This window comes from Paramacrobiotus metropolitanus, unplaced genomic scaffold, assembly GCF_019649055.1.
Source record: "Paramacrobiotus metropolitanus isolate TYO unplaced genomic scaffold, Prichtersi_v1.0 Parri_scaffold0000046, whole genome shotgun sequence".
Lineage (NCBI taxonomy): Eukaryota > Metazoa > Tardigrada > Eutardigrada > Parachela > Macrobiotidae > Paramacrobiotus > Paramacrobiotus metropolitanus.
The window spans coordinates 652,699-712,213 of NW_026570266.1; the positions used below are offsets into that span (position 1 = coordinate 652,699).

Here is a 59,515-nt window from a genome sequence, read left to right on the forward strand (position 1 = left end):
AGACGGTCGTTGATGCGGAACCAACATTCGTAGCGACCGGCGTGATGCCATGTGGCACTGTCAATTTTGAACGTAGAATTGCACCGACACATTTCATCCACGCGGCCTGCGCCGAACTCGTAGTGTCCAGTCACACCATAAGGCTGCCAGATCTTATCGGCCACCTCCGGAATGGATTTGGCTATCAGCAGGGAGCTTTCCTTGCGCCAGATGAAGCGCGTCATTAAGCCGCCAGGCAGGAAATTGAAGCGGACCGGGCAAACCATCTCTGCTGAGTCGCCGTAGCGTACGGTAACGTTCTTCATGGGCGGACTGAAGACCTCGTGACGGAGGAGGGTCGCGCTGAGCCAGTAGCGCTGCGTCACTACCCGCTGGCTCCCGTTGGAGTGCAGGCACTCGTACAGACCGGTGTAGGCGTACGTGAAATTCTTTAGCGCGATGGTAAACGCGCCAGTCAAGCTACTGTAATCGAATTGCCGCCAGGAGAGCGGTATAATGTAACCGGACGCTGATTCAGTGCAGTTGCAGCGAGTGTCTTTCTCGTCGGATGGCAATTTGTGGTCTCCGCTTACTCCTCCCGAGTCGAGAGCAACTTGCAATCCGTTGTATGCAATTGCCGGCGGAATCGCGATGTGGGAAACCTGCGGGCAAGAACGACAATCTTTCAAAAGTCGTTTCCTAGTTGAATTCAACTTGTCGTTCTAGCGCCAGAAACGACAAATTGAACTCAACTGCGAAAAAAACACAACCAGTTTCTTTACTTAATAAATTCATTTTCTTAGCACATTACATCTAATAATTGCAGCATTTTACAATTTTCTTAGTGTGCGTTATCGATTACGAAAGGCAGCCGTATCAGATGATAAGCGAAACGGTTTATGCCGCTGTGTTGGTACATTCAGCACTCATTCCTGCAGTACGCATTGCAGATATATTTTAGAGTCAGCCGGGCCCAAATAAGCGAAAACAAACTGGTCAAGCGCTAAATCTTAGCCGAGCCCAAAATAGTGGAATTTTAATGACTGACGCCCCCTGGGGGGTGGGCTGGGGGCCGGAAGGGCGGGGGGAGGGACAAGAATTTTTGAACTTCGAAAATCATGCAGGACATTTTTGTATGTATAAGTATGTTGCGAGTGGCACACGCTTTACATAATGCCACCGCAACGAGACTCGTTTTATTGTACGAGTATTACAGTACTATTGGTAAAATGAGATTTTAACATACTCCGCTGTATGAAAAATAGCCAACTAGGTGACATGAGAAAACATAATTCTATAACCATAGCACGAATGAAGTGTCATTCGTGCTATGCTATGACACACTACGGCTCTACGCTCTCCTGTTCTAACAGATATACGTACACTGCAGTGCTCTAAAGAACGGAACGCAGTTGGCCGACGTAACGATTAAGGTGACAGTGAGTTTCGCATAAACCAATGTAATTAAACTATTATTATTCTTAATAGTTGTGTACTTTTAATTTATTTTTAAATCGCAGACCCTGTGTCACGACGTGGAGCGTCGTGCTCTTTAATAATTAACCAACTAAATACGTAACTAACAAATATAACAAGGTATAAATACAACATTGCACTGGCACATGTTGCCATGCATCACATCTCCCTTTGTTAAGAAAAAGTTTCTTAACACAGAAAATTGCGGAATTTCGCATTAAATTGCAGAAAAAAAATCCAACTGTTAGTGAGACTGGTACATTTACCGCCTTTGACAAAAGTTTAATAATATTAATTATTATTTTCAGAGACAAATGTTTAAAGAAATTTGCAAAAGTCTAAATAAATAAATATTAATATAATTTTAAAATGAAATAAATTTCATTAGGCAAAGGTTAAACTTCGAAGGCTGGCTAGTCCATGTTCGAATCGCGCTGATGCGATGGAATTGAGTCTCCTTGGAAACGTTGCTGTGGTTCGCAAATAATGACCTTCACTTGAAGAACTGGGGAACCAGGGAACTTGAGTGGGCGTTTCCCTTCTCGCGTTGCCTTAAATGGCTGAATACGGACGCGGCTCTTCGTATCCATAATAGCGGCACTGCTCTGCTCTGTCCTTCGATGTAGGCTCGGGCAGGATTTGGCTGCTGACTCTGCTCTGCTCACTTATCTGGGAGTCTGGCAGTATCCGTAAAGGTGCGCGGACTGTGTTCCGCCGATGGCCACCATTGCTCGGTACCTAGTGGGAATCTGGCAATACTATTTTGGCCAAACATCGCATGGGCGGGGTTGGTCATTTCCCTTCTCTCCTCCCACGGTATAAAAATTATTTGCCAATTCAGATCGAGTATAACCATTAATTAATATTTAAGATTACTTCTTCTGAGTGTTTTAATATAACATTTCCAAAAATTTACACGAGTTTTCAGAATACTACATCTCATCCTTCACGCCAATTCTGTCACGACGTGGAGCGTCGTGCTCTTTAATAATTAACCAACTAAATACGTAACTAACAAATATAACAAGGTATAAATACAACATTGCACTGGCACATGTTGCCATGCATCACACCCTGTCGTCTTTTTTACTGCAGTTTTTCGCCTTCGAAAGACTGACTGTTTTCCCGTACAGTTTCACAAAAACCTTTAAAGATTGACGCTTGTGTCAAATAATGGACACTATTTTAGGCTCCGAATCTTACAAGTTAGTACATACCTGCGTGCCATTGGTGTTGAGGCTGTTGTTGCAGTGAATGAGCAGGGTGCCACCTTCTGGCGCTTGCAGGATCTCAGTGTTCGGGGGCCATTCTGAGATGGGGTACTTTCGGGAAGAGGGACCGCGACAACAACCACCCAGGCGCATGGTGCCCGTGCCGCTGCATTCCTTGGCTCGGTCCAAGATCTGATTTACTGCAAGCAAACGCGAATAGATGAGAGTAAAAGTAGTAGAATCATTACTGAAAACTGCAAACCATGACAGGCTTGCGCTCAACCTTCTCTTTTTGCGACAGTCTTAACTTATGAACTGCATGTACGTGTCATACGAGCGGATATAAAACGCCCATGCCACACATCCAGCGCCATACAGGAAACTACAAATTTCCCCCCCCCCTGCCGTAGCTGTACAGTAGCGTACGCTTAGTGACAGTCAGCCCCTGCTGCACCGGACAGCTAAAACTTCCCGAGAACCCGCTGGCCAAATACAGCAGGACGGCGACTATGGCCATCATAAGGCGATCCATTGTTAGAGGTTGGAAAGGAACGAAAATTAAAATGCTAAAAAGATAAATCAGTAACAAGTTAAATCCAAGTGCTGCACTGTTGGAAAATCACTCTAGCAGATGCCGCACGATCAAGGCTAGTTGCGTGGAAGCCTTCAACCCAACAATACGGAGGTGAAGTTTTACTAGCTCTTACAATTGTTAGAGTTTTACTGCTGTTGTTTGTTGCCCCTTCTCAAATACGTGAAGTTTAGCGCAAGACTAAAGCAGCCACGACGATAACTTGCGAAGTTACCGTAAGGCCTGCGTGCTTAACAAAGCACTGCATATACGGGCTGTGTTGGGCTGGACGTACGTACGTCACGGAATGGGCTTGTATCCGCTCTGAGTACTAGAGTAGAGTCAGTACTAGAGTAAAGAAAGGCAGTGGCGCGACGCTGATCAGCTGATTTATTACTCGCTCCCTACGCCATCAGCTGTTTGACAGTGGACTGCAGAAATTGAGCACACAACGGACTGGACCAGTTGTGCAATCAGCTTTAAGGACTACATCGGCCAGCGTGTACTGTACTCAGTTTTGCAGTTCGTTGTACTCGTAGAAGTCGTACGGTTCGTTTGGTTGGCCACCTATAGTACTTACAGTAAGTGAATGGGCAATGGTCATTGGAGCTGGCCATGGTGGGTTAAAATCTATACACACCGTTTTCCTTATAAGTTTTTGCTTTACCGAATTTAAGGATAGCGTAATTGCACTCTTTCCGCAGTATTCAAATTTTGAAGAAAATCTTGAATCAATTTCTTGCAAATGTCGTTCAAAAACCGTTGACGAATTACTTTGGCCACGCCTAAGTCTGGAAATGATGCACGGCAATTTTAGAAGTGGGAAAACCAGTTTACTCGAATCGTTTCTCGGTACTGCAGAGGACACGTTGGCGATTTCTCCGTTTCCGCCTTTAAACGCCCAGAATTCTACGTTTCTATGTACTGCCGTCACCCCGCTGGAGTGTGACGTTGCGGCAGTACATGTATGATATGCTTAAACACGGCGCCCGTGTTCAGTCCTAACTTCGCCCTCCAGCAGGGTGACGGCAAAGTACATTGAAACGGTTTGAGTAAAAGTTGTACGACGGTTTTCACCATTCTATAAGGCTATATATCGGGTCCCTTTCCATGCACATTCGGGCAAATTTTTTTTCGAATACATTTTTGTAGCACTGCTACTGTACATGTACAGTATTATGTGTTTCGTCTCAGCACACGGAAACACTAAACAAAATTCAATAAAAAAACGCATTGTTATTTAATTATTGATCTTTCTTGTGGTATTGCTGTTCCACTCTTGTTTTGCCACATACTGCTTTCACTGCAAGCTTGCAGTGAGTGATCATTCTGCTTTCTCCAGTACCTGTTCATTTTTATTGCCTTTGCTGTCGCTAGATGCTGCCTGTTTACTGTTTTTTGTCTGAAATACATTTCAGCTAAAGGACGGCAGTTTCATCTGAATCACAACAACCTCAAGCATGTATTCATGTTACACTTCATCCCAAGATGCTAAGTGCGGTCCTTTGTTGAGAACTAAAACTGCAGCGCAAATAAGTACTCAGAATACCAGGAATAAGACGGAAGCGGAAATATCGAGACACAGTGCGATGTCGGGTTTTGCCAGTCACAAGTACAACTGGCAAGGTTCACCACGAGCATTCTATTCAAACTTCAAAGGATTGGCTACAGGTGTGATGTGTCAGTTCTAGGTAAAACTTTGCGTCTAAAAGTGCATACAGTCCCGCTGGACGTAACGGGAGCTATCTGTGCTCCAGGAACAGCTGTTAGAGAACCGTCCATCGCAGTACCAACACCATCTCCATACGAGGTCATGTCCACTTCCAGAGTGCAGGTCTCAGTGTACATGTAGACTACCGTGGGTATTACGGCGATACTGTATCAAGGATTTCCATCGGTCGACAGCGTCACACCATTACCCACGGGCGGTGTCTGGATGCTTATGTATTGCAAGGTAAATAATAAAATTATGTGACGCTAGAATCCACCACCGTTTGGGTCACAGGCTCCTCACTCACAGGGGGGTCTCCGCTAACAGGCTGAACGGTCGCAGGCTCCTTAGTCGTAGTTCCCCTTGTCACAGGTATCGTACGCTCGTCAATCGGAGGCCCCTCAGTAACAGCCTCCTCAGTAACACGCTTATAATATCAGTCGAAGGATCAGTAGGCATCTCTTCTGGGGGAACCATTCGCGTGGTGTAACCTGTAACCACGGTGAGCATGCACATGGAGTTCCCAACGGTTTCCGTCAAGGTTGTTGAGAGTGTGAGACAAGGCGGTAAGCACACTGTCGGTGAGCAAATTGTCACGGTCTCGGTAATCCGCCGCCAATGAGTGTTGACGTCACAAGTGGGTAGCGCTGCGTTCGTGGCAGTGCTGGTCGGTGGGGGTTGGATGCATTGACTGCAGTTGCTCTTCGCGGTGTACACGTGCTGCCCGCGCCACGGTACCGGTCCGTCGCCGAACCCCGGAGCGGCGTAGTACGGCGTGGTTGCCGGGGTCCATTGGCGGATGTTCAATGGGGTCTTTGCCGATTGGTGGTTGCCGTAGTAGGCGTTGCCCAACGCCATTCCGGACTGAATTTGATACTCAGCAATGGCGGCCTTTTACCGGGCTGAATTCGATGCGGCTCATAACCTATCTGTACCGCGGCATCACTTGGCCGTGCACGCTCTGTAAAACCATGTACCTGGAGATCATAACTTGGAGCTTCCAAAAGAAGCAAAAACACGATCACAAAACAACCCAAATCTATTGTGCGTAATGTTAGAGGTTTAGGTTGAATTCAAACCGTATATCAATAAATCAGTATAAGAACATAGTTCGCGGCTTAGCGCTCGGTTAAGACAGCAACTGTAAGGTGACCTTACAGTTGCTGTCTTTACCGTGCGCGAACTCTGCTCGTATACTTAGTTATTAAGCAGCGTTACTTTATTAAAATAATTTACACAGGCTTACTGAAGCAAATATAATCAGTATAAAACGAAAGCCGTTAACTGCCGGCAACATTTTGACACGTGCTCCGTGGTGACAGATGTGCAGACTGCAGTATGAAAGAACACCTAGTAGTGTAGATCGTACGGAGCAAGATTTGTTAAGCCGGTCAGTCGCAGTCATGAGTTCCGCCGAAAGCTTTGCATATAGGGGACTCGTATGATATATTGGGGCTTTTAACGGTGCCAGCTTTCAACAAGTACTGTAAATGAAAAGCGAGCTGATGGACGCACGCTAACTGCTCTGCTTCTTGGCCAATCGCAGTCGACAATGCCGAAAATTGTCCACTTATCTCTAATGGTGCGATATTTATCTCGTCAGTTTTGTAATGAGAGACATTTAGAAGCGGGAACGTAAACCGCGAAACTCGAGATATTGTTTATTCAACTTGCAAAACAATCCAGCGGCAAGGAGGAAACACTTGCAAAGCACACGAAACCTTCTGGCCGAAGATCAGTTTGGCGAATGCCCGGGAAAGCAGGTCAAACGGCAAAACAGAGCGACATGTAAAGTCGTTAAAATTACTTGCAGTTGTGATCAGTTAAAGTCCGTAATCATACAGTACTTCTACAATCTTCTACAAACTTCTACAATCTACAATCTTCTACAGTCTTCGCTTGCTCAGTTCAAGTGCGGATCTTATTTTCTGAATATTTTTTGCTGCGAAGACTAGTATCCGGGTTGCTATTTACGTGTGTCAAACTGAGCGCCGGTCTCGGTGACCTTTTGCCCTGCCGTTTGCCTGCTGTACTTCGACCCCCACCAACATGGGATCAAAATCGGCGTCCAAACTGTCTCAACGAACTATTCCTGAACTCTTGGAAAGCTTCAAGGACGAGATTTCAAAGAGCACAACGTCTACTTATAAAAGCCTGAAAGCAGCAATCGACGAATTGTTGCCTCTAATGAGTCGCATGGTCAGCCAAAACATCGAACAGCACAACAGAATTCTGGATTTGGAGCGGGAAGTGCATGAACTGAAGAAGAAACAAATCGCCACTGCGCTGGTTGCCATTCCTCGTGTCCCTGAAAATACCGCAGCAACGGCTACCACTGCCAGAAAGAATGGACCTCCTATCCAGTCAACCGCCTCGAAAACTGGAAAAACCTATGCGCTTGTTGTCTCAGCGGAAAAACCTACACACGATGCCAGCAGTGCAGAAGATGTCGTTGATGAAATTGAAAGAAAGCTGCCCCAGTGCATTCCTAATGCCAGCGAGAGATTCAATATGGAGCATGTTCGCCGTACACAGAATAACAATATCGCCATCCGGTTCAAGAACGAGAATGACAGAGAGGCCGCGCGAGCAGAATTGGACAAGCACAAAAAAGATTTGGGAATAACGGTGATTGAGACTCGTAAGCGCGTACATAATCCTATTCTGTACGTAATGTTCACCCGTTATCCGCGAAAGCATCTCGGAATCAAAGTGTACATACAACACATTTTAATTTTAACACTTGCTGTGGTGATTGATAGGAGCAAAATTAGTTACTTATATTTTATTACTCCTGTAATATCTGTAAGAAAGAATAGAAGTACAGGTACACATGAGCGCTGCACTTGCGGAAAAGTCAGTAAACCCGTCGCAAAGAATGAAATTACAAGTAGTCAAGTAGAAAACCGTAAACCTGAAAACGACCGCCATTCACGGCCGGCAGCATTTTGGCACGTGCCATTATGACAGTACAGTACGGAGGTAAGCATTATGACAATACTACTATACAAAAAAGTAATAACAAGCGAACAGCAAACTATTACAATGCATAACATACAATGGACGACAAAAAGAGGTTGAATTAGACCGGCCAGTGTGCGGTCGCGCCTCATCAACTTCTTTTTGTCGTGCACTGCACTTACATTCGAAAGTCAGCTAGCAGAAATCTGCATTAAAGAGTTTGCGAAACGTACCTGCTGCGGTGCAACTACAAAAATATCTTATTATGCACACGTCACAAATCTCAGTGGTAGTGCTAATGCATAGTACTGCTAAATTCCAGTTCCTCAAAATAAAAATGTCAGCGGAGAGCCACTGCGTTAACTACAGCAAAGAAACAGTCTATCGAAAACAGCCCATTGCTACTTAAATAACCACAACAGATCCTGGCTTCGTCTTGACGGACAAAACACTCCACAGCAATAACGGCGGCCGTGACCATCCACCTCATTTCCTGACGCGCAACATATTGTTAATCTTTCGTGACCGATTGGTTTCGCCGACCACCCAACTGTTAGCGATCTCGGCTTCATAGGATTGCTCTCCGTATACCACCGTCAGGATGTGCAGGCCCGCCTGGCAGTATTCGATAAGCACCTGGAAAGCATCTCTGCACATAGTCTGCAGTTGTTTTTTAGCCGGTCGCGACAGCTTCTTAATCCGATCCTGCACGTGCTTCTCTAATGCGTCAGCAGCGTAAAGTGCGGCCAGCCCCAGCAGCATAGCGCCGAACGGTTCGTATTTGGGATAGATGATTCTAAAAAAGTCCAGTTCAATGCTAAATTATTAAAACGCTGGCAAATTAGGAACTAAAAAATTTTAAGAAACCCCAACACAATCGCACGAAAACCAAACGAAAATGTGAACCAACCATTATTTTTTCCCATTTTCCGAATCCTGCTTGTCACGAGACTCACGACGGCATACAAGTTCGAAATCAATAGGGAAATTATTTACCGCATGCTAGCCACCAGTTGCTGCGTCATCTTCCAGCCGTCCTCAAAGCGGTCCTCTTCAAAGTATTTCTGCGGCAATCTCCAGCCGCAGACCAAACGGAAATGCGCATCCGGCTGAAGGATGCCGGCCGCATCCATCTCCTCACACATCACTAATCTCATGGCTTCGGGCATATTGGGCTGCGTGGGACTGAAGGCCTTGTAGTCCGCTAACCGCTGCTGGTACCGGCGGAATTCCTTCAGGCGTTCGCTGTTGATGGCTCCACATTCCGTACATGCTTCCATCGCCCGACGGTCGCTGGGAATCCGGTTACTACAGCCGGCTGTCACACACTTCAGGAGATTGATTTCCGCGTCCTACGAAAGCGTCAAAAAGTCTGACAGTGATAAAGGCTGAGACTGAACTTTGATGTTCTTCTGCACCGTACATATTCTTCCGTGCATTTCCGGCACGTGCATGGATGTCCGGTACTCTTCTCGAAATCGGTGCGACGCACGTCTCTCGTCGTGAAAGTCTGCTGGCGCATTTCACTGAAGCGTAGCTGGAAAATAAATCGGTGGTTCAATTCAAATACCGAAATACAACTTTGCCGCACAGCCCGTGACCAAGTAAATCCTGATAATTGATCCTAATCCAGATAATTAAATTTCTTAATTAATCTAGCTCTCCTATCCTCAACCGTTGTACTAATCAAATTTCGAGAAAGGACTGCTTATGTATAAGAAAGTAAATCTGATAGTTCTGAGGTTCTCCCGCGCTGGCCCCGCAGGACTTAGAAAAAGGAAAATCAGGTGCAAGATTGCTTAAGATGAAGTCTCAGGTTTGGTGGCTATGAGAACTAACGATATAATTCTATGATTTCTATCAACACTATTTACTAACACTACTCAGCAAGGAATCTAACGGTAACAAGAGCAGGCTTATCCTATCCAAACACGGTCGGGAAACCGCCTTGCATTTAAATAAGTACTGTAGCGATAGAAGTTAATAAATATACCGCCAGTAGGAGCCTTGCTCTTCATTCATTGGTTGTTGTTGTGATATAAATGTAAATCAAAATCCTAATTTCATCAAATTTTTAGCGACAGCATGCCACAGTCACATTCTTCTAGGAATGAGTGTATTCTTGTTGCTGCAGTCTTGCCCCTAATTGCTCCTGGCCCCGGCTTACTTAACTCGCTGAACCCTTGCTCTAAGCACTTGCTAATAGAGTTCTGCTGTGAAGTCTTTGCCAACCAAACTGGCTACTGTCGACCGTTTAGTCGTATTAATTTTGATGCCATTTGGACAAAGAGTTCTGTAGATTATGGCCAAGTACTCGTACGTGTTTGCAAATGAACCCTCACCTCACTCACGACACTTCGAAACCATCCTTGTGCTGGCAACACCCAGTGGCTGTTACCGATTAAACGAGTGTACGAGTACTTAATAATAATATACATTCAGTTACCTAAGGAAGTGATTACTTAATCAATTAATTACTTATTCAATTACTTTACGTACTTTAGTTACTTGTTAACTGGCAATAACCGATTCAGGAAAGCCACACGCGAAATTTTAAAATAAAACACAAGCACTGCTGTAGAGAGTATCGGAAGTCGCAGACAGTAAACTCACATCCTGCAAGCCATTGTATATCGGAATGTCCTCCGTGGCGTGAATGACCATACGGCGGCCCGGAAATTGATAACAACGTTCACATCCCAGCACACCGCCGTCATGTCGTGCTGCGGCGTCAGTGGGTACACGGCAAACCCGTTGGGTGTGTTGCCGCTGACAATGGGTGAATTGAAGATAGTCTGCGTGTTTTTCGCGACAATGCCGTGACAGGCGAGGATATCCAGCATAGTGACCCCTGTTGACGGGTCCATCTCACGCAATCTGTGAAGGACATCAACAGCTGAAAACCACAACGAAGACACAGAGACGAGCGCTTTAGGTCTACGCACTCCATCGTCTGCTGGATGACGTTCTTGTCCTGAACCAAAGGGTGTTGCGGGAGACTGTCCAGAACTTCTCGCGCTGTCCGCAGTCCCTGGCCGGGCACATCGACCCTCACGTTCAACTACAAAACAGCGTTTAATTAAAATGCCGCGCACAGTACGGTCGCATGCGTACCGGAATTTTTTTCCCTACCGGGTAGTAAATTACTTAAAATTTTCTCAAGCAACTGCCATGTACTGATTTACATATATATACATATGTACACTCAAACTCAAATATCCAACAGCCAGAACAACTAAAACAACTCTTCTAGCTCTTCTGAATTGCATCGGGATTTATATCGCAGTTAGGTAAATTGTTAATTTAACAGCAACTTCAGTAGTTGCACTTTTTAAGCGCATTCTCTCTGACTACTGTCCACTTTGGTAACTTAATCGGTCATCAACAGACAATAGTTTGATATTTGAGTGCAATTATATAAATATAAAACTTTACCGGGAAAGAATAAAGTTGTTGACAATAGTGATTTTGGTTGTTTTTTCAATTCTTGATTGTGCAGTATTGGCCGTAGTGGATTGATTGACTGTTATGTCGCTGAGTGAACATAAATAAAAAGTAAATTTGTTATTAATTGCACTAATAAAAATTATGTAAAATTGTGATTATTGTAATTACCGTAACTGTAAAATAAAAATTTGATATGAAACTGTAGTTACTTATAGTTAATTACACTGAGATAACCGAATGTACCGCTATTTTATGGACCATCTTAGTCAACAGTTCCTGCGGAGGCTGAAAACTGTAGACTGTCCCGATGCCCGACGAATGGCTACTCGACTCCATCTTCGTCCCTGCTTCTATCTTCGCCAGCAGGGAACACTCTAATCTATGCTCCAGTTTCCAGTCGGCAGTCTATCAAGTCAATCCAAGACACATTACACAGAAGACATGAGGATAACAATTTCAGTAAAAAACGGCAAATGATATGCGTACATGTCGTTCAATTCATATTATACACTGCATAATACAGTTCTCGGACAAAAAAACTGAATTTATGTGTACGAGGGAACTGTGCAAAGGAACCATATTATTAGGTATGTATGCTACATCAATGGCTTAATACTAACTTATTCTATCACTTTTACCTGACAGGTGACGCTGCAGTAGCGGTGCAGACGACATCCGGTACACGTACGCAAGGGCTCCTTATTGCGGAAGCAGAAAGCGCAGTAAGTCTTGTAGCAGCTGGGCTCCAAGGCCCACACAAAGGGATCACACGCCATGACAACATCCCCACCGGCAAACGAGCGGCGAACATTCTCTGGTACAACATCGCGGCTCCCCATTTCCACAAGCAGATAAGCGCGCGGCAGCAGCAATAATCACAAACTACGATGTGTCGGAATCGCGAAAAAATATACCGCAAATAATCTTTTTATTCTAAGAACGCAGTACTACGCTGTCAATGTTCCCTGGTGCGGCGATTTACGTCGAAATAAATTTATGCACTGTTTTGCAGTAATCGAAAATAAGGGCCGTACGGTCGTGCTGCCTGAGCCGGATAAACAGAAGCGTGGCGCAAATGGGGATTCCGGATTTCGTATTAATATCCGTAATCCGCAGCAGGCTTTATCGCTGGTTTACTTGGTTCATTCCTTGAGGCAACATACTTTTAATAAGTATCACACGTAAGCACAAAACCGAGTCCTATAACAAAATTCATAATATAAACACTTTATTACGAACTATAACAAAATCCATTGTAGCCTTTAGATTGTAAAATATGTGACCTGACGCAGTATGAAACGACACTTCGGTAAAACATTACAGTAACTTCAAGCAGACCAGGCACAGGTGCGTTTGCGTTAGTAAATACTGTCACGCTGTGTGCTTGATGTATGCAGCAGCCGCCCCAGGTGGCTGCCGGTGTAGAATTCATGCATTTCCTTTGGAAATGATCAGTTTGTTGCTTTCCTTTTCCCATATTTCTGTATTTTTCCCCTTTTGGGCCATAAACTCTTCTTTTGTGGGAGACCAGTGCTCTCCCACATCCCGATTTATCTGTTATTTCGAGGGGGTGTTAGACCTTTCTCGTTACAATACTAATTACCTGAGAGAGCACGTTCGACTGTTCTAGAAAAGCGGCGGCTTGCAATGATAATTGCTACCGAGTAGGTCAGTACATCACATAACATGAAACAACTATCCAACACTTTTTGCATCTGAGGTCTCCAAGATTTCAGCGTGCTACGAATTACAGAATTTCAAAACTAGAGAAGACTTCCTTAAAAATGCGGCAGTCCCGCGGCAGATACCGTGGTTGCCTCGTTTTCAAATAAAATTCGTGTTAAATTCTCATTAATTTAATTTTTATGCCACCAAGAGCGCCAAATCTAGTGCCTTAGCCAACTAATGGCTTTTCGGAGTGCACTTCACAACATTAACCTGAAGTATCTAACGGGTCAGGGCAGCAGTATGACTGTGGGCGTGGCCAAACTGTAGGATGACCTCCTTCGCGATGTAACCGTGCAACCATAGGAAGTCCTCCTTGACCATGTGCCAAAAATACGATCTTGGGCGCTGACTTTTTCACCACCTTCCGCAACAAAAGCGCGTTATTACACATCCTAGCAACAGTTTTCAGTCGCCAGCAGCCCTTTTTTCTACGAGCACATTTTTTGATCGAAAAAACGCTTTTGCTCGCTTAGGCGTTGTACAGGCTTGTCTAGCCTTTGAGTTTAGTCCACAAAACACTCTCTTGATTGCATAATTCTAAGCGCTAAAGAAGAAGTTATACCATGTCGGGTAACAAAAATTCTAATTTTTCGAACTTTGTGATTGCATTTAGTATGGTCTGACCTAAACTGCACACCACACCAATTCCTAACAAATTTCAATTTAAAAAGTTATTCAGTTTTTTGTGCGAATTGCTGTCATCATTTTGGCGGACTGGCGATCTTTCTGCTCTGCTGCCACCTGTGGTCAAATCGTTTATTTGAATGACCGCAGCTGGCAATGAAACGGCACGTCCATATGAACGCACTTTCCGCAACGGTTCAGGAATAACAGCCCACTGGCAAGTGCAAAAGCGAGCAGACCGAAATCTTGTGTACGCAGTAAGGACAAGATGAGATAACAAAAGCCGTGAGACAAAGGGAAAGACATAACACTGTTCCGTGAGCGCTCACTACTCACCAGTGGTCATTCTGTGCATACAAGAGCAAACTAACTGTGGCGGCACTGTAGGCGCAAAAATGACAGGTTCGGCGAAAGTGCAGAACAAAGAAAGTTCTCCGCTGAATTCTGAGCAATTTGGCAACTTCAATTCGTAAAATCAATAACTAATTCACAAATCGTAATTAAATTCTTAGATTTGATCAGAATGTAGAAAAATCATTTGCCAACAACTTTAGGGAGGCTTTTTTTGATAACTGTATTCTAACTCTCAACAGAAAAATAAAAGTGACTTCCGGTGGACAAAAATGCAAATTTTAGACGCATTTTAAACTTAAAACAAAAAAACTCTTCTCAGAGTTTTTCCTATTTCAGTAAACCCCACTTCTACGTCGGAGTTTAATTTTTTTGGAATCAATGAAATTTGTTATTACATTTCGAAAATTTGGGTTGAAAAACATCGTTTTTTTCGGCTTTTTTCATACAAACATTTTTTTCTCTCATGAAGGTGTGTAGTATAATCATTCTGGTTGTTATAAATTGTACGGGTTCGGATGTCAACGTTTCGCGCATTGAGCGCAAGCGATTTTGCCACTTAGACCACGAACACGGTATAACTTCTCGTTAAAGTCATTCCTGATTTTATGGCTGAATTAAATGTTTTGCCAACATTGTCACGACTCGTTCCATCGATGCCATCCCTTCCGAAGGTGTTTCTCGCAGAATCGCAACGACCAGTCTAGTAATTTATGATCAGAAAATGCACAAGAAAACTACGCCAAAAACTTTAAAAACCGAGAAAACTTGTGCGACACGATCCGGGAGAATAATACAACGCCGTCCTGTCAACCTGTTGCACCACGCTAAGGTCAATTCAGGATATATATCGAACGTTTCGTACCAAAACAAATGGAGCGTTTTTTCCTTCTTATAGTCACTGTAGTCATCTGTAGACAACCTGTAGACACCCTAAGAAACCTGGTGACTACAAGGAACCTAGGAAGGGCTGCCTGTATACAGCGGTAGGCATCCGTAAACAACCTGTAGGCGGCACACCGACAACTCGCTGACGACTGTCCTGCTGACCGACAACTTGCTGGCGACTTCCTGCTGACCGACGAAATGTTGACCCGACAGTTTGTTGAAACGACAAATCGCTGAACGACTTTTTGTGAACACCGACAACTTGCTGCCGACAATTTGCTGACTTGAGAAACCCAAGAAACCTAAGAAACCTAAGAAAACTAAGAAACCTAAGAAACCTAAGAAACCTAAGAACCCTAAGAAACCTAAGAAATCTAAGAATAAACAACAAAAAGTTAAGGAAACTCAAAAACTAACGTCTCGAACTTGACAGCAAGTTGTCGGTCAGCAGAGAAAGTTTCAACAAAACATCGGTCAACAGCTTAGCCGAAAAGCAAATTGTCGGTCAACAAGTTGTCGGTCAGCGAGTTGTGTAAGTCAGCAACATGTCGGTCAACAAATGGTCGGTCAGCAAATTGTAGGTCGGCGAATTGACGTGCTACCCCTGTAGGCACCGTTGTAGACACGCTGTAATTATACATCCTAAGAAACCAGGTGACTACCGATAGTACTACAGGATGTCTACAGCCTGTATACAGATGTCTACTGTGACTACAAGAAGAGAAAAGACGATTCACTTTTTTCCTTTGGTACGAAGCGTGCCACAAATGTTTCAGGAGCATTGGCCTTGGCGTGCATTACGCATGATCACCGATGTATTATGAAAATTAACTATTATGAATGGTTGATGCAATGAAATCTTTAATCTTCTACAGTACTCACACTCACAAGTTCTACAAATAAACAATAAAAATATCATTCACGAAAAAAAAACAGACAAGGTCGGCCAAATGAACAATATAAACACACATTATTGCTTGTTTTCGAATTAACCATTTGCATAACAACATCCACGCAAAAAAAGTTGAATTAGAATACTGTATACAGCAGACGACGATGGCACCGACAAGCAGTCAAACGTTACTATTTGCGGAGGCGAAGCATCTGCTGGATGCAGAGCAGTTTGGTAACAGCCTGCTTACAATCCGCATCGCCATCCTGGACCTCCTTCGACTGTTTACCGAACAACTTGATCAAAATACCTCGGGCTTCGCTGCAGAAATCCATATTAAGAGCCCACACGGTGGCCGCGGCTACGTCGTGCTTCTGGATGTCCAAGCTCGACATCCGGTCCACTCCAATGTTTAGCATTGGCTTGGGGAGCGCATCAACGACAGACAGTCCGGCTGACATCAGGAGGCGTGCGCGAATTAGTGAATACTCTGGGTATATTTTCCTGCAAGGACAAGTAATAACCATATAGGCAATAACAGCCTCAATAACTTCAAGCGCACTCTCACTACAAAATAGTAAATAATAATAATTCAGCCTTGCAGTATGCTGTACTTGCAGTATTGTTGAGGGACTATTTTTCCGCTAAAGTTTTTAATTGACCTTTGACGGTGTCTGCAAATCTCGATAAGAAGTGATTCCTTGTATTTGCAGACGTTAAGCATTAAAACCTAAAACCTAAACATTAAAGAAATAGCCGTCGTCATTAACTTCTATCGGGGTATAGGGTAAAGTACTCAAACACCGGCAGCATTTCCTTTGAAAAGATCAAGGCAGTCAGTTTGATTGGTTAATGGAGTGTTAATGGGAGTGTCCCGGTACATAGCCTTAAATTCGTGTATATCGACGGGAGCTTTCGGTTTTCGCACACTTTCATACACTTTTTTGGATTGCTTTTTGACAATCTGTAGCCAAATGATTTGCGAACGTCGGCGCGGACTCCGCTTTCGCGCGGAACGTTTGGATGCGGAGTTATTGGTAACAAAATTCCAAAAAGTTTAAATGCATGTCGGCGCAACGAAAGCCTCATTATAGACCGATCTCTTCTTATCGATCTACACCAATTTATTGCTATGTAACAGGTTATTTTCCTGATTTAGTAAAAAAGCCTTACAGCGGTACGTGCGATTTTCACGCCTTTACTAATAAGTCTCACCACCAGCAGAACTGATTTTGGCTCCGAGGGCCGCCTCTGAGCTCCGTTATGCAGAGCGTTGCAATACTGATGTGCTTATTCGCGTATTGAGAATTCCATTTATTTGTTGATTGAGAAATTTGAAATTTACCGTACGCAGGCAGTAACGCAGCCAACCAATTCCACGATCGTTTTCAAGCCCTCCTCCAAGCGGCACTCAACATAATATTTGTTCGGTAATTCCCGGCCGCAGACGTAGCGGAAATGCGCATCGGGCTGCAGGATTCCGGCAGCGTCCATGTCCATACAGACCTGCAAGACCATGGCCGAGTAGGACTCCATCTCCGAGCTGGCCGTAATGGTCTCATACCGCAGCATGAACTGATGAAACTGCGTCAAGCGGTCTCGATTGATGGCACCGCATTCGAAGCAGGCGTGGTGTGCGCGGATATCGCTGGGAATGCGGTTGCTGCAGCCCTCCGTCACGCAGCGTAGCGGATTAATCTCAGCATCCTGCGAAAACATATGGACTAACGTAAATTTACAGGAAAAAACTGAAGATGCTGAGTAGCGGCGTACACATTCTGGCGAGCATCGGCGACAAGTACACGGATGACCGAATTTCTTCTCGAATGCAGCACGTCGCTCCGCTCGTGTCTGGCAAAATGGATCCGGATGCTCATTGTAACGCAGCTGCAAGATATGCTGACATTATAAAGTTAAATGATGCTTGCGTTTTCAAATTCGGCGACCGACACTTCCTCGAACAGACACAATGTCGACCCGTCACAATATCGAGCTACCGTTTAGCTAAACCGTCTCAGTTTTCTTAGGCACTTAGGTTTTCATAAACTCTTTTAAGGTTTCTTCGGTCGACGATTCGTTCGTAAGTCGGCGAAGTGTCGGTAAGCCGTTCAGAAATTTAAGACGTTATTTGTCATAAATTACAAAATATTTATCTCAACGTGTAAGCAATATAATCAGTTCACAGATTATAATTAATTCATGTTGCACGAAGCCGACTCACGTCTCGAAGTCCAGTATACTGCGGAATGTCTTCTGCGGCATGAATAAACAGCCGTCGTCCATGGAAGGTCAGCAACACATTGATGTCCCAGCACACTGGTGTCATCCGCCGCAGCGATGCCTGTGGAAAAACGGCTAAGCCGATCGGTCCGCTGACGCCACAGAACTTCGTATCGTAAATGTATAGAGCGTTATAGTGGAGCAGTCCATAATAGTTCAGAACGTCTGCTGCGGGTACGCCGGTTAACATGGAGTTCTCCGACTCCCACGCCAGCATATCCCTGTAAACAGCACCAACACCTCCGAATTTAGCCGGATATGGCTAAAACACACGGGAAAGACACATCTTACGCTGGCGACATAAGCTGCTCGTATTCTGATTGTGCGGGATTCGCTGGCAGCATGGACAGCAGATCTCTGGCGGATTTGCGACCCATTCCCGGGATATCCATCATCGTGTTCAACTACGTAAAATGGACGAATAGAACACAACAAACAGAAACCAATGCGGGCAAACTAGTTTTCAATTTTCCCTCTCGCAGTTTTTTTAAATTTTTAATTTCGAGATGTGCAAGATTAAGGCTTCAATCCATCGAGGGAAGTTTGGAATACTTAAAGTCTTAAACTTAAACATCTTGATTAAGTTTCTGCTTCTGTTAAAATTTCTCCGATTTTCAGGAATTTATTTGCTTTCTTGGATTTTTCGTCAACTGCGCGCGAAATAGACGGTATTTCATGCATTAATCGTATCAGTTGAGGACCCTGATCATCGTGTATTAGTATTACCGACGCTATCAAACGAAATTCAATTCCACACTGGAGAAGTGTAGGTGCTATCGCTTGATAATTACAGCTTCTAGAATCAACTGTCACACCTTGCCGAAAAAAGCGGAAACTGCATAGCGCACTAACCTTGATTTTGTTGGCGAGCTTGGCGATGAGCTCTTGTGGCACCTCCAGACCATACTGCGAGGAGTGCACGATGATGTCATGCTCCGTGCCATTCGTGCTATCAGTCGCGGTCTTCAGCAGGGTGCATTCCAGTTTATGCTCCAGCTTCCAGTCAGTAGACTATGTACACAAAAACTTTAATCTTCTTCTTGTCGCAGTGAACGTCATCTTCGTGTCGTTCAACAATAACCGCGACCGTCTTAGAAATTTACAGTAATTCCTGGCGCCACTACGTACAGATCGCCCATCTGGCCAAAAAACACGAGTAGCTCAGCAAAGCTACACATGATACATCATACCTGGCAAGTGACGCTGCAGTAACGGTGGAGTCTGCATCTTGAGCACGTGCGCAGTTCCTCGCTCTGCCGCAGACAGTAAGCACAGCGTGCTTGGTATTCGTCGCTCTCCAGCACCCACACGAAGGGCTCACAGCGCAGTACAAGATCCCCCGCCGCGAACGAACGCCTGTCAATGGGCTCCTTCGTTTCCATCATGAATTCACGACGCACTAATATCGCACTGCTAACAATCGCACATCTATTATAGGAGAGTACGAGTCTGAGTCTTTGCTGTGAGAGCATTGAGCAGGTCTGTAGTAAGTACGAAAATGCGTCAGCCGGACTGGACTAGCCCGTACTCTGCAATTCTTAAATCTCAGCCGGCTGCTCTACCAATGCTACCATGTCTGTTGCGCAAGCGGATATAAGTAAGTATACTGGAATATCAAAATGGTTTAATGGCGGAGTTACAGTTTTTACGCAATGCGCTTAAGAATCAACTTCAGAGGATCATTTTCACAGCACTTGAAAATAAAAACGTTTCCTGCTAGCTTATTCCCGAGTTTCTTTATTCCCGTCCTGCAGCATAACCTCGTATTTAACGGTAAAAAATCTGCATGTATTAAATTTTCATCTCGTGCGAAGTCGTCCCAGTGCTATCAGCTAAATGGAGAAGACATTCCCATAGCTGATTCGGCAAAATATCTCGGAATTTACCTTGAGCGTAATCACAAATGGAAGTTACAGTGTGAAAATGTCTCTAGCAGGATGTTAAAACGACTAAGATATCTTAATACATTGTTCCGACGTCGAGACTTGTCGGCGCGTTGCGTATTATATAAAAACGTTGTTCTTCTCGTTTCCGACTATTGTGCATCCGTAACATTTCCAGCCCAGAAAGGTCTAATCGATACTATCGAAAATGTGCAAAGAAGATTTCTTAGGTCGCTTCCTTTCAAATGTCAACCGAGTAATTATGAAACCAGGCTAAAAGAACTTGAAGGGGAACCGATCGTGCGGCGAAATCTCAAACACAGCTTGCAACTGACATAAAAATTTTTGTTCAACCTTATTCCATACGGAGATAAATTATTCCGCAAGGATACTGCGCGTTGTGGTGTTGCAGGTGCGACGCGTCATCGGCAGAAGATGGCTGAACATCCGTGCCCGATAATTCCTGCTGGATCAACGTTTTGCGGCCTGACACTTCCACCTTCGGATAAATCTTTCGCCTATCGGATGGCAAGGATATGGAACGATTTATACCTACCGGCAGAACCCTCCGGGAAACTGACTAAATTTAAAACGGCTTTAAATGATGTTAACTGGAAGACAGTGAAGTCCCTTAAGAAGTTTTATCATACTGATCATGTGCAGTTGTTGGAAATATGAATGAATGTTATTTTTTCTGCCTATCGTTGTTCGATATTTTGTGTTATATTTTTTAATTATGACGAGTCTGCGGCCTCGGATTGGGTCTTACCCAGATTGTGTGCGGACGTTAAACGATTAAACTTAACTTAACTTAGCAGCAAATGGAAAGTTCAAAACGCAATTCAGAAATAAAATGTAGAACTAAAAAGCCCCGCTTTGACGCATACTGCGCAAAATTAGCGCTTCTAATTGTCTTTTCGGACCACTGCTGACGATTTCCGCGCGCTAGTGTTCATGCTGTTCCACAGGACCACGTGGTGGATTGATTTTATTAATCAATTTTGATACACGAAGTCGCGAACCGGACGATAAAAGCCGGAGAAACGACTCCCGCAAGGCTAAGTGCTACTGACTGGAGAGTACAAATCTGAAGAGCCCACATATTCAAGCCGGACTCTGGTAGAACATCAATTTCGTACCGAAATCTGTGGCCAGAATGGACCCTATTGGCCAGCAATGGTCGCAGGAACACACCTGTACAAAAGCGGCAAGTTGAGCCGGTTACCTTAAAAAAAGTTTTTTAAGCAGGCAACCCGGGTATAAAAGGCACAGTTGTCTCGGAGTGGCGTCTACGCTGCATAGAGAAAACACGGCGGAAACAACAACTCCTCAAACAAATCGCTTTTATTTCATTGAAATAAATGCTATAATCACATCAAAACACAAATCTAATGAAAGGGCACGAAATCATCAGAAGGCTAAAGGAATCGATGTTGTCGATTCCGATGCTGGCACTCGACTGGACTGGATGGAGCACGCGGTGGATCTGCGTGTGTAATTGCCAATGGCGAGCCGATGGTGAGGCGAATGTGCCGGTCTCATCTCATTGAGCCATCGCTCAATCCTGTGCTTTATGCACGGCACTCTGACAGTTGTACAGTAGTGTTGCACGGGTGTAAGTGACGGGATGACTGTCTCACCTTGACCACGGTCTACGGTAATGGAGAATTTGAAATGCATGAATATTACGCTTTATTACAGTATAATAGAGGACATACATTTTAAAACATCACTGACAACGATGTCACCCACCGTATTTTTCACTGCATAAATAGTGCTTAACATTGTCGTCTATAGATGTTCTGGATTAATAATATCCTACAATATATATTCTAAGCCAACACTTATAGGCAAAGGGTTTAATCGGGAAACAAGTATGTGCAAGGTCAATCAGAAGCACTGCTCTGAAAATGTAAAATCCACATTCCACTGGTTAGTACCGTACATATTCTTCTGTGCATCTCCGACATGTGCACGGATATCCGAAAGTCTTCTCAAAACCGCTTCGTCGTTCGGCTCTTGTCATGGAAAACGGCTGTGATGCAAAACCACTAAATCGCAACTGAAAAAAAACCGTACTTTGTTCCACCATGAAGTAAATGCACACTGCAAAGGTAAAATAATTTAATGCCGCCTTGACATAAATAGTTAATGTCAATTGTCATGTGACCTATTTTAGTCATTTTCATGGTAAACGCATCAGCTGGTGAGCAATCTGCAATTTTTTTAAAACTCAGAAGTTAGAAACTGTGGCGTAGTGCAGTGGCACTTGTGCCACGAGAATGTGTTGTCCTTTAGCGACCTCTGTGACTGTGTGTTGTCCGTCTAGCATGGCAACTGCGAATAGCAGTATGCCCTTGTTTTCTTGTTGACAACAATCTGTTGGTTTTGTGCGCCCTCAGTGGTGGTTCATAATAAATGTATTATGCCGCCACCTCAAGTCGTGACAGAAACGCTAAGAGCAGATATATTGGCAACGACCAAACTACTCGAATGTCCAGTAAATTTTATAGCTTCGCTCACTTCTCACTCGTTTGATTGCACCAAAAGCAAAATAATAAAAAAGCAAAAATAAAGCATACAAGGAAGTGGAAAACCGGGTTTGCCCACAGCTCGGTATATGGTCCTACGTCTTCGTACAGTGGCTCACTGTTTGGTATTTACGAATAGCTGTCGATTTACCCTGCTTACCAGAATCTCACTTTAGGAAAATGTAGTGTACGTAGTAATAAAATTCGTACACATTCAAGAGAACTTTTGCTTCTGCGCGCTCCCCAACACTAGGATCAACTGTTTTATGATATTCTTCTACCAAATGTTATGTTCGTTTACGTAGCAAGAAATCCGCTGGTGTGCGCAACATCTGATTGGAAAGCTAAATGCGAGATAAAATTTCAAAAAGTTTAAAAGCATCCACGGACCACGTGTACCAGTAGTCTCACTATGTACCAATTTTCTTTAGGTTTCGCAGGCTAACGCACTCAGCCATGAAGATCGTTCTCAAACCGATTAAGATTAAGGTCTGCAAAATGATTTCCAAATTCTAAAACAAACTGTGAAATTTCGAATATTCGTTCTAAGACTATGAAATATAGTGAATCGAAACTGTTCGAAATATAGTGAATCGAATTTATGGAATTTTGTAATTTGTGGATCCCGCCTTACGGCTTTTCTTGTGCCTGCTATTGTACTTTCCAGTATGTTGCCTTTTTTTTAAGTTTATATTATTTCGGTTTCTAAGAGGTCAAAAATCTGCACAGCAGACTGTTTTCATAATATTGCATCGCATCAAAAACCAGTCATACAAAAGCGTCTTTACTACATCGGTAGACGAAGTAGTACAATTTGATCATCGTATTGTTTTGTGTATTGTGACTGGCTGCTGCCGAATAAAATCATTACAAGTATCGTTAGATGTTATTGACATGCTATGCGGAAGTCGCACCGCGGCAACCGCACTAGATGACCAAACCTACTCAATCGGTAGAGTGGGAATATGCTCTGGACTCCGTAAGTGGTATTACTGCCTACTTCCGCTAGGTACGAGCGGATTGCTGTGCTTAACGAAAGTTACCGAAACCAAACACTCAGGAACTTCCCAAATGTTTAATCACCAAACTGAACGAACGAACAAACAGAACAGAACGAGATATGAACTTCCTTCTAACCTAGAGTCACACGACCTTTCAGCTAGAAACAAGCTCACAGATTTAGTTGAAGTTAGAAACTTCAGACTGATTCGTTAAACCAGAATCATGGATGGAATTAGCGATGAAATGCAGCAAGTCATACGTAACGGAACAGACAACACGTACGTAATACGCGCAACTACGCATAGCGCGTTATTATACTAAGCACCTAGAAACGAAGCGAGTTAACTTACATCCTTCCATCCGGTGAACACCGGAATATCTTCCGTGGCAAGAACGACCATACGGCGCTTTCGACAGATAATGACCACATTAACATCCCAGCAAACCGGCGTCATGTGCCTCTGCGGTACCACCGGATACACCGCGAGCACAGCCTCCCAAGGTGCACTGCTGATGGACGGACAACTCAAGCCCTGCGCATTACGGGCCACAACGGCTTGGTAAGTCAGGATAGCCGCCATGGCGATCCCGGATTGCGGTTCCACAGTTGGCAATCTGCAAAAAGAAATTTCCAAGAACATCTAGACCGATGAGTGTCAAAAAAGCACGAACGATTGCAGTCTTTGTATTATGCGTGGGTCTTGTCGAAAGGAATCTTGCGGTAGCATATCTACCAGCTGCTGCGCTGAACGCTGTCCCTGGCCGGGGATTTTGACCATCGCGTTTAATTTCGTAAAAATTATCAAGTCACATATTTGAATATGTACAAAGGAATTACAGTGATAAACCAATTATACGTTGTCAGGTTGTTAAAAGTTTTTAACAATTTTCTTGCAGTTTTCATAGCCAAGGGCGGTGGACTCGATGTCAAAAAGCAAGTGGCCAAGCCCAAAACAATGATTGGAACTTGGGTAACTGTTCATAGTAATAATATTTTTAATAATATTTAATTAATGCAAACGATGCTAAATAAGTTACAATAAACTGCAATATAACGCATTTAAATCGGCAGAATTTACCTTGACTTTGTTGGCCATCTTGATAACCAACTCCGAAGGGATGTTCTCGTTGCAGTCTATTCCGCAGCGGTCCATCACGCGCAGTACCTCCGTCTTCGTTTTCGCATCCATCTTCGCCAGAATAGCGCACTCTAGTTTATGCTCCAATTTCCAGTCGGCAGTCTATCGTGGCGGTCCAAGAATTACACCGACGAATTATAAAAATTGCAAAAAATATGGCCACGGCTCTATAGCAGCATAGCGCGTTATAGAAGCATTGGTTGCTTAATTTTTTAAAAACTGAGAAAGCCGAAGACACCAGTTCAAGAAACTTACATTACTGAATTATGGTATATTGCTGAAGCCTGAAAGCAAGTTGTTGAAGCATGTTACTGAAAGTAGTGGAAGACACCAGCCTGAGAAACGTACGCCGGCATGAGTTCGGCAAAATATTTTAACCAATTGTGTGCAGTGTTCATTCAGGAGTGACCTGCAGAGAACCCAGCTGCGGTATTCGCGAGTTATTTTTACCTGACAAGTGACATTGCAGTAGCGGTGCACACGGCACCCGGAACATGTCCGGAGAGATTCGCTCCGGCGCAAACAAAGTGCACAATGGGTTTTGTAGGCACTGGATTCCAGTGTCCACACGAAGGGATCACACGCCATGACAACATCTCCAGCGGCGAACGAACGCCGATCTGCCAGTGATGGACCGCCGCGGCTCCCCATTTCGACGGTTATCGAGCTCTAATTTTTGCAGATCAAAATCGGAGAGGAACTCTTTACGGAAATCCACTCTATAGTGACGGCGCAACACTATTACGCTGTCACAACGTTTCCTCAAAAAGGCAATGTAAGCGCTACAGCAAATTGGAGTAATTTAGTCAAAATGAAGGTAGCAGAACACTTCGAAAATAAACTGCAAACAAGGTGCCAGCACTGTATGTAGCACACTAAGTACTGCTGTAGTCTGAGTCAAGAGATTGTAAGAGACTGACAAGGGATGGAATGCGGTTCTCAGAGCTGGTAAAATATAGATCCGGGTGGGCGTTCTGCTAACCCGGAAATAATAATCTCGACCTCATGACCTTTACTGCTCTGAAAAAGAAAAATCTTAAGCAGATGGTAGCCACAATCTAGCGGCCGGAAAAAATTTCGCATTTATTTTCGACCGATCAAAACGAGGAGACGGCCTGAAAGAAGATGTAAAGTTAGTACTGGCTTTCCGGTGTAAAGCAGCATAATGTCAGCATAACAAACAATACTGTACTTAAATGATGCCACGGTTCGTATTGTTATGATTTTGCGTTTTGAGCCACGTAAAAGTTGGGTGTTCCAAGTTTAAAGCACCGTATACTGTTGCACAGTTTATTTAGTGTGTAATGTGAGGTATGCATTTGTAACTTTTCTTATTATATGTACTGAAAAACCTGAAATCCGCCTGGAAGTGTTCTTTATACTGCATGTAAATTATACTCGTAGTTATCAGTTTTAACCATTTTTCCGCAAACCAACTTGGACAGCTTCACGAGGCGCATACCCCAACTCTTGATTCTCTGACATACCTGTGCTTGGTATCGTTAGAATCCTCAGAAATTAATCAACATTTTTGCAAAATTAACTTTTCCCCAGCTAAAGAACTGGGGTTCAAAGATCCCGGAGAAACCAACGCACACATGATGGCTGACTTCGATCAGAACGTCAGCATACGCCATACGCATTTGTGCGCAGAATCTGCGACGTCAGACTGCAAATCTGTCGATTCTGTATTGTGTTTATCTCGATAGCTATCACCTTTTTTGCCCTATCGCGCGCCAGCGTCCAGTGTTGCATTGATTCCGATGCAGCCAGTCGATGCCAGTACGCGCAATGGGGTGAAAAGGTGCGATAGCTATCGACAAACACTGCTTTGTATTGCCCATAAAAGACGGTTGCGTAAGCACGCATCCGTAAATGGACGCCGTAGATCGTATTGCGGTCTGAACAGCGTCTGCTGAAATTCTGATCGAAATCGACCATTTTGTATGAGTTGGTTTCTCAGAGATCTCTGAATCCCAGTTCTTTAGCTGGGGAAAAGTCAATTTTGCAAAATATTGCTTAATTTCTGAGGATTCTAACGATACCAACTACAGGTTGATTAGAGAATCAAGAGTTGGGGTATGCGCCTCGTCAGTTGATTACAAGGATTACAAATGGCGTACCAAACTTAAAACTAAGTTTCACCTATTTTGCATCTCCGTCCACAAACACATTTCAGCACTCCCATTGCCGTTGCTGTAGGAGTACGAGAGGAATGAATGAACCTCGTATAATCGTATTCATTCCTCCCGTACTTCTAGAGCAACGGCAGTGCTAGCACAGATATTTTTACTGACATCGGCGATGAAAAATTCAGGAAAATGACCCGGTACATAGCGTCAAAAATGGGATACATACACTAAAACTTTGGCTTTCGCGCACTCCGAATCACTTTTTTTGTAATAGTTTTGGTCATTCATTCTAAAGCTAAATGATTTGTATACATGGTTCAAAAAACCGTATGCGCGGTTGCCGAGATATGGCGTACTAAAATGGGTGAAAAGTCTAATTGCATTGCTGTGTACCAAAAGTCTGGTTATTACTCGATCTGTTTGAAACTCTGCTGCAAAAGACATATTGCTATAAAGTCGGGCTATGGTAGAGGCCCAGCTGATAATACACGTTTTCCAAAGGTGAATTTTTGTCAACAATACCGAGAAAAACCTAATTTGCCAAAGGTACAGAAAGCTATATAAGAATCTCAGGTATGAGTCTGTATGACAGGCAGGTCTTTTTATTATGGGAGGAGTTTTGAAAGGCGTCTTTAATGCGTGACGAGCGCAATGATAAAACGTTACGTAGAATGACATGAATGGGCGTGAAGCCGACGAATGATTTTGCTTTAAACAATTAAGAAATTCCAGTAAACATATAAAGTTGGATTCAATTTTTTTACTTGGCACACCCCTGCAACGTTTTCTCAACGGATATGAACTCTTTTAATCCTGCACATTTAAGAAATTAGAAGTACACAAAATACATACAGACTGTGTAATAACGTACACTGTTGTAACCTAAACTCCATTCTCTTGGAAAGTGCAGGTTGTCCCGCTGGATGTGACCGGAGTCAGCTGTGCTGCATCGGTATCAACCGTTGGCGTGCCGCCCGCCGAACTACCAATACCAGGACCATAGGAGGTCACCATGACGTCCAGGGTGCAGGTCTGACGGCCAACCACGGTGGGCGTGATGGCGATACTGTAGCAAGGATTTCCATCGGTCGACAGCGTAACAACGTTGTCCAGTGCTGCCGTCTGGATACCAAGATAACTGCACGGTGACGTGTTCCTCCTCGAGCGAACCACAGTAACCTCCTCGACGGCTCTGGGGACCCGGTTAACGACTTCATTAAACGGTACATTCGACGCAATGTGCGTAGCTATGACGGTGATTTCTATCACATCTTCCACCCGCGTCGTGTAGGTTGTTCCTATGGTGCGGATACACATGGAATTGACAAGGGTTTCCGCGAAAGTCGTCGAAAGCGTAAGGCAAGCCGGCACGCAGACCGTGGGCGAGCAGGTTGTCACCGTCTCGGTAATCCGACGCCAGTGCGTGCTGATGTGACAGGTTGAGGGGGCTGAGGAGGTGGTGCTGCTGGTGGGCGTTGGCTGGATGCACTGGCTGCAGTTGCTCTTCGGAGTGTACACGTGCTGGCCGCGCCATCGTGCTGGCCCGTCACCGGATCCGGGAGCGGCGTAATACGGCGTGGTCGTCGGCGTCCATTGAGGGATTTTCACAGGGGTCTTTGGCGATTGGTGGGTTGCGTAGTGCGGGTTACCCAGTGCCATTCCTGGCTGAATGCCAAAATCGTCCATCGTGTCTCTGTACCGGGGCATAACGTGGCCCTGTACCCTCTGCAAGACAGCAGAATATAAGTCACTGGTCTCTTAAGGAACAAAAAATCGCAGAAGAACTGCGAATGTGTGGCTACGCGCCTAGTAGCGCGTAGCAACCCGCATGGTTGTGCTGACCTTTAGAGGACGCATTTTATGTGGTACTACGAGTATTTCTAGAAGATCATCATTTGCCAGTATCTATCCGGCCAGAGTGGCACAATAAAGACCTGTGTTAAGGATCTTAAGGCGTGACAGGTATCTTAAGGAACGACGTGACAGGTATCTTAAGGAACGAAAAAATCCGCAAAAGAACTGCGAATATATTTCAGTTCGTGTGGAAATCGGCTGGATTCTAAACTGGGTTTTAATAAATAATACTTATGCAAAATAAATACTGTAACCCTTCTTATTCAGTTATGACAATTCCAATAAAATGAACAAATCTGTGTGAGCGTTGTCCTCAGGTAAATCAGTAAACTTACCGCAGACGATAAAATTATTAGTAGAAGACAAATGCATTTCGCAGCCGGCAGCATTTTAGGGAGTGGAAGGTAGAGGATCAGATGATCAGTATGACAGCTGCGTTACGGTTTACTTGTGGAAAGACACAGTGTTTACTGCACAACGTTTTAATACTGCGGGACGGCAAACAAAACGACATGTATTATATTACTCGTATATGGATTAACTGCCACTGGACTAGTACTACCACTGTTAGTACCGTTCCGTTGGTATAGCTGTTAAACTAAGTACGAGTACAAACATTGTTGATAACTATCAGGTTCTACTGCCGTACTGCAGCCAATCTTGCTGGCAGTGACCTATTTACGCATAATGTGCTCGATTTATCTAGTAATTTGAAGCGCGAAAGTGATCCGCGTACAATGCCTCTCGATGCCATCCATAGGCGGTCGTTCAACTCGCAAAAAAAATCCAGTGACATGAGAAAAAAGTGGCATTGTTACCAGTAATTGGGGACTACACGCGGCCCATGTTCAAAATGACGTTTATCTACTTCTGGGGAAAGCATTGCAGAACAGAACGACACTTCTATTAATTTGTGTGTAGCATAACGTACGTATGTAGTATTAACTATTAGTCTATTACCAAAATACCGTAATGTAGTTATTTCTGTGTCTCGTTTGATCACCACTAGGCATCTCTGTCCAAAGTACCGTACAACTCGGTACATGGTACAACTTTTTATGCGTTTTGAATGAATGGTTTTTTTACTATGTTTTTACTACGTTTTTCCCCTTTAAATACGGTATTTGGTATGTTACCGTATTTTACACATGTTACTTAATTACTTGATATAGGTACACTAATTTGGTACGAGGCAAGTGTCCCTTAAATTAATAGACGCGTTTTGCCTTACGCGTTTTGCCTTCTGACGTCCGAATCGTGAAAAAATTAACAAGCAAATCTGAGTTTGTTAAAACGTGTGCCCTAGTGTTCGAAACGTCAGCCGAAGGATGCGAGTTTCTTGAAAAAACTGGTAGCATAAGGTTCGATTTTTCAGTGTGCCCAGTAGAACGTTTTGTCGTGAGATGTTACAACTGTGATCATGCCGGCCACGTAGCAAAATTCTGTAAGAGTCCTGATCGACGTAATATCAATAACAGTACTGATGGCGTGGGTTCTAATGGAGCCGGCGATCTAGCCAGTTCAAAAAACCTCTGAATTTTCTAAAGTGTAATAATAAAAATTCTGACAACAATGGCCGCTTAAGACATTTTCGAAAAATCACTGTGAAATGCTCCAACATAAATAGTATTTATTCAAAACACGATAATGTAAAACAGTTTTGTTCGGTTTCGGATGTGATTGGCTTAACGGAGACCTGGGACAAAGAGGTTTATTGCGATAGTTTATTTGCAGATTTACGGAGTTTCAATGTTTTTCGGAAAAGTCGTAAATCGGATAATCATGGTGGTGTTGCTTTAATTTTGCGGAAAAAGTTTAAAGGTTTTAGACGTACTGATCTTGATCACGATAAATTGGAGATCATATTTGTTGAATCAGCGGTACTTGGCTGTTTGTTTGGTGTGTTTTACGCGCCTCCCAGATCTAAGGCTTTGGCAGTGCCAATGCTTGTGGAGCATTTGCAAGAAAACTTTTCAGTTGAGTTACGCAATAAACTTGTGCTTATGGGTGATTTTAATTTGCCGGATATTTGTTGGAAAACGCTGAGTGCGCCAACTGGTGCCTCACAAATTCTTTTGAGTTCGTTAAAAGAGTTTAATTTTCGCCAGATAATTGATTTTCCGACTAGAGAAAACAACATCCTTGATCTTTGCATTGTTTCTACCTACCGTTTGATCACGGATGTACAAAGTGTGTCCCCTCCGTCTGAATCTAATGACCATTCAGCTTTTCAATTTTATCTGTACGTCAGATCGCGGAAGTTTGAACTCGATTCTGTAAAAGAGAAATGGAACATTCCAGTAAATCAAGTTATACCTTTTCAAAACGCTATGTCTGCAACGAACTGGTCGGTTGTTCTCTCGGCGCCTGACCCATGTAGTGCTGCCATTCAGTTAGAAAACGAAATTATTAAAGTTGCGCATTCTTTCTTTGTTTTTGGTAAAAGTAACCAGAGAAAGCTGAAAAACTATCCATCTTCAATTTTAAAAATGGTAAGAAAGCGAAACAGACTATATCGGAAATTTATTAACGAAAAATATCCAGTAAAAAAAGAACGTGCGAAATTACTCTGGAAAGAATCTTCGAGAAAGGCCAGTTCTCTGTTAAAAGCCCACAGCAGGCATAGCGTTTTAGAAGTAGCGACATCAACTCGTAATAACCCGAAGAAGTTCTGGCAGTACATACAGCGCTGCGTAGACAAAAGGTCACTTCCACCTTTAAAATGCCCAGCCGGACAGATTTTGTTTTCTGATGCAGAAAAAGCCAATAAATTTAACGAGGTCTTTCTGCAATCGCAGAACAGCTGCGATAACCATTGTTCTTCGTTGCAGTCACGCGTGGAAAAAACACCAGTTGATTTTGCAGTTACAGACGAACAAGTACTGCTTGCGCTAGAGCAATGCAATTTTTCATCATCAACTGGGCCTTTTAAATTCTCAAATTCTTTACTGAAAGCATGCGGTAAAACAGTTGTTGTTCCTTTAATGCTTTTGTTTAACTTGTGCATTAAATGTTCGTCATTTCCTGTCGTGGAAAACGTTTTTCGTAATGCCGTTGCCAAAACATTCGTGTGACCAAACGGCTGTAAACAATTATCGCCCAATTGCAATGTTACATCCAATATCTAAAATTTTTGAGCGCTGTATTGCTAATTTTTTAAGGGATTTTCTTGAAATGAACGGTTTATTAACTGACAGTCAATTTGGCTACCGAGCTAAGCGAAGTACTGAGTTGCAATGTTTATTGTTTACTAAGTTTGCAGAAGATTTTATTGAGCATGGGTATGAGGTCGATGCGCTTTTCTTTGATTGTTCGAAAGCATTCGATAAAGTTGACCATTCCTCAATAATCCAAACGCTGCGATCGTTCGGTGTTCCAAACAGCATAATAAATATTTTAGACAGCTATCTGAAAGAGCGTCGGCAGATTGTTGTTGTTAGTAATACTTTTTCTGAGTGTGGAATAGTTACCAGTGGCGTACCACAAGGCTCCATTCTAGGTCCAATTCTCTTCCTTTGCGTTATTAACATATTGGCAAGTGTTTTACGCAATAATAGCAAAATTTTTATGTTTGCGGATGACGTATTTTTGTGCAGGGCAATTATTGCACACGATGACTGTTCAAAATTCCAGGACGATGTGACCTCCCTTTTCGAAGCCGCACGGAGTCAGCGTTTAACTTTTAATCCCAAAAAATCTGTTCACATGAGGTTTTCAAAAAAACGTAGTCTGAGTAACGTGCCTAAGTACTACCTCGACAGCGTTGAAATCGAACATCATATGGTGTCGAAATACCTGGGTGTTTATGTAGACCGCAAATTGCGATGGAATGAGCATACCGACAGTATATGTGTAAAAATCAGGAAACGCATAGGGTACATATTTTCTCTTTTCGGGCGTTACGATTCAGCAGCACTAATTTGTCTGTTTAAAGCTCTTGTTCTTCCGCTTTTTGACTACTGCAGTCCAGTGGTACGGCCTCATTCAAAAGTCAGCAGAGATGCGCTTGAAAAGTGTGTATCAAAATTTTTGAAGGGGTTACGACTAGGCAGTGCGCGTGAAGATTATCACGGTCGTTTACGAGAGTGTGGGTGGGATTCTGTAGAGTTGAGGCGTGTGAAACATTCTCTGATCATGACATACAAATTATGGTTTGGAGCTGTACCTTTTGGTGATTGTTTCTACGTGCGGTATGAACCCGTTACTGCCGCTGATTCTATTGCAGGAAATACACGACATGCTGATCGCATGTCCCGTCATCCGTACCCGATTGAACCAGCAAAAACGACCTTCTGTGGAACAACTGTTGCTGCAAGCGAAGAATCGTTCGCAAGTTGGACTGCCAAACTGTGGAACGAACTGGACTTGGATGCATCAGCTTATCGCTCTGTGCTGACCTTTCAGAAAACCCTCGACGAAGTTCAGTGGAAAGACGTTCAGTGGATCAGAGATAATTTTTCAAAAGAGTTTTTTTCGTGACTTAATACAGATTTTGTCGTAGCTTTGATATGCACAATGTTTTACTTGTACTTTTGCGTACCGGTTAATATTGTTTTCAGCGTTATTGTTGGTGTTTTTACTTGAATTGTCTATAGGTCTTGATTAGGAGCGATTCCTTGTACCTGTAGACTTTAAGCAATAAACCCTAAACCATAAATTGACAACCTTGACTGCACTGTGCGAACCTGGCAGCCACCATGGGTTGGCAGCGTGTAACACAAATGGTGACTGCATTGCTCCCATTGACTTCGACGACTCATCTTAACCTCAATCACAACTACAAACTAACATTCCAAATGATGGAGAAAAAATTTGGGAATTTTTTGGTACCTAGCAAGTAAGTTTTCATGGCAAGCAAAGAAAGTTATGAACGTTTATGGTTTCTCGTAGACATAGCATAGGATCCTCTTCAACGGCTCTTCACTTTGAACCTTATGCTACATATGTCTACGAGGAACCACAAACGTTCATAACTTTCTGCTACCATAGCTACTATATGTAAAAAATTCCCTGATTTTTTCCCACCATTTGGAACATAAGTTTGTAGGTTCGGTTGAGGTTTTTTGCGAGTGTGAGTGCCAACTTACTTTAACGTTACGTCAATGGCAGCAATGCAGTCAACCGTTTATTATACGCTGCCAGCCCATGTGAACTGACAGGTTCACACACTGCGTCTGTCAAATTATGTAAGGCAAAACGCGTCTATTAATTTAAGGGACACTTGCCTCGTACTAGTTGTACGAATTCGGATAGAAGTGCACCAATTCAGTATTTCTCCCGATCGCACTGTACCTATATTCAGCGATTTATAAAGAAGCATGGTCATCTACTGAAAACCTTGCATAAAATCCTTAGAAGTATGTGCAGTTTTAATTTTAAAGATTTCGTAAATAGGCCGATTGCAGTAATACAATGATTCTTATTACTTTTTTTCACGAATTTACAGCGAATTAAAAAGGTAGCGAAATAATTTTAGTACTGTAACTAATTAAAAAAAATATGTGAGGAATGCGAAATAAATCATTTATGTTTTTAATAAGTGAGTACAATCAAAGAAGAATTACTGAGGCTGATTTCAAGGTAAACTCGTGACAGTTCACCACAAACTTTGCATTTTAAGATGGACATACATAATACCGAATTAACAGTCGCAATTTAATGTTGCATTCAGTAGTACCCGAACCTGCAAGTACTTCCACTAGATGTAACCGGGGGAAGTTGTGCTTCTTCAACTGCTGTCAGGGAACCGCCTTCCCCCATTTGTACACCAGGCCCGTACGACGTCACATCCACCTCCAGAGTGCAGGTCTCGAACTGCACAACGGTGGGCGTGACGGCGATACTGTAGCAGGGATTTCCATTGGTGGACAGCGTTACACCACTGCCAACCGGCGGCGTCTGGATGCCAATATAGCTACAGGGCGACGATGTACTGTCACTATCAACTACCGTACCAACAACAGCCCTACGGACACGGGTCACTGCATCATCGACAGTAGCACCCGACGTCGGCTGGTTGACAGCTAACAGTGCTTTAGGCACTTCCGGCTCCTTAAATCCATATACACCGTCTACTGTCACAGTGCTGTAGCTTGTAACCACGGTGAGTATGAACATGGAATTGACAACGGTTTCCGTGAGGGTGGTTGAAAGTGTAAGGCAAGGCGGCACGCACACCGTGGGCGAACAGGTTGTCACGGTCTCGGTGATCTTTCGCCAGCGCGTGCTGATGTGACAAGTAGATGGCGCTGCGGTGCTGGAACTGCTGGTAGGCGTGGGTTGGATGCAACGGCTGCAGGTGCTCTTCGGAGTGTACACGTGCTGGCCGCGCCATCGTGCTGGTCCGTCACCGGATCCGGGAGCGGCGTAATACGGCGAGGTCGTCGGCGTCCACTGGGGGATTTTTAATGGGACTTTTGCGGGTTGGTGGGGAGCGTAGTAGGCGTTACCCAGTGCCATTCCTGGCTGAATGCGATAATCGTCCACATTTTCTCTGTATCGGGGCATTATGTTGGACTGGCCACCCTAGGAAGTCATTTGACTTTATTCAAAGGCGAAAAAGAAGCCGGTGGAATGCTCCGAAGTCTTAACTTAAGCAAATCGCTGAGTTTTAAAACTTGGACATTATGGTCAACAACGTACTGAATGCGCAATCTGGGCAACTGCTGCGAAGAGAAAAAGTGTTTCGCTTCGAGATGTCATCGTTTTACCGGATGCTTACTACGGAGATACCAAATGCCACAATGAAAAGAGAAACTTAGAGAAAGACGCACACTTGCAGTAAAAAAATTCAAGAAAACGGCACAACAGTAAATACAGCAATTCGGAGCCGCTAATAACGGGAGAATAGTGTAGTTTTCCCGATAATTCGCTAATTATTGCTGTACAGAGTACGTAGTACAGATACTAGTACTATAGTCCTGCTGCTGGTGTGTTGCGTGACAAACAACATTATACACAAATTAAACCACATCTTCAGTGCTGTACATGTACAACCGTTCACAACCAGTACCGGTAGTTGCTCCTGCTGCAGTACGTCTTCTGACTCTTATCTAACAAGTTTTACCTAACCGTCAGGATCTGCTCTACTTCTCGGCAAATGGCAGGGGGCATGGAAAGCGACATATGTACTACTATACGTTAGTAATTGTCGAGTTACTCACGTTATACGTTAGTAATTGGACAATTTAATTGTACAGCGCTCGGCAAGTGGTGTACGTTAATTTTTGCTGCTGCCTCCTTATGGGGCATTTATTCGCAGAAATCATCCACAATGCCTCCTCGATGCCATCCATACGCGCTCGTTCAACTCAAACGAACAATCCAACGGCATGGAGAAAAAATCTTCAAAGTGGGACTGCGACACTTGTCGAGGCCGAAGATCAAACCGACGACGATTGCCTAGCTGTGTACAACGTTTGGGCGCACTGCGAACACAGCGGTGTTGGAGCACTAGCAGTATACTACTGTACCTTTCTCTCTGACTGTACTACTGTATGCTAGAATAGCGATCATGAATGTATCGCCGGTCGGCATCTCGATATCCGCGTATAGTAAATGAAACGAACAAAATTATAATAAAATTACAAAATTATTTATTTGATGGATTAGTACAATGCGGTTAGCGGTTCTGCAAATTTTCGAAAAAATTTGAATGGATATGATAATAATATTAATGATTCTGTTCTTCTTGCTTAATTTGCTTAATTAAATTCTTAATTTAATTTTTAATACCACTTGCATTCAGATACAGTCCGAGTATGAAGAACAATTTGACATTAAAGCAAAGTAACATTAAGTTTTAAAATTGATTGATTTTTTGTGATTAACGCAACACACACAACACACACGATTAAATTCATAATATTACATTTAATTTAATCAGTTGCATGCGCGACGGGGAGGAGTTACGACTGTAGCGTACGAAGTACGTACACGAACACCGTACAAGTTCAATATCGATTGCTTCTGTGGCAAATTAAACTGGAAGCCCTTTAGGATTCTCTGTTACACATCATAGCTAGACAGCATCCGTGTACAGAGATTTACCAATATGCGCCGATATATTCTACTCTAATCCAACGCGGAAGCACTCGGTCGCCTACATACAACCAGAGAGAGAGCGGCGGTTACGTCACTATGCAGCCATTACATCAGTCATAATTTTGACTCATCGGAAAAACATCTCCCAAATCGTCTGACACATTTTTCATGATTTTTTCCCGTCATATTATGGCTGTTGTCAACATGCAGCCAGCGTGAATGTTTTTCTTTTTTTCCATTGCCGTTTTATTAACGCCTCATTTACCTCACTGAAAATTCTCACACTTTTTGATCTGCCATTTAAGGATTTTATTTGGAATATTTTTTTACTTTCTTCTGCGTGTTTATTCACGTTTTTGGCGTCCACCATGGATTTAGACGCTCCTCCGCCATCATCGTCATCCGACCCACCCGAATCTAAACCCGAGGAATACATCATCCCCATCGCCATCCTCACGACAAATTTCCACGAGGAACTGGCGAAAACATCCGCAGATGATGCGGAGAGTGTGTGCGTGGTGCCCGATGTGGATACAGTGGGAGAACGGGGCGCCCCGAATCTTCCCGCATCAGTTGTGGATCTTCTCCCCTCCCCGTCATCCCCCTGTGATCAGGCCCCTGCAGTCGAGAGTCTTTCAGCAGAAAATCAGGAAACGACGGAGAAAGGGGAGGCAGGGGGGACGCCGAGGTCTCAGGGGGGTTCCCAGCTGCCTCCGGGATGTGTGATGCAGGAGTCGGTGTGTGGGGTGTTGCTGGAGGAGAGACTGATCTCCGTGATGAGACTGTGAAGGATCAGGAGGGCAGTGTGATAAAGGAGGTCGGGAGGGTGGAGAGTGTCGACGTGGGGGTTCCTGGATCCGGGGAGAGTGATGTGCCTGCGCCCAGTAAACCTCCTCGGTGAGTGACTAGGAAATTCATTTAGCAGCGTTATTATTGAATGTTAGGTCCAGTTAGGATGTTTTTTTTGACATCATTTTATTTTTGATTCTGTCATCGAAGTTTATTTTTTGTTTAATTTTGTAAGCATTTAATTTTGTAGTAAATTTTGTTAATTTTGTAAACGTATTTTTAATTTATTTTTTAATTTGATAGTCAGATTTCTTTATTTACGTGCACGAATAAGTATTGATTTTGTTTTTTCCGAATATAAATGAGTTTTGTTTTGTTATTTGCTGACATTTTGCTGCTAGGCAAATCCCAAATGAATTTTTCGCCGCGAATTTGGCCCGTTGACTGAATTATTTTAATCCAAGTGGTTTGATGGTTTTTGACTTGTTAAAAGCCAAGCTTTTGGAGTTCAAATCTGTTAAATTAGGTACAGTAAATTCAGTTACGTAAAGCAGTAAATACATAATTTAGGTTAAACTTTATATAACTACCTACAAAAAATCTGATAATTATACGAGTAGTTAAGTTACGCAAATTAAATTCTGGTTAATATATATTATCAGAAAGTTAAATTTATTACAGAATTAATATTTTGAAAAATCAGAACAATAATCAAATAAATTGAATTAGCATTTGCAGTTAAGTCTGCTTAATAAAATTTTAACAGCGTTCTAGATGACACGATGATTGTGAATAACAGCTTCAACGTAGAATAGTGGCTTGGATTCGACGAACCAATCGTTACCAAGGCCGAAAATACATCCGAAAATAATACAAAATCTACGTAGTTACGATAAGCACGCATATTCATTTTTTTTAATCAATCTTCTGAAAACCCGTTTGTTTAGTTAACTGAATTTGGGATGGGGTCAAATACGCTAATAATAAAATACTTGAAAACTCAAATGGCAAAAATCGTCAGTGATAAATTCCAGTTTTTTTATTGGTTATTGGAAAATTAATAAAGTCGTGATAACTGTATCGCATCAAATTCGCTAATAATACGAAGCCGCTGAAAATAAAATATCGCAGATTAACTCAAAATAACTGAATATTAAAATGATAAAATTCATTGATAAAATTCCGAAAATGAATCATATTTAAATTTTGTTTAATTAAATTCCACTGGTGAACAATCGATTTCTCGTTGTACCTACCTGACTAGCAGTGCGTAAAATATTTCCGTAAAATAACTGAAATTAAAATGGCAAAATTCGTTGATAAAATAACAAAAATTAATCGTAATTATTATTAAGTTGTTGAACTAAAACGCACTGCTGAACAATCAATTTCTCCTCGTACTTGTATCGGATTCAAATTCGCTAATAATACGAAATAACTAAAAATAAAATATCGGAAATTAACCTAAAATAACTGAAAATTAAAATGGCAAAATTCGTTGATAAAATTCCGAAAATAAATCATAATTAAATTTGATTTTTATTTGGCAACAGCCTGTACTCAATGACAAGAAGCCTTCGCAAATTTAAACTAATTAAAATGATTGAATTTTAAACATTGAAAAACATCCAAAATCGTTAGTATCATTACGAGCGCGCAGCGTGCCCAAAACGGCCGCTGCATTTCCTCTGACTACTGCCAGGCTTAAACGTTGTCTCAAAAAGGCCGTAGATCGAGGTTCCCCGGTTATAGTTCGCGGATCTTCCGGCCGACGAATCGAATCAGCTCCGCAAAAGACACTCCAAATGTCCCGAAAGTCTCGACTGCCAGAGGATAGAAGAGATATCCCAACTCTTCTACGAAATCGTATTTCCCGCGCTTACTGCTTTCCGCCATTTGGGCTACGCTCCCGGCTTTTCTCGAGCTAGCGTTCACGTGAGACACGGCCACGGTGTCCCAGCATTTGTTGAAATTAAATTAAATTTTGTTGAATTAAATTGCACTGGTGCAGTCGATTTCTCTTCGTGCTTGACTTGCAGTTGCAGTACGTATTCTCCGTTGTAGACACCCCCCGAGCAGTCTGGTCTTTCCCCCGCTCCCCTCGGAATCGCCCAGCCCGGCGTATCCCCTCTCCCCCGAGACGTCCATCTACCAGATCAAGTGGATCATCCTGGGGGAGGACGAGCAGCACGCGCCGGTGTCCCTGCCCATCGTCATGCAGAACAAGAACGGCCCCTGCCCCTTGATCAGTCTGGCCAACGTCCTGCTCCTTACCCGCCGCCTGCAGCTGCAGCCGGGCATCGAGTACCAGTCGGGGGAGAATCTGATGGCGCAGCTGGCCAGTCTCATCCTGGAGTCGATCCCGCGGACGGCCAGCGAGGAGGAGCTGCGCAATTACGAGCAGAATGTGCAGGATGCGCTGGCCATTCTGCCCAAACTGCAGACGGGCCTGGATATCAACGTCCGGTGAGTGTGTGCGGAGAAAAGGAGAATAGCCTTGGCAGACCGGCAGTTTCTGTCGCTTGTAAAACGTCATTATCTTTTTTTATTTCGCAGTAGAATTATGTTCGTTAAATTATTGGATGCTTATTAATTATTCTTTTATTTTTATTATGCTTTAATATTTTTCTTATTTTTTTATTTATTAATTATGGTTAACCATTGTTCGTCATAACAAAATTACAATTAAGGCTGTGACGATTAATTTACATTTTATCTTTAAATTTAAAAGGTAGTAACGTGGTAAATTTTGTGGTAGTAGGCCTGGTTGCAGCCGTGAAAATTATGGAATGAAATAAATCGACAGTAGTTACAGTAATAATAATCTATTTACAATCTGATGATTTTTATACTTTTAAAAAAAATTATTCTGTGTTACTTTAATAATTTTAGAATTCATTAGTACTCGTACTGGCCTAAGTTATTTACCGTAATTTTGATTAGGATTTATGATTAGAATCTGACTGTATCGACGTGGTTTTTTACTCACGGGCCACAATTCCAGAAAACTGTATCGTTTTATTAATTTTATACAGTTGTTGCTTTTTATCGCTGGAATTGTTTTTGCGATAATTCTGTCAGCTTGATTCTTTGCCGGCTGGCGGAATTATTTTCTGATTGACTGTAGGCTTTTTCCTTGTATGTCACAACAATTTTACTATCATCAGTTAAAAAATAAAATAGATAATAAATTTTATTTCATTATTTAACAAAGTCTGTTGCTCAGTGTGCAGCTTTGATTTGTAAATTTTCACGGCAATCGAGAAAAGTAAAACTATGAGACTCTTACTTACTGTTAGTTTCCTAGAACAAAACGGGGTGTGTGGCGATGATCGTAGTGTAGTGTATAACAGTGGGATATTGAACAAGCGGAATTTAAAAACGATACACGGATTACGCAAACAGTTGTGTTAGCAAACAGTCCTCACAGTTATTTTTGAGCAGACTTCTTGTTTTAAAGATGATAAGTTTTCTACCATATTTCAACCATATTTATTTTTTCTACGGATAACTTTTCTACCATACTGATAATTTGTCACTTCCGCTGCTGCAGATTTGCCGGACCGCGGCAGTACGAGTTCACGCAGGACACGTTGGTGTTCGACGTGCTGGATGTGCCGCTGGTGCACGGGTGGATTGTGGACAGCAATGATCCGGCCAAAACGGTCATCGATAAGTGCGGCAGCTACAATCATCTCGTCGAGTACATCATCAACGCCAAACAGACTCCCACGGAACACGTTGAGGTAGGCTACAGCTACATTTCCATCTCGCGCGGGTAAATCTTGGGATATAAGATATCTCTTATTCGATTAGTTTTTGTTATTTTTTCAATATGCTGTATAATTTTTAAAAGACGGTTATAATTACCGAAAATTCTGCTTAAATTTGTTTTTAATTATATGTTTGATCATGTGTCGCGCAACTTTGTTAAACCTGTGATGATTTTACGTTTTGACTTTTTCTGTCGTAATTTTGACGTTCTTTAAATCATCCGAAAACGCGCCGCTAATACCGAAATAATATTAATAAATACAATAAAGTAGTTAAAACATATAGTAGGTCTAAAATAATATGCTTAAAATTTTTCAAATGTAATGTTTATTTTTTTGATAAATATTGTAATGGTACTTGAGTAATTGTTGTCGTATTTTAAATACCAGTAGTTCTGGTAGCGAGAAGTTCGTGTTTTAATCATCGTAAGTTTGTACGTAGATCTTTTCAAATAAATTTGACTATCATTCCTCAAATATAAGAATAATCAAGTTAAAAATGTATTTTGAATAATAAATCTTTGTTGTTATTTTTACCAAGATTTTCCAGTTTTGTTTCTAGAGTTTAAATAAATAAAAAAATGATATAATGTACGCAGTGTGATTTGATTGAAAGTGTGCAGTGCATCGTAATGCTGCAGGAGGTGCTTCACGCGGAGGACTGGCTGGAGCGGACCGGTGGGCAGCTGACGTACGCCGGGTTGATCGCGCTGGTGGAGTGCCTGACGCCGAACGCCCTGTACGTGCTCTTCCGCAACAACCACTTCAGCACCATCGTCAAGCACAAGGACCAGATCTACGCGCTGGTAACCGACCAGGGTTATGCCGGGGAAGCCTCCTGCGTCTGGGAGCAGATCAGCAACATTGAAGGTCAGTGGATGAAGAAAGCTACTTGTATCTGAATTTTGTTACACACAGTCGTCAGTAGTCTGATCGAATGTTCTGCGTTGGGTGATATAAAAAGCGCCATTTCCGGAAGATTATAACGAACGTTTTCACTTTAAATTACCGTGCAACTTTTGCTGAATCCGCTGACCAGAATAATATTGCTGTTTTTGAATAATAATAAGAGAAAAGAAATTAACAACCGCTAAACAACTATCAGCGCCGTGCTGGTAATGGTTTTCTGTATAAGCCGTAGTGTAGTGCCACAACTAGGGTACCGTGTTTTCTCCTTGTGAGCGTTGTGTTGTTGTACAAAATTTCTCTGTGAGTGGTTTTGGGGGTTTCTCTTTTCAGTTATATTTTTTCCGAAATTTTGTTCTCTGTTTGCCATATTTTAAAATTTCACCTTGTCGAGTCGTCAAAATTCGCCCAAAATTCAGCGATACACCACTTCAATGCGTAAAAGCGCAATTTTTAAGAAATGTTGATAAAATTCATCCAGATAAATAATCAGGGAACGTTATTGCTTGCGTTGCACAGGTGATACGGATTTCTTCGACGCGAAGTTCCAGCTGCGCACCGTGGTGAAGGAGCCGCTATCCCCGACGGCCAGCCAGCAGATGGATGTGGATTTGCAGTTGGCGTTGTCGCTGCAGGAGCAGGAGGACGCCGTGGCCGCCGCCGCCACGGCGCTGCCCACCGCGCCGACCGATCTGCCCGTGGAGGAGGCCGGCAGTGAGAGTCTGTCGGACTACGAACTGGCGCAGCGCCTACAAGCCGAGGAGGAACGGATGGTGCAGCATCGGGTCAAAGTGCCGCGCAACAGCGACACCTATCCGCCCGGCAAAATGGTACGCATCGCATTGGTTTGATGGTCGGTGACGATAGTGTCAGTTATTGTAGTAGAGTGGCTGTAAAAAATCTGATCTACCAAACCACAGACTGAATAAATTACTTAAAATTTGCGATGGTTCCTTTTTTATGTTATTAAGATCTAGTGGTTTAGTTGTTTTAGTTTTCTATCACGGCATCAAGTGACGGGGGAAACAATTGCATAATTTCATTAACTTTCAGTTAGCTGAACGGAAATGAAGTTGGGATTTTTGTTAACGGTTTAATTTCAATTTGCTTAAACGGAATTAAACGGTATCAGCGATTTTGTACCTTGTCGTTTTGATGAGCTTGTCGATTGATCAGTTGACCTTGTCGTTTTCCTTCTCTGAAGTGGTTTTTTTATTTGACATTAATATTTAATGTTTTTTAGTTAAGTTTTAACTACGTGGAAAAGGTCTGCTTACCATTGTTAGACGAATATTGCGATAGGTATCTGTATACAAGCATTAAACATTATTCATTCGCACTCTAATATTTGTTCGTAAAAGTTTGTACAGGTTAGTTTCTATGTGCAGATGAGCGTCCTCCCGGAGTCGCAGAGCGCCCAGACCTTCCTGGACCACGACCGCGATCCCCGCCACCCCCACCACCACCGCGACACCCGCCCGCGCGGCCTCCCCACCTCGGCGTCGACCCTCGGAGGCCCCGCGCCCCCCTCCCCCGCCCCCCATCCCGGGGCGCACCACCACCCCGAGCCGCATCCCTCCGCGCGGGCGTTGCCGTTGCGGCGCGGCCACTCCGCCGCGGCGGACAGCGGCGGCGAGAGTAAAGCTAAAAACTGTGTTATTTCCTAAATGTCGCGTACCGGAGGAAAAAGAGAGAGTTTACATCATTATTCGGTGCAAATTGTGTCGGTTTTTTATACGGTTTGAAATTAAGTGGATTTTGTCTGGATGGGTGGTTTTTTTAGCAGTGTTTTTCGGGTGGAAAATGGAGGTGCTGTTCTTCTTTTTAGTCGCTTTGAAATGAATCGTAAGATTTGGTGTTTATATGTTCTTAACGTTTTATCTGATTATTGTCGGTTTCGTTCATTGTCAGGTGTTTTTACACAACGGACGGTGTCAGTTTTTTTTATTAAGTTGCATCAACTTGAATGGTCTTTGTAATACCGGTTATTTTTATCGGGAAATTAAAAATCGATATGCTGATTCGGCATAAGATGCGGCACACGTAACGGCAAAACTGACTCCAATAAAAATGCTAGCAATTTCATGTAAAAATGTTCTAACGTATGAAGCTTCTACGAAACTGACTATGACTATGAGTAAAGTGGGTTTCATGTTGTTACTGGTTTTGTCTATTACCACTACCACAATATTACGATTATTTTAAGATTATTACTATACGAGTAATCTTGCCATGTTTTTCAGCAAATACAGAGTACTGTCTGAAAGCTCAAGTACAAAGTATAAGAACCGAAACCCAAAAGGGTAACCGTTGCCGATGTTTTGCTATGTCCCTCATGGTTCGTTACCATTGGTTGTGCTTAACATTATTTTTTCGACTATCCCAAACAGCGGTGGTACGAGGATTATTCTGTGAAGGATGAGGGTCAGACCAAGCAGTGAGCAGTGTACAACTGGCGTAGTCCCTCTTTCATGGTGTGCAAGGCGTCCTGTCCACACTTTCCAGCCATTGCCGTCCCTTGCGGACCGTTCATGCGTTCCGCAACTAGCTCGAACCTCCTACAGGATCCCACGCAAAACGGTAGGACAGTACGTAGTATTATAAGTAAGCGTTCAAAGCATTTAGTAAGCTAGGAATTCCGTGCGCTATAATGCCGGAAATAAAAGTCATTTTCATTTACAACCTTACTTCTAAGCTGGTGACAAAAAGCGGTCGTTATGCGGCGCTGCTCAATGCTCAGTCAGTGGTCCAGTACCAACATTAGCATGCGTGTACGGTTTACCTACCGGCACAGTTTCTGATGGGCAATCGTCACATTTCCATGTGTCTCGTATTCATCATCCGGGCGCAGATGGCAACAGGACCTGAAGAGAATGCGATCCTTTACGTAGCAGTTGCCGGCCGCGTGTTGCATTTTTATGGCTCCGACGGTTGTATCGCAGATTCTGGCAAAGGCAATCTTCAGCTCCGACTCGTACCATCCCGCATCATTGTAGCCGACGCTGCGGTTAATAGTTATTGTAATAGTCGGGGCACCGGGTAAATACGTCCTTAATGCAGTAACCGGTATTATTGGCAGTTCTGCAAGAGAGCTCCTGTAAGTGCTGTCATGCGTTTTACGACAATTTACAAAACAGTATTTGTTTGAGAATATGCTGTTGTGGAGAAAACAAACCGGCAGTGTGCGTCGGCAATATGTCGGTTTGCTTCGATGAATTCCTCGGTGACTGGCTCGCTGTATGGTCCTGGTCTTACGTTCACTAGGCGAGCCATAGCCTGTTCGGCCTCTTCAACATACGCCCGGCACTGTGCATCTAGTTCCGCGCAGGTTTGGCGAGTGTGGTGTAAGCGACCACCGTGCAGAGAAACAGCGAGATTAATGGAAAAGTCCTGCAGTCCATTTACCTTTTTTTGAGTTCTACAACAAGCAACGGAAATGTTTATATCATTGTGCTACGAGCGAATACTTCAATAGGTATACTAATACTAGAAGTACAAAATTTAATAACGTTGTGCATGTAGCCAGCCAGCAGGAAAATTTACGGTACGACAGAAAAATGTAGAAAGTAAAACGGTAGCAACAGTTACGTCTGTCAGTTGTTAGCACAGCAACGAACACGACAATAAGTTACACCGGCAGCGTTCTTATTCCATAGTAACCAGAACGTAAAGTGCTGATAGCATCTATAAAACGAAACCTTTGGGCTTTGGATCATTTCTGTGATAGGATCAATGGGAGCTTTTATTTCAAGCGGTAGTTGAAATTGTGGTCCCAGATCCGGTGCACGAGGTAGGAGAAAGCGTATAAGTAAGTTACATATCTGATGTGCGATTTTTTTTACATTGCACCGCCGTAATGATTTTAAAACGAGGACACCACGAGCCAACAAAGTAACCACACGGTAACCCAGTTAACCTGTTACGAGGAATTCCTCATGGTATCGGTATTTCATTACATATCTTCTGCCACAAGCATTCTGCCGACTATTCCTGACAATATATCTCTGCAAGCAGCTTTCACGAAAGAATAAATCAGAAAATTTTATTACACTTCAAGGGATACTCCATCGTATCCCTTGAAGTGCAGTGAGCAAGTGGCTCACTGCTGACGTTAGCAACAGCCCATTTAACTAAGCTTTACTGATATTCAGTCTTCTCGCTCGACACAGATCGGCGTTTCTTTGAACTTGGCGTTGTATTAAGTATTGAAATAAATTTAAATATTAAGTTCTTGTTTGATGTTTATTTTATTAAAGGAAAAATCGATAATATTGTGCCTAAATAAAAACTGACTGTCGTGAGCTCCTATTCGTTGCGCTGGTCAGAAAACAGAGAAAGTGGGTCGGGACTCAGAACGTCACGCCGGATATAATACTTACTAGTAGCAGTAAGGCAAAACGACACTTGATATCGATACCATTACTGTACCTTTACATACCAGCAACACGTCTGTTGACTGGCAAAACCCTGTGCAAAAGAGCAGTCATTAAGTGGTTTTACCACTGAAGTTTTGAAGTAAACATTCAAAAATTCGTTTTAAGTTTTCGAAAAAATGCCGAACGTGGTTTTCATTCAAGAAACACCTGTAGGCTCTGCAAAAAATTAACAGTTCGAGAAAATGGAGGCAACTTCAAGTACTATAGAAGTACTAGTAACCACGATTTGGGTTGCATTATCAAATGTTGCACTACTCAAATGTCACACTGTCAAAAGTACAAAGTCAATTTAAACAATGAAGGGCGTATAACTGCGTGAACGCTTCCTTGATTGTATCCATAGCGTCATGTCCACATTTTATGGCCATTTCCTCGCCTTGGGTGCCATTCATGCGGAGCGTAGTAGCCTGAATATCCCTACAATAAAAGGATAGGGATAAAGAATAAAAACCATGTAAGATCAAAGAGCAACACTAGCATGGTAGAGTCATGTGAAACCGCCATCATTTCTCAACATCGGCAGTGGCCAGCAAGGACTTACCGGCAGGCATTGTGCCGCGCAGCGACGATAGTTCCATTTCTTTCGACCTTGCCATCCTCGCTGCGAACGAGACAGCAAGACCGAAAGTGTTCCGGGTCTTGTTGGGTGCAGTGTGTCACCGCACGAATCATTTGTACCGGTCCGACCGTCGTCTCGCAGAGTCTGGCGATGATCATCCGCAGCTCGGAGTCGTGCCGTGTAAAGCAGCGTATTTCGCAATCATCATAAAATCCGGGACAAAAGTCCAGTAGGTGTCTCAGGCAGTAGGCGTTCTCACTGACCTGTCTGCAATCAGATTTCCTTAGGTTTAAAATACTAAGCGGCACTAATATCTTTACTGCGTCTGTTACAGCCGCCGACCAAACACACCGGCAGTACGCCTCGCCAGCCAGGCGATACTCTTGAAGGATTTCCTCCGTAACGGGCCAGGTTGAGTTAGATCCGGGAGAGAGCGTCGCTAATTTCTCATATGCCGGGCCTTCTTTTGCTATGTAACCCCAGCATTTTTTATCCAGGTCGTAGCAGGTTTGGCTGAGCACGTTGTAAGCGAACAGCGAGGAAGAAATCACCAGAATTGCGGGTAAAATCGTGTAATCCATCCTGTTTACGATGACTGGCGGCTCGGCTATAATGTTTGTGATGGTTTTAATAGCGCTAAAAACGAGCAGGCGACTAGCAAATGTTTCGAAGTATGGCTCGCGCCACTGGAATCTGATATATCGTATGTAGAATTGTTTTCAAGCTGCAGCAGTTCTAATCTAAGTTGTGGATCGCTTGTACGATAAACTCTGGTAAAGCAGTACTGTCACTGCTACCCAGTACCGGTACTTATGCTTACTTGTGGCACCGGCGAAATGAACGCGACACTTCTGTCTGTAGATCGATTGTTTTGTAAAACTTGCACATTCATACCGGCAGTTTTCGGTGATTGGGTACTCAAGTTCGAAGGAAGGATGTGCGTGGTGGTAGGAAGACAAGAAGTCTATACTCTGTGGATTCTGTCAAAAAACAGAGTTGCCTACAGCTGTACACCTCTCTACGCTTTTTCGGGTTGGGTTTTTACGTAGTCTCAACAAGCCAGCTGTTGCACCTTTTCAGTTGGAAACTGAGTTTTCTACTGACCCAAGGTTACGATCGGTTTTAATCAGCGAGCAGAGTCTACAGATATTTTAACAGGTAAATAAATGATCTTTCCAATCATTTATTTTGTATGCCAGTTAAACTAGCTAAAATTTTTCTTGAAAAAATCTGCACTAAAATAAAGAGTGTTATGATCCATTGGCAAACTTATGGCAATAAGCCGAAAATAATTAAGCTGTTATTTATTGTCCGCTGTCGGCCTTGACGTTAGGGCTGCTTCATTTGCCGCAGCGGCGCCGGAAACGCTGCGCCCATGTGACGGCCTCAAATAGTACGACAAACGGCCTAACTCACGGAGAGATAAAATGCTGCACTGATTAATTGAATGTTACGCTGTCGTCAACATTGGGGTCAGTTCAAGCAGAGAATGGAATATAACTGCGTATGTGCCTCTTTCAAAGCGTTCACAGCGTCCTGCCCACATTTCCCGGCCATTTCTTGGGCGTCTGGACCGTTCATGCGTCCCATAACTTCCTGGATGGACCTACTATGCAGTCAGAAATATTAGTATCAACTTTAGAATACCCATGCGCAATTGTATCATAGTAAGCTGAATAGTGTTGAAAGCGTTAGTATCCGTTGTCGCCGGCACTGGAAAGAACCTACTGGCAGAAATTGCGGTGCGCGACGGGGGCGGTTGTATTTCGTTCAACATCTTGGCCATGCACGTGATGAGGCGCGCAGCAAGACCAGAACAGTGTCATGTCTTGTTTGGCACAGTGTTTTATTGCGCGGAAGAATTTTACCGGTTCGACTGTCGTTTCGCAGAGTCTGGCAAAGAAGGTCGCTCTCTCATATTCGTACCATGTGAAATAGCCTGCTTGGAAGGTATCGTAAAATCCGGGGCAGCGGTTGAACAGATCTCGCACACCTGAAGCGGTGTCGTTGGCATATCTACAGGTCAGTAAAATGTAAGCCCATATTGACCTTTGGATTTAATAGTTACTAAATTTAATAGTTATTTAATAGTTAATTACTTTAGATTTAATAGTCATTTAATAGTTCCTTTTACGACGCAATGCGATCAGCCGCCGCCGATAAAACCTGCTTACCGGCAATATGCGTCGCCACTGTCCCGGTGTTCTCGTAGGAATTCCTCCGTAAATGGCCATAATGATTTCGATCCAGGGGCGCGCTTCTCAGTCTTTTTCTTTTCAGTCCACTCTTTTCGAATGCTAATCCGGAGTTGCATGTCCAGTTGATCGCAGGTTGGATTAAGCACGGCATACGCAGAGAGCATGCCAGAAATGACCAGAAACAGTGCAAAAGTTTTGCAGTCCATTTTGTTGAAGGTTGAGTTGTAGCTGTAGAACTATAGATAGTTTAGTGTGCCTGGGGGGTTTAATAGCGATAGAAATGTGCATCATGCATGTGTGCGAGGAACGCTACGCCACATTTCATTTATGCCAGACGACTGAGAAGACATTCAAATGAAGATGGAAATCTGACTGTTTTGCCATGTCTGATGTAGAATTTCGTGATCGATGACTAATGTCGGCGATATCGCTTAGGGTATACCTAGCTTGTGGTAAAAGTTAATGTTTTCAAAAAACACGGTCAGAATAGTATTATACCGTATTTTTTTCGCCACACAGTATTATAACTTCACAAGAAACAGCTGCGGCTTCGCGTTTCTTTTATTCAACTGCCAGAATCAACAAATACCTCGGTTAGTCATTCACGTTGCGATGATCACTTGATAGTGGTGATAGGTAAGTCAGCCACTGAGTCAATTAGCGGATTTGCTTACTATGGACAGCAGTGGTAGCTGGGTAACTCACTCATCTTGAAATATTAAATGCGGTTCTTAGCTTTTGCAATTGCTTAGAAGAGTGGTCCTACCAAAATCGGACAGCCCGATAAGCTTACAATATTCACGTGTAACGTACTGTGCGTGATTTCACTCGTCCCGCGGGAGCGCGGAAAGCCACTGGCTATTGATGTGACCTGCGCGGACACACTCGCTTCCTCATATACCGACCGGACTTCCGTGAGGGTCGGGGGCAGTAGCGGAGTACGCGGAAAGGAAAAAAATGTCGAAACACGACTGACTACAACCAAAATACCATCTCACAGCTGCCGCCTTTGAGATTTACGGACGCTGGGGAGGCGAAACCATGTAACGTAGCGCGTTTCGCCGTTGTCGTAAAATCCAGGGCAACGGTTCAGCAAGTCTCGCAGGCAGTAGGCACTGTCATTGACCTGTCTGCATACCGCTCGTAAGACTGCCGCCGCCACTCATCGTGAATCATGATGGTTTATACGAATTTGCCCGCAATTCTGCTGATGTCTTGCTCGCTGCTGGCATATGCTGTGCTCGGCCGAACCTGCGAAGACCTGGATGACGAATGTTGGAATTACATAGCAAAAGGAGCTTCGGCATATACTATACAGTTATAGAGGCTCAATCCTGGATCGAACTCAACTTGGCCCGTTACAAAGGAAATCCTCCAAGAATCTCGTCTGGCTGGCAAACCATATTGCATGTTGGTTTCTTAGCGGTTGCAGCACAGGCAGTATTAGGATCGAGCCTCAGTTATTTTAAAAATGAGAAGGTTTTAATACGAGCTCGTGGTTAAGGGAGTAGCACAATAGTGTGGAATTTTAATTATGCCCTCGCGCCACTAGATTCTGATATACCGTATGCAGAACTGCCGGTTACAAGTTTTGTAAAATGTTCTTATCTAAGTTGTGAATCTCTGGTAGGAAAAAGTCTGGCTATACAGATAACAGGGCGCGGTCGGCTGATTTCGCCTGTGTGCAATGAGTAAGCAATATAAAGCATCCACTAATTTGGATGCAGTTACAGTCTGCGTTGGATAGACGCAGGATGCGTTTCTTACGTTTTATAGAAATATGAGCAGAAAGTAAAAACAAACTTTATTTTTTTCCAGTACTTTCACAAGAAAATCAAAGAATGCTGTTACTGCTTCTGACTACGGCCTCACATACTGACCCAAACTGACTCGCGCAGAGATAAAATGCCGCATTGAATAAATCGAATGTTACGCTGTCGAAAACACTGGGGTCAGTTCAAACAGTGAACGGGATATAACTCCGTATATGCCTTTTTAATAGCGTCCACAGCGTCCTGCCCACATTTCCCGGACATTTCCTGGCCTCTGGGGCCGCTTATGCGTCCCATTACTTTCTGGATAGTCCTAATAGAAAGTCAAATATATTCGTATCAACATTAGATCACCCATGTGCACTTATATCATACATAGTATGTTAAGTACTATTGAATGGGTCGGTATATCAATACAAGTATGTAATAGGCGGCACTCGATGGAAATGACCTACTGGCAGATTTTTCGGTGAGCGGTAGGGGCGGTTGCATTTCTCTCGACATCATGGTCCTCCAAGTAATTAGGCTCACAGCAAGCCCAAAACAGTCGCAAGCCATGTTTGGAGCAGTGTTTCACTGCACGAAAGAACTTTACTGGTCCGACTGTCGTTCCGCAGAGTCTGGCAAAGACCATCCGCATCTCAAAGTCGTACCATGTGAAGTAGTCGGCTAGCAGGTTACGCTGATCTTGAAATCCGGGACAACGGTTAAAGAGATCTTTCAGATATACGGCGCTTTCGTTAACCCGTCTGCAATTAATTAGGTATGTTACTTTGCGTAAGCTCGTATTAATCTTTAAAATGTGCAAGATTTAGAGAGAAATCTGCATATTATTTGCACGTATGATATCCGCCTTGTTTTCGCATGGCTTGTTGAGTGGCCTCTGGCCGTGACATAACTTGTGTATCTAAGGCGTTTGGTGCCCATTAGAAGCTCTGCGATACTGCCTGTCATTTGCAATCAGCAAAAAAACAATTTTCTTCCCGTTGTGCGGGGTGTTTTCTGCCCGGCGAGTAACCTTGCTCTGGATGTTTACGGCAATAAACCCCGACTGCCCCTGTTAACACTGGTTGTTGTTGTTCAGGGGAGACCTCACATGTACAAATAATACAGTAATTACTGCCCTTATTAGGACGCATGCTAACAGCCGCCAATAGTACTTTACCGGCAATATGCGTCGCCCCTGTCCCGGTATTCTTGAAGGGTTCCCTCCGTAACGGGCCATGTTGCATTAGATCCAGGAGCGAGCGTCTCCATTTTCACCACTTCAGGCCTTTCTTTTGCAAGGTGATCCCGGCATTGTTTGTGCAGTTCCTCACAGGCTGGACTTAGCGCGGCGTACGCAAAGAACGAGCAGGAAATCGCCAGAAACACTAGAAAAACTCTGTAATCCATTTTCTGTAGCAACGAGTTGTGGGTTTAGAGTGTCTGGTGATTTTAGTTGGGCTAGAAATGTGCATGGAGACGAAGAACGCGAGATTTTTCCTAGGCATATAAGTAGAACGATTAGATAATGTACAGATACTCAATTGCCGATGGATATCTGCTCCGATTTTGCGCTGATATATTTACAGTCCAGGAGTACTTTCCTTGTTAGTGTGTAGTGTAGTCACGGCAGGCAAAAAATCAGTTACCGTAGGCAGGCAAAAATCGATATCTGGTGTACGATTTTGTAGTGCGATGTCAAATGCCGATCAAGATAATTGTTACAGCATTACGAAGATTGTTGTTTCCAGAAAACACGGTTCGAACGGTATTTTTCAGGCAATATTAGCCAGACAGGCCGTCGATGCTGCAGCGACTGTTTTAATACAACGTTATGTAAACTGTAAACATTCTAATTTTCAGGCGCTAATGCAGCATAACAGTTTCTGCTCAGTAGTCCGCTGTAATCGAATACGGACTTTATTATACGGTAGACAAAACTTAATGCTGTATCTCCAAAGATTATGTAGTACTGTATGAAATTAAAGCGTGCAATTTACCGACGGGTTGTGAGTTTAGTGTGGCAAAGTTTGAAAAAACAAAAATTATGTAGAAAGTACGATAATTATAATTATGGCAGTCGATATGCTCGATCTTGTTTAAAACTTTAAAAATATTGCTGCGTTTCTTCAAAAGCAAACGGAGGATGTGATCATAACTGTTAGCCCAGGTTTATCAGTCCTATACAGTCACCAGACGGCAGCGCCACAGATAGTTTATTTGCTGCAACGGCGTCGGAAACGCTGGACCCAAGTTACGGACGCCGCGAAATCTTTAATGCCCAATTGCGATGCCATTTAAAGCGCGCAGGTCTGAATGGCCGTGACCGTCGGCTCTTCGTTACCGGCCGCGCGCTGATCGTCCATCCATTCTAGCAATCGTGTCTCCAGCAGCGGATACCGGGGAGTAGATTTCCGCACCCGCATAGCCATTAACTGTGAAGCGTCCAGTGACTTCAGTTTATCGTATTCCCTAAACGAAAAAAATTGCATTTATTATCATTTGTTTTTAAATGTACAAATAAGGGTATAAGCTTTGACAATGCATAGTATACTCTCAATATTGCTCTACGTCTCCTATGCAAACCGTGGCAGCGCGTGGGGGGATACTGGAGAAGCTGCTGACCGGAAGCGCGAGCAAGGTGCGTGAACGCGAGTGCGTTGGCCACCTCTGATCGCTCCAGCCGCACAGGCAACCTCTTTATTTTGGTTGTGTACAAGCAAAATGAACAGACAGAAAAAACAACAGGCAGGGGCGTGGCGGGCGGGAGAACAAAATCAGCGACGTTCTGAACAAGAACTGAGCTATCGTAAAATGAGCACTCTTGAGGCGAGCATGCGAAAAGCGCCACAAGACAGCTCGAAACGAGTGTGTGCAAAAGGCTACAGCCTACAGTAGACTCAACTGTGACTCTGACTTGATTCTGACCACTCAAACTCTGACTCTAACTACTCAAAGTCTGACTCTGACCGCTTAAAGTCTGACTCTGATGCTGAAGGTTTCTTAGGTTTTTTCTTAGGTTTCTTACGTTTTCCTTAGGTTTTTTAGGTTTTTTAGGTTTCTTAGGTTATTCTTAGGTCAGAGTGAGATTTTGTACAGTCAGAGTCAGAGTCAGAGTTTGGACAGTCAGAGTCAGACTTTGAGTAGTCAGAGTCAGAGTTTGAGGGCGGGCCACAACAAAGCACGCGGCCGCCACTGAGCCGTCAAAGCGTCCAAACGGCATCCGGTCTGAATGGTGAGCCGGCGGCGAAGGCTAGCAGGCATCGCCGACGTAGCATTAACCTCGGTTAACGCGTTTAATTGGCAGTAAAATGAGAATAGATAATTAGATGGTATTAGGCCTTAATTTAGGCGGAACCGACGTAATTTTTGCCTCTATAGTCTATGTACAGTGTAACGCAATCGATCTCCTTTTCACCGGTCGTGTTTAAGAAAATCGATAAAAACCGACCTGTGTCAGACTAGCGGTAGATTTACCCTGTCGAAAAGATGCTGATTTGTTGGCAACCAACCGTCAAGCTCTTATTTTGATCAAACGTAAATTTGTGTTTACCAGAGCCATCCGTGTTCCATCCTGCTGATTAAGTCAGCATTTACGCGAACAGGAATTATCTCAGCGTCGTCGTTTTGCTACCGTTGCCTGAACGCAATTAAAGAGGGAGCCAACCTTGCTTTGGTAACTTTCAGGTATAGGAGCGCACTCGTGCGATTGATACGACAGTACCTGCCGTGAAATCATCATTACGAAGCAAGGGAAATCCCCTCAACAATCTCTTCCTAGTATCGTTATCCTAAATTAGGAATGTTATATCTTTGCTGCGCCGCTAAGATTTACAAGGACATATCAATCCCGTTCTAATCTACCGCGGAGTGCAATTAATTTATTCTCTAACGGCAGCTCACCAAAAAATCCTTGATTGCCTCGTGAAAGTTTTCTAAAGTGCTGTTTAAGCACCTCTGTTCGATTCAAAATTAATGTCTATGCAGTGCTTCCTGGTGCATTTAGCTGTATAGATTATCGAAATATGTGAGGTCACCAGTATGGTGTTTTTCGGCAAACAGAATCGAGCGGCAGGGTCACGTGCTCGGTTCTTAGGCACTCGCACTGTCGCGCACACAAGCATGAATCATGGTAAAGAATACATAATCGGCTATCATCCAGAAAGTTGCATAGTTACGGTGCGTTCATCGCAAGCCGGTTAGAAAAGCAGGCAATGACGCAACAATTCCACGCAGCTGACATTTTCTGCTGGCAAGAAAGGGCAAAAAGTAGATGGAGCTTTGGGATGTCTACAGATCCCAAGCGGCTTTACGCTGCTGGCATTACGACGCCCGAGCTAAGGAAAACACACTATCTATAATATGTTGTATCATCTGCTTTAACGTTCACCACGATATCTTGATTTACGGACGTCCAAAGCTTCAAAAAGACGGATTATTACTGTTTTGTACAGATATGTGGTCGCTCTATACGATCTTGCTCCCGTCTTCGAGCATTTTCAGATCTGTTTTCGTACATTTGCTCATTAGACTTTGAAGGGGCCACAGTACTTTAAAAACGGTTTGCGAACGTAATAATTATGTTCAGATTGTGTAGATACTAGTACTCGTACTATGGCAATTTACAATGAGAAAACAATTTATGCTGTTTAAGGAGTTTTTACGCATAATTTTATCGATATTAAACCAAATAACGCCAACTTACTTGCACCACGCTGAAAAGCGCGCATGGCTGAGCTGATATTTCCTGGCAAACTGGCGCTGTGACATGGCGCGCCCGTATTACGCGTGTTCACGCCGGAACATATCCACATACTGGAGCTTCTGACACGGTGAATAGGCGTTGGTGCAGCGCTTTTTAGGATTGCTTGTCGGTGACATTGTGGACGATATCTGCGGTGCAGGCGAAACCGCCATCTGCATCCGCCCTAGCGGTGGTCGTAATGCTGTTGATTGCTGATGGTGATGCGACGACAACTGCGGCGGCTGAGCAGCTTTTTCCGCTGGACGGCGGCATTCGTCCTCGAATATTTCGTCTGAACATAGACAACGACCAACTTACCATTAGTCTTAAGGGCCAACTTACCATTAGTCTTTTCCCAAACAAGACTTTGTTGGTTAACCGGACAAAGTTGTGAGTGACAGAAATGATATGTTTTAAAAATTTAGTACTATCGACATTTTTAACTAAACATTAAGATAATATTATCTTAATTCTTAGTAGAACTGATCCTTTATACGTAAGTCCTTAGCGCTTGACCCGTGGACGACAAAGCGCCTTTTTTTAACATAAAGACCTTCAGTTCTGTCAGTTAATCAAATACATAATATACTCACCAAAAAGAGCGTGAATATCCGGCGGTTGAGAAACGGAGCCAGTATACTGTAACATGGGGTAGTGCAGACTCATAACTTGCTGGTGGCGATCCTCCAAATCAAATCCGGGAAAGGGGTGGTATCCGGAATCTATTCAGAGACACTAGATCATCTCCTCCGCCAGTAGCAGCTCCATAAAAAGTAATCCCGTAGTTTTGTCAGCAAATGACACCCTGCCACAAAAACAAACCTGCAGAAAACGGAACGGTAGACGTCATCATCGTGTTTAGCAGCCGGAAAGAGAGTTACTTGCAAAATTGGTGGGGTTTCGCGGCAAAAGTCTAGCTGCCTTCTGCGCTTATACGGTAGTTGGCAAGCGCATCTGATGAAGGACATCACTGAAAATTGCTGGAATACGAGAGGAGCGGTCCCTCTGTCTTCTGCGTCTCTCTAACTTTACCGTGGCAGCCAGCGGCTGTCTCGTACCGACAAGAAAGCCAGTTGGAGCCAGATTCATTGCAAAGCGCTCGTGCGGCACCGGCCTTCGATTACGTAAATTACAGGCAAACCGATACGGAGAAAGGTGCACACGTTCTTCAGTCGTGGGGATCAGTTGTCTCTGTAAAAATTTCATGTTCATGCAGCCATCCTTTTCTCCATAATTTCAATCAGCGACGTGGATGTAGAACAATTATGCATCGTCCAAGAACGAAAGACAGAGGAAACTGCTTTGAATATACAGCTTTTTATTTTTTTACGCATTTTTTTTCCTTGCGTCGTCTAATGTTATTGCAACACAGCAGGCAGTTTTTTTACTGAACCAATCTGACCAAAGCTTATTATGGGATTTAATTAAAGATTGTAGATATTTTTAACAGACACCACCATTTTCGCATTTGAATGCTTTCGCGTAACAAAAACTGTTCATGGGAAAAAACCTAGGCTGGGAATAATCAGTAAAACGCAGTGTCACACAATAATGATGTACAAACACCGTAAATGCAGTATGCAAATATGAACGAAGGACTAGGAAATACTGACACGTTTTTTCCTCAGATTGAGAGACACTAGAGTGCATATCAGTCAAAACTTCGGGGATGACGTCATTTAGACGCTGGCAAAATGATTGCTTCATTTGCCGCAGCGGCGCTGGAAACGCTGCACCCAGGTGATGGAGGCCGTAAAATTCCGGATGCCCAATTGCGTGGCCACGTAACGCGCGATTTCCTGGATGGTCGTAACCGTCGGCTCATCATGACCAGCCGCGAGCTGGCCGTTTATCCACTCAACCATCCGTGCCTCCAGCAGCGGATACCGGGGAGTGGGCCTGCGCACCCGTCTGACCATCAACTGTGAGGCGTCCAGGGATTTCAATTTATCGAAGAAAATTGTTTATTGTTACTTGATGTAATGTAAAAATAAGGCTATAAACTTTGACAATGCATTGTGTTCCATTAAAGGAGACCTACGTATATCACAGCAGGCTGGGCGCTGCATAGTTATGAGTCTGGTCCGTATACTACGATCGATCTGCTTTTCAAGAGTCGCAGTACTGTACGGTACGAGAGTCGATAGTTAGCGACCTGTGTCAACTAGTCGCAGAGTTATACGGTCAAAAATGTGCTGGAACACCAGTTGTAAAATCGCACTGGGACTAAAAAACCATAAATTTGTGTTCTTGAGTGCGATCCTTTTTCCCCCCTGTTGATTAAGTTACCATTTGCGGGAACAGGAATTATCTATATAAGCGTCTTCTTTTAACCTGGACTCTGTTAAAAATAAAACTATTAAGTAAATATCAGCACATTTTTCTTAACAAAATAGAGCACAAGTTTCTTTGAGCTCCTACGATCGATCAGCTTCCCTTAAACGTTTTCAAGAGATCAAGTTTAATTTTGTCAGTGGAATTTTGTAAACCGGTGTTACCGCTGTTAAACTGGCTAAGCTCACCAGGCCAAAAACGTTTCCTCTTATTGTTTTCTTTGGTTTTGCTTGACGATGTTTAGGCGTTCCGAATGCTGTGATTTGGTGTTTCCTGGGTCATCTGATCGCAAAATACTATTTGCTGAACTGGTGACCTCACACTCTTTGCTAACCTTCGCAGCGAGGTGCTTCTTTGAAACACTGACATGCAGTACGATATCAGTACAGTTTTTACCGTCACCCGCGGTTGCTGAGATACGGCGCATTTTAACAAAAAAAGTGAATGGCGCAACGGCGCATTTTAACAAAATATGAACTTTCATATTTTAAATTTGTTTTTATTTCTAACTGGGTGCAACATAACATACCGACACCACACCGAGAAGCGCGCGTGGCTCAGGTTATATCTCTTGGCAAACTGGCGCTGTGATAGAGCGCGGCCGGTCTCTCCGCGCTCACGCCGAAACATATCCACATATTGGATTTTCTGACATGGTGCATAGGAGTTGGTACTGCGTTTCTTTGAGATTGTGGCCAGTTTGGTGGCGGCTGACGGTAGAGATAACCGCTGTTGCACAGGAGATGGTCGTGGTGTCGCTTGTTGCTGGTTTAGGTAAGACCACAGCGGCTGGACAGCTTTTCCCATTTCTCCGGTCCAAATGCCTTTCGATGGACGGCGACATGTGTCTTCGAATATTTCGTCTGCCCGTTCAAAGAAAAACAATGCTTGAAAGTGTTAATTCGAATGCAAAAGATGAAGTTTATTTTGTTGCAGCGGTTTCAGTGTCGTATTAATTCATATTTGACACCAATCGGCGAAACAAGGTTTTTGTTAAATACTCAACTGTTTCAAATTCGAAAGCAGTACTCCATAGACAACATATCGTCGTTAACGATTAATAATTTTTAATTTACAGTATAATGTCTCCGATGGGAAGAAAATTAGAAATCAGCAAGCCGTTGTTCCAATTTTTTTAAGGTGAAAGACAGCATGTAACAGGAACACATCCAGTGCACACTAACTGCCAGCGGTGTTTAAAAAGAAGCAAACAGTTGTTTTTTATCAAGATTAATACAACAGGTGTAAGCACTACTCACCCAAGACCGCATGTATATCCTGCGACTGGGATACGGTGCCGGTGTGTTGCAGCTTGA

General features: G+C 43.4%; 7 protein-coding genes and 1 long non-coding RNA gene across 8 annotated transcripts in view; 1 reads left to right on the forward strand and 7 right to left on the reverse strand.

The window, feature by feature from the left end:
* Positions 1 to 3,198, reverse strand: part of LOC129591451 (uncharacterized) — a 3,241-nt gene extending 43 nt beyond the window's left edge. The window contains exons 1-3 of the mRNA XM_055487109.1: positions 3,093 to 3,198; positions 2,673 to 2,866; positions 1 to 641 (exon numbers count right to left, since the gene is read on the reverse strand). The exon at positions 1 to 641 is cut by the window's left edge and continues 43 nt beyond it. Coding sequence (XP_055343084.1) covers positions 1 to 641; positions 2,673 to 2,866; positions 3,093 to 3,198 — 941 coding nt within the window. The remainder of the gene's footprint in view (positions 642 to 2,672; positions 2,867 to 3,092) is intronic.
* A 5,197-nt stretch (positions 3,199 to 8,395) lies between these two features.
* Positions 8,396 to 12,195, reverse strand: LOC129591452 (uncharacterized). The gene is made up of 7 exons (XM_055487110.1): positions 11,995 to 12,195; positions 11,600 to 11,761; positions 10,855 to 10,970; positions 10,576 to 10,786; positions 9,333 to 9,446; positions 8,906 to 9,261; positions 8,396 to 8,705 (listed from the first exon to the last, which is right to left on the reverse strand). The coding sequence occupies exons 1-7, from the start codon at positions 12,193 to 12,195 to the stop codon at positions 8,396 to 8,398; spliced, it is 1,470 nt and encodes a 489-aa protein (XP_055343085.1).
* Positions 12,196 to 15,969: 3,774 nt separating this feature from the next.
* LOC129591521 (uncharacterized) lies at positions 15,970 to 19,505 on the reverse strand. Its single transcript, XM_055487191.1, has 7 exons — positions 19,310 to 19,505; positions 18,972 to 19,130; positions 18,411 to 18,523; positions 18,061 to 18,340; positions 17,613 to 17,726; positions 17,185 to 17,546; positions 15,970 to 16,343 (listed from the first exon to the last, which is right to left on the reverse strand). The coding sequence occupies exons 1-7, from the start codon at positions 19,502 to 19,504 to the stop codon at positions 16,031 to 16,033; spliced, it is 1,536 nt and encodes a 511-aa protein (XP_055343166.1). The 5' UTR covers position 19,505; the 3' UTR covers positions 15,970 to 16,030.
* A 4,570-nt stretch (positions 19,506 to 24,075) lies between these two features.
* LOC129591453 (N-lysine methyltransferase SMYD2-B-like) lies at positions 24,076 to 25,325 on the reverse strand. Its single transcript, XM_055487111.1, has 3 exons — positions 25,125 to 25,325; positions 24,615 to 24,776; positions 24,076 to 24,150 (listed from the first exon to the last, which is right to left on the reverse strand). Exons 1-3 carry the CDS (start codon positions 25,323 to 25,325, stop codon positions 24,076 to 24,078), a joined length of 438 nt encoding a protein of 145 aa, XP_055343086.1.
* Positions 25,326 to 36,842: 11,517 nt separating this feature from the next.
* On the forward strand, positions 36,843 to 44,192 carry LOC129591431 (ubiquitin carboxyl-terminal hydrolase MINDY-1-like). The gene is made up of 6 exons (XM_055487079.1): positions 36,843 to 37,600; positions 39,557 to 39,958; positions 41,046 to 41,238; positions 41,907 to 42,135; positions 42,691 to 43,001; positions 43,560 to 44,192. Exons 1-6 carry the CDS (start codon positions 37,422 to 37,424, stop codon positions 43,836 to 43,838), a joined length of 1,593 nt encoding a protein of 530 aa, XP_055343054.1. The 5' UTR covers positions 36,843 to 37,421; the 3' UTR covers positions 43,839 to 44,192.
* Positions 44,193 to 44,653: 461 nt separating this feature from the next.
* On the reverse strand, positions 44,654 to 45,444 carry LOC129591528 (uncharacterized). Its single transcript, XR_008690854.1, has 3 exons — positions 45,347 to 45,444; positions 44,958 to 45,252; positions 44,654 to 44,729 (listed from the first exon to the last, which is right to left on the reverse strand). It is a non-coding gene; the product is annotated as an uncharacterized LOC129591528 (long non-coding RNA).
* A 1,282-nt stretch (positions 45,445 to 46,726) lies between these two features.
* On the reverse strand, positions 46,727 to 47,813 carry LOC129591509 (uncharacterized). Its single transcript, XM_055487181.1, has 3 exons — positions 47,518 to 47,813; positions 47,149 to 47,433; positions 46,727 to 47,024 (listed from the first exon to the last, which is right to left on the reverse strand). The coding sequence occupies exons 1-3, from the start codon at positions 47,745 to 47,747 to the stop codon at positions 46,892 to 46,894; spliced, it is 648 nt and encodes a 215-aa protein (XP_055343156.1). The 5' UTR covers positions 47,748 to 47,813; the 3' UTR covers positions 46,727 to 46,891.
* Positions 47,814 to 51,156: 3,343 nt separating this feature from the next.
* Positions 51,157 to 52,646, reverse strand: LOC129591499 (uncharacterized). The gene is made up of 3 exons (XM_055487171.1): positions 52,302 to 52,646; positions 51,592 to 51,885; positions 51,157 to 51,449 (listed from the first exon to the last, which is right to left on the reverse strand). Exons 1-3 carry the CDS (start codon positions 52,529 to 52,531, stop codon positions 51,317 to 51,319), a joined length of 657 nt encoding a protein of 218 aa, XP_055343146.1. The 5' UTR covers positions 52,532 to 52,646; the 3' UTR covers positions 51,157 to 51,316.
* Between the last annotated feature and the right edge of the window lie 6,869 nt (positions 52,647 to 59,515).

Coding starts and splice junctions, on each gene's coding strand:
- LOC129591452 (XM_055487110.1), bottom strand. CDS start 12,195: ATGGGGAGCCGCGATGTTGTACCAGAGAATGTTCGCCGCTCGTTTGCC. Junction 11,762..11,994: donor ACTGCAGCGTCACCTGTCAG/GTAAAAGTGATA, acceptor TTGACTTGATAG/ACTGCCGACTGGAAACTGGA. Junction 10,971..11,599: donor AGATGGTCCATAAAATAGCG/GTACATTCGGTT, acceptor GCTGTTTTGTAG/TTGAACGTGAGGGTCGATGT.
- LOC129591521 (XM_055487191.1), bottom strand. CDS start 19,504: ATGATGGAAACGAAGGAGCCCATTGACAGGCGTTCGTTCGCGGCGGGG. Junction 18,341..18,410: donor GAGCAGCTTATGTCGCCAGC/GTAAGATGTGTC, acceptor TGCTGTTTACAG/GGATATGCTGGCGTGGGAGT. Junction 17,547..17,612: donor GCCGATGCTCGCCAGAATGT/GTACGCCGCTAC, acceptor ATGTTTTCGCAG/GATGCTGAGATTAATCCGCT.
- LOC129591453 (XM_055487111.1), bottom strand. CDS start 25,325: ATGGGGAGCCGCGGCGGTCCATCACTGGCAGATCGGCGTTCGTTCGCC. Junction 24,777..25,124: donor ACTGCAATGTCACTTGTCAG/GTAAAAATAACT, acceptor CCGCCACGATAG/ACTGCCGACTGGAAATTGGA. Junction 24,151..24,614: donor AGATGGCCAACAAAGTCAAG/GTAAATTCTGCC, acceptor TTCTTTTTGCAG/ATTGCCAACTGTGGAACCGC.
- LOC129591431 (XM_055487079.1), top strand. CDS start 37,422: ATGTGTGATGCAGGAGTCGGTGTGTGGGGTGTTGCTGGAGGAGAGACT. Junction 39,959..41,045: donor GGCCTGGATATCAACGTCCG/GTGAGTGTGTGC, acceptor CCGCTGCTGCAG/ATTTGCCGGACCGCGGCAGT. Junction 41,239..41,906: donor CTCCCACGGAACACGTTGAG/GTAGGCTACAGC, acceptor GTAATGCTGCAG/GAGGTGCTTCACGCGGAGGA.
- LOC129591509 (XM_055487181.1), bottom strand. CDS start 47,747: ATGGATTACACGATTTTACCCGCAATTCTGGTGATTTCTTCCTCGCTG. Junction 47,434..47,517: donor GCTGGCGAGGCGTACTGCCG/GTGTGTTTGGTC, acceptor ATCTGATTGCAG/ACAGGTCAGTGAGAACGCCT. Junction 47,025..47,148: donor GCGCGGCACAATGCCTGCCG/GTAAGTCCTTGC, acceptor CTTTTATTGTAG/GGATATTCAGGCTACTACGC.
- LOC129591499 (XM_055487171.1), bottom strand. CDS start 52,531: ATGGATTACAGAGTTTTTCTAGTGTTTCTGGCGATTTCCTGCTCGTTC. Junction 51,886..52,301: donor AGGGGCGACGCATATTGCCG/GTAAAGTACTAT, acceptor AATTAATTGCAG/ACGGGTTAACGAAAGCGCCG. Junction 51,450..51,591: donor GCTCACCGAAAAATCTGCCA/GTAGGTCATTTC, acceptor ACTTTCTATTAG/GACTATCCAGAAAGTAATGG.